The sequence below is a fragment of the Phyllostomus discolor genome, chromosome 12 (genome assembly GCF_004126475.2).
Source record: "Phyllostomus discolor isolate MPI-MPIP mPhyDis1 chromosome 12, mPhyDis1.pri.v3, whole genome shotgun sequence".
Classification (NCBI taxonomy): Eukaryota; Metazoa; Chordata; class Mammalia; order Chiroptera; family Phyllostomidae; genus Phyllostomus; species Phyllostomus discolor.
Window position 1 is genome coordinate 27773505 of NC_040914.2, and position 71519 is coordinate 27845023.

At 44.9% G+C, this 71519-nt stretch overlaps 4 protein-coding genes across 4 annotated transcripts in view; 3 read left to right on the forward strand and 1 right to left on the reverse strand.

Annotated features, from left to right (window-relative positions):
- Positions 1–1449, forward strand: part of LOC114510788 (patr class I histocompatibility antigen, A-2 alpha chain-like) — a 9213-nt gene extending 7764 nt beyond the window's left edge. Inside the window, exon 7 of the mRNA XM_036013350.1 lies at positions 1309–1449. Coding sequence (XP_035869243.1) covers positions 1309–1379 — 71 coding nt within the window. The 3' untranslated portion in view covers positions 1380–1449. The remainder of the gene's footprint in view (positions 1–1308) is intronic.
- Positions 1450–16357: 14908 nt separating this feature from the next.
- On the forward strand, positions 16358–34072 carry NLRP4 (NLR family pyrin domain containing 4). Its single transcript, XM_028529275.2, has 9 exons — positions 16358–16696; positions 19014–20583; positions 21538–21699; positions 22997–23164; positions 24833–25000; positions 26368–26538; positions 29518–29688; positions 30816–30986; positions 33698–34072. Exons 1-9 carry the CDS (start codon positions 16417–16419, stop codon positions 33786–33788), a joined length of 2952 nt encoding a protein of 983 aa, XP_028385076.1. The 5' UTR covers positions 16358–16416; the 3' UTR covers positions 33789–34072.
- A 2615-nt stretch (positions 34073–36687) lies between these two features.
- On the reverse strand, positions 36688–50275 carry NLRP13 (NLR family pyrin domain containing 13). The gene is made up of 9 exons (XM_028529276.1): positions 49993–50275; positions 49254–49316; positions 46493–48077; positions 45297–45464; positions 44025–44192; positions 42647–42817; positions 40151–40321; positions 38297–38467; positions 36688–36862 (listed from the first exon to the last, which is right to left on the reverse strand). The coding sequence occupies exons 1-9, from the start codon at positions 50273–50275 to the stop codon at positions 36688–36690; spliced, it is 2955 nt and encodes a 984-aa protein (XP_028385077.1).
- A 7845-nt stretch (positions 50276–58120) lies between these two features.
- NLRP8 (NLR family pyrin domain containing 8) overlaps positions 58121–71519 on the forward strand; it is an 18278-nt gene continuing 4879 nt past the window's right edge. Inside the window, exons 1-6 of the mRNA XM_028529277.1 lie at positions 58121–58484; positions 61082–61156; positions 64573–66169; positions 66800–66970; positions 68203–68370; positions 69222–69374. Of these exons, the coding sequence (XP_028385078.1) occupies positions 58121–58484; positions 61082–61156; positions 64573–66169; positions 66800–66970; positions 68203–68370; positions 69222–69374 (2528 nt within the window). The remainder of the gene's footprint in view (positions 58485–61081; positions 61157–64572; positions 66170–66799; positions 66971–68202; positions 68371–69221; positions 69375–71519) is intronic.

A 71519-nucleotide genomic window follows, 5' to 3' on the forward strand; every position in this document is an offset into this window, starting at 1 on the left:
TTTTCTGAGTCATTCAGCCTCCACCTGAGTGTGTCTCTCCCCTTGGAGAACTGGAGATTCCTACTCTAGGTTCTTACCCTGATTCTGGAAATTTTGAAAAAATAGGAGATTATCCCATGTGCCTCTGTCCAGGCTGGTCTCTGGGTGGTACACTCCCTTCCCCCACCCCACTGCCCACTCACAGGGTGGTCACATGAGTGCTGCTGGAGTGTCCCACGACCATGCTGAGTTCCTGAATTTTCTCACCCTCCCCTCAGACCCTCCAAAGACACACCTGACCCACCACTCCATCTCTGACCACGAGGTCACCCTGAAGTGCTGGGCCCTGGGCTTCTACCCTTCGGACATCACCCTGACCTGGCAACGTGAAGGGGAGGACCTGACCCAGGACATGGAGCTGGTGGACACCAGGCCTGCAGGGGACGGGACCTTCCAGAAGTGGGCAGCTGTGGTCACGTCCCCTGGAAAGGAGCAGAGATACACGTGCCATGTGCAGCACCAGAGGCTACTCAAGCCCCTGACCCTGAGATGGGGTGAGGAGGGGACAGAGCCTCTCCTCAGGGTGTCCCTGAACAGGGTCAGGACTCAGGCCTGAGGTTGACCTCTCACCTTCCCTTCCCAGATCCCCCTCCTCAGACCTCCATCACCATCATCATCATGGGCATCGCTGCTGCCCTGGGTTTCCTTGGAGCTGTGATCACTGCAGCTGTGCTGTGGAAGAGGAAGTGCTCAGGTGGGCAAGGGGTGGGGCTGAGTTTCCTGTCCCCCTGGGGGTCAAGCCCAGGTGGAATTATGCTCTGCCTCCTTAATGGGCATCGTATCACAACACCAGTGCTTGTCCATCTGGGGGCCTATTTCCTAACACTGACTCTTTAGTGAGGCCCATGGGAAAGTGAGGGACACATTTATCACCTGATGATTCTAGCAATGGGGACTGATTCCCAGCTGTCAGATATCAGAGGGGAAGGTCCTTTCTGAGGACAGACGTCCAGATAGATGGTAAGTCCAGTCCCCACACATGTACTTTCCCCGTATTTCCTGATCCTACCCTGCGTGTTCAGTCACAGTTCTGGAACCTTCCCTGTGCTTCAGGAGTATGGGGCTCCTTTAGGGTCACGGGACCCAGCCTTCCCCCTGACTTCTCACAGAACATTTTCTTCCCACAGGCGGAAATGAGAAGAGCTACTTTCTGGCTGCCCGTAAGTCTGAGTGTTGGGGAGGTGACATCTGGGACCCTTGGGAGAGTGTGGGCTGGAGTCTGTGAGGGGGGCTCCCCCACCCCATAACTCTGCTGTTTGTCTTCCCCAGGTAGCAGCAGTGCCCAGGACTCTGAGGTGTCTCTCACAGCTAATAATGCTGACCCTGAGGGTAGGAAGTAGGGGGCATTGGGTCCTAGGGGCACAGCTGTGTTTGGGGATTCTCAGAGTGGGACATTCTGAGCATGTTGTGGGCTGGGGGGAATGTGACACTTCTGAGAGTGACCTGAATTTGTTCACAACAACTTTCTTTCCCAGAATGACAGAGCTGCCTTGTCTGGAACTTGGTGCTAAAACACTCACTACAGCCTCCCCTTGGAACTTTAAGGATCCCTGACTGCTGTTTCTGCACCAGCATCAGAATGTGTTTACATTTTCATCAGTATTATGTGAGGAGCTGGTCACTAGGCCACCCTCCCCACAGGGACCTGCGTCATCTCCCCTGGGGACTGTCCTGTCCTAGCAGAGCTGGAGTAAGGCCATCCTTATCCTGGTGTTTCTTCTGCTGCCTCATCTTCGTTGCTTCTTTGTCCTTGCTGCTTCAGGAGAACCTTGTCCCAGCAGGACTTGGGGTCCCAGGGACTTCAGCATCACCTGGGACTTGTCCTGGCTCCAGGACTGTGCTCAGTGAGGGCTTCCTGTGGGCTCGTCAGCCTGGGCTCAGGCCTGGGTCTTTTCCTCAACCTGTATCTTTTGGTTATTTGCTCTTTCTTTATTTTTGTATATGTTGTACCTATTTTTGTTTTCTTAAGTTATTATATATTAATGTATTTTTGTGCCTTTGGTTAATGGGATCATTTAGGATTTAGTCGTATATTTCTATGATATTGTGCAATGAGGAGTCACTCCACCGGTGGTTTTTGAATCCTGGGTAAGTGACTCTCCATTTTTACATCTGGAATCCAGACGCACCTGCAGACATTTGGTTTCATGTGTAGATGGACACAGTAAAGCAAGCATCACAATAAAGTGACTCACACAAACATTTTATTTTCCCTGAGTATATGATGTTAAGCTCATGGTAGCTTTAGTCCATAACTGTTAAAAAATATTATGTCTAAAAATTAATGTACAGCCCTGGCTGGTGTACTTTAGTGGATTGAGTGTGGGCTTGTGAACCAGAGGGACACGGGTTCGATTCCCAGTCAGGGCACATGCCTGGGTTGTGGGCCAAGTCCCCAGTGAGCGGAGGGTGGGAGGCAACCACATACTGATGTTTCCCTCTTTTTCTCCCTCCCTTCCCCTCTCTAAAAATAAAAATTTTTAGAAAGCAATGTGCATACCTTTATTAAAATATACTTTGTTGTTAATAAAAATGCTACCTATCATCTGAGCTGTTAGTGAGTTGTAATCTTTTGCTGGTGGGAAATCTTACCTTCAATTTCAAAGCAAACACAGCCTGGCTGGGGGGGCTCAGTTGGAGCATCGCCCCACACACCAAAGGTTACAGGTTCCATCTCCGTTGAGGGCATGTGCCCAGCCAGGGTTGAATTTCTCGTTAGGGTGGGTACAGGAGGCAACCAACTGGTTCTTTCACATCGATGTTTCTCTCTCTCTCTCTCTCTCTCTCTCTCTCTCTCTGCCTTCCTCTCTGTAAAATTAGTAACAACAATCCTGGGTGAGGACGAAAATTTAAAATGCAGATCTGTGAAGTTCAGCAGCATGCTCTATACCTGTACCTCAGTGAACCGAGCACAGGCTGAATGGCCGGCCTCACAGAGCCCGTGTTGTGTGGCAAAGGGACAGACTGAGCCCTGTGACCACAGTCAGTGAGGAAAGAGTCCCCGTGAGCAGGTGGGAGGTGCTGTGGAGAAGGGGACGCACTGGAGTGTGTTGGGAGGGGCAGGAGGCCTGTTAGAATTTGTGTGGTCAGCATGGGCCTCACAAGAAGGTGGCCTTGGAGGAAAGATGAGGACATGAGCCATTGCCCATGAGGATGTCTGGGCCAGGCTCCCCCTGCCCTTCAGGCAGGGGGCCTCCCATGCAGGCACCCTGGGGAGGGAGCCTCTGTGTGTGGTTTGGGACAGCCAGGAGGCTGGTGTGGCTGCAGCAGAGTCTTGGGAGGGGTCAGATTCTGGCCACATCGTGCAGGCCCGAGGAACGCTGAAAGAGTTTTCACCTTGAGGGAGTCAGTTTTGAGCAAAGACAGATACAATGTGACTTTTACTGAATTTTATTTTTTAGATTTTATATATTTATTTTTAAACAGAGGGGAAAGGGGGAAGAAAAAAAGGGAGAATAACATCAATATGTGGTTTCTTCTCGCTCACTCCCCACAGAAGGGGGAGTGGGGTTTGGACCTGGTCAGAAGCCCAGCCATGTGCCCTGACTGGGAATCAAATCTGTCACCCTTTGCTTCACAGTCTGGCACTCAATCCACTGAGCCACACCAGCCAGGGCTATTTAATTTTTTTTAGTTACAGAAAGATTTATTTTAAAATTACTAGTATGTATATATAGCAGAAGTGACTTAGATTAAAAGCTCCAAAGTCTGGTTTCCCATAGCTGTTAGTGTATCCACACCTTCACCCCATTTATTAAGCTGTTCTACATAACTTTACATTCATGCACTTATCATGAGGTGTGGAGACAACCCGGGAGGGACAGACTGTGTGCCACATGAAAAGGGGACCGCACAACTCCCCAGTGATGTTCCCTGTGACCACCTGTGCTCCATGCACTATTCAGGGTTTCTTCCTGCACATCTGAATGTGGCCTTTTGTGCCTCTGGCTGTGGCTGGTTAAGTCCCCTGATTCTAACGGATTGCTGCTTTGTTGCCTAGGGGTCACCCCAAGCTTTCAGGCCCCCCTCTTGTAGAACTCAGGGGTGTCCATGTGGGGTTCAGAGAGGAATACCTGCTTAAAGCAGGAGCTGTTCCGGTGTCCATTGTCCCTAACCCACTGCAGACACTGCTCTCATTCTGCAGATGCTGAGTCCTGGAAGGTCATGGCCAAGGAACCAAATTCCTTAGTGGCTTCTTCTGAGACTTCCTCCCCAAGAGAGAGCCCTTGGTCCACAAGGTCAGTCTGGCTGCTGGGCTGAGAACAGAATCAGGAGACAAGGGACCAGCGAGGCAGGAGGGAAAGGTGTGGGGAAGCTCCCATGGTTCCACGCTGCAGGTGCTGGGTGTTCTGATGGGGCTGTGAGCAGTGGAAACAGGGGGAAGGGGCTGGACACTGAATGCATTTGGAAGATGGAGTTCACAGCATTTCCTAAGGGTTTCATCTGGGGTGTGGGGAAGGAGTCAAGAAAGACACTCCAGACTTCAGCCAAGATGAGGCATAGGTAGACACATTGTGCCTCCTCGCACAACCAAGATAGTGACAACAACAATTTAGAAACAGAATAACAACCAGAACTGACAGAAAATGGAACTGTATGGAAGTCAGACAACTAAGGAGTTAAAACAGACAAGTTCATCCAAACTGATAAGAGGGGCGGAGAGGGGTCACGACACAACGAACAGTGGGACCGAGCTCGGAAGGCATCCTGGGCACGCAAGACTTGCATGCAAGTGGCAGCTGGCAGACCCAGGCCAAGGGGTGGCACCCAGCAGGCCCAGCAACTTGGCGATTGTGAAGCAAGGCACTGCGCGCAACCCAGGGTCCCAGCGCTGGGTAATAGAGCCTCGGGGCACTGATTGAAAACACCTGTGGGGGTTGAGGCACAGGATGAGACTCCCAGCCTCACAGGACAGTTCGTTGGAGAGACCCACTGGGTCCTAGAATGTACCCAAGCTCACCCACATGGGAATTAGCACCAGAAAGGCTGAGTTTGCTTGGAGAAAGCGGTAGAAGGGACTGAAGTCTGATACAGAGCGAAGCAAGCACCATCGTTCCCTCTCAGACACAGCATCACAACCCAGTGACTGGGTTGCCCCGCCCTGATGAACACCTAAGGCTCTGCCCCTCATACCCAACAGGCACAACAAGCCAAAAAAAAAAAAAAAACAAACAAAAAGGTCCAAACGGAAGAACAGATCAAAGCTCCAGAACAAATACAACCAAGTGACCAAGAGGTAGCCAACCTATCAGATGCACAGTTCAAAGCACTGGTGATCAGGATGCTCACAGAATTGGTTGAATATGGTCCCAAATTACATGAAAAAATGAAGGCTATGCTAAGTGAAATGAAGGAAAATGCACAGGGAACCATCATTGATAGGAAGAAAACTGGGACTCAGATCAATGGAGTGGACCAGAAGGTAGAAAGGAAACAACCAAACAGAAAAGAATGAAGAAACAAAAAATTTAAAAATGAGGAGAGGCTTAGGAACCTCCAGGACATCTTTAAACATTCCAACATCCAAATTATAAGGGTGCCAGAAGGGGAAGAGGAAGAGCAACCAGTGGAAAACTTATTTGAACAAATAATAAAGGAGAACTTCTCCAATCTGGCAAAGGAAATAGACTTCCAGGAAGTCCAGGAAGCTCAGAAAGTCCCAAAGAAGTAGAACCCAAGGAGGAACACACCGAGGCACATCATAATTACATTAGCCAAGATTAAAATGAAGGAGGGAATCCCAGAAGCAGCAATAGATAAAGAGACAGTAACCTACAAAGGAGTTCCCATCAGACTGTCAGCTGATTTCTCAAAAGAGACCTTGCAGGCAAGAAGGGGCTGGAAAGAAGTATTCCAAGTTATGAAAGGCAAGGACCTACATCCAAGATTGTTCTATCCAGCAAAGCTTTCATTTAGAATGGAAGGGCAGATAAAGTGCTTCTCAGATAAGGTCAAGTTAAAGAAGTTCATCATCACCAAGCCCTTATTTTATAAAATATTAAAGGGACTTATCTAAGAAAAAGAAGATAAAAAACATGTATAGTAAAATGATAGCAAACTCATGATTATTAACAACCACACCTAAAACAAAAACAAAAACAAGAACAAACTAAGCAAACAACTAGAACAGGAACAGAACCACAGAAATGGAGATCACATGGAGGGTTAGCAACAGGGAAGTGTGAGGAGGAGAGAGGGGGCAAAGGTACAAAGAATAAGTAGCATAGATGGTAGATAGAAAATAGACAGGGGGAGGGCAAGAATAGTATTGGAAATGTAGAATCGAAAGAACTTATGACACATGGACATGAACTAAAGGGGCAGAATGTGGGTGAGAGGGTGTGTGCAGGGTGGAGGGGAATGAAGGAGGGGTGATGGAACAACTGTAATAACATAATCAATAAAATATATTTTTAAGCCCTGGCTGGCGTAGCTCAGTGGATTGAGCATGGGCTGCGAACCAAAGTGTCGCAGGTTCAATTCCCAGTCAGGGTACATGCCTGGGTTGCAGGCCATGACCCCCAGCAACCGCACATTGATGTTTCTCTCTCTCTCTCTCTCTTTCTCCCTCCATTCCCTCTCTAAAAATAAATAAATAAAATCTTTAAAAATATATATATTTTTAAAAAAGGACAACCCACATTTTTACTGTGCCTGCAGAAAGATGGGGTTACATCAGCAGAGATGGGGAAGACACTGGTGGAGCATGTGAGGGGGAGGGGTGGGCATTTCAAGCACTCAGAGGATGAAAAGGTCAAGGTGAGATTTCTGTTAGAAACACCAGTGAGGTGTCAGGATGGACAGATGAGTGTGGGGACCTTGAGGAGAAATGCCTGGGCTCAAGACACAGATGTGGAGGTGATGCTATGAAAATGACATTTAAAGCCTTGAGCATGGATGAGGCCACCAAGGGATCCAGGACTCAGAAAAGGGAAGAACAAGGACTGGACACTGCACCTTCCTGTCCCAACAGTGGTGATAGTTACCTTGGTCACTCACCCAGGTTGGTGATGGCCAGGTCTCCCCATCATACAGTCACCATTTGGTGTTTGTCATTGATTAGTAATTTACAGGGAGATAGTCTGAGATTGTCCTGCTGTGCTGTTCACCACTTCTATACTCACCCTCCTTATACCTGTCCAAAAACTGATGCATATTTTATCCCCTTGCTGAAGACAATCCTAGGAAATGGAGATGTGCTTTCTACATTATTTTGTCTCTTTATTTTTTTTGTATTTCTCCCATATGCTGGCGTGTTACATGTAAAATAAGGGTTGTTTCATGGAGGTGCTACTGTCTACATGTGAAGATTTAAAAGAATTCTCACTGGAGGATCTTTTTGCTGGTTTTAGAGAGAGGAGAGGGAGACAGAGACAGAGACAGAGAGAAACATAGAGCAGTTACCTCCTGCCTGTGCCCTTATTGAGGATTGTACCCACAACCTAGATGGGTGCCCTGTCTGAGGATCTGACCCGCAACCTTTTGGTGTATGACACTCCAATGAAATGAGCCACAGGGCCTGGGTTGAAGTTTTCGTTCTTGTTTTTTACACTTGACCCTCTGTGAAGTTTGTCGATTGGATGAAATGCTATTAAAATGTCTCAAATCTGCCATTTAAAATTTCCATAGAAATTTTATTTTATCATTGAAAAATAAAAGTGGGGGTTTTGTTTTCCTTTTGTGCTATTCATTTTTTTAAGATTGTACTTATTATTTTTAGAGAGAAAGGAAGAAGAAAGAGAGAGGGAGGTCCCGCTGAGGACCTGGCCAGAACCCAAACATGTGCCCTGACTAGGAATCGAACTGGTGACCCTTTGGTTCATAGCCTGTGCTCAATCCACTGAGCCACCCCAGCCAGGGTATGTATTCATTTGTTTTTCCTCTGTTTTTATTTTCTTTTGAAGCAGTCTTGTATTTTTTATATTTTATATAAATTACTGGTTTTAAATTATTGCTTTTTTAGTGGTTGTTGTAGTCATTATAAAATACATTTCCAGTGCAGCTATCTGAAAGAAATCACCTTTTTATGGGAATATTTGAAGTTTTTCCCTAAGTTTTATCTTCTCAATGTGGATATGGATAATTCCTGACACACATTGCCACATAATCCAATACATTCCAGAAAAATATTATTACACAGTGGGTGTAGATTTTATTCCATAGATTTTATTCCTGGCAGATAAAAATGTGTTTACATATATTATTTTATCTTTATTTCATTCATATTTCTCCAATATGCTGTCAGGTTATACAGAATGTAGATATTGTCTAGTGGGTAGTTTCTCCTTTATCTTTAATTTTTATTAAAAAATTTTTATCCTCACCTAAGGACATTTTTTCTTTGCTTTTAGAGAGAGAAGAAGGGAGAGAGAGAAAGATGGATACAAGAGAAGCATGAATTAGTTGCCTCCTATTCACACCCTGATGGGGGATTCAATCAGCAACCCTTCGATTACAGGACGATGCTCACAGAGCCACACCAACCAGGGCTAGATTTCCCTTTTAAACTGGATTTTACTTACATGGCTGATGCTCAGTAAAGTGTGTGATTTAGATGAGTGAAGTCATATTAAGGAAGGTGTAGAAATCATCTAGTTAGAACTACTGTTGCTGGTGGGAATGCATAATGGTACAGCCACTCCAAAAAAACAGTTAATTAATGTCTCAGAAAAAATACTCATCTTGGTTGGGTGGCTCATTTGGTTGGAGCATCATCCCTACACGAAAAGGTTCAGGGTTTGATTCTCCTGATTCTCCATCAGGGCACATTCCTAAGTTGCAGGTTCAATCCCCGGTCAGGGTGTGTATGGGAGGCAACAGATTGATGTCTCTCTCTCTCTCTCTCTCACACACATACACACACACGCGTGCGCGCACACACACACACACACACACAGTAAAGAAGTGGATACACATGGTCCAGCACAAAGAATGCCTCTTTTTTAATACAAGATCTTTTACTTCAAAATCAGAAGCATGTGATTCTATAAATAACAGTATCACACTCAAGCACACCATATAACATTTTAGGTGGAATGTTCAAATTGCTTCCCAGCTCATGTGAGACATTCACGTACCCTACCAACCACACTCAAGTAAGCCTTACTTCTGCTGGACCCTGTATTTGTGTGTGTGGAATATTAGCCATGAAGAAGAATGAAGTCTTGCCATCTGCGACCATGTGAATAGACCTAGAGAGTATTATGCTCAGTGAAATAAGTCAGAGAAAGACAAATACAAGTGTGATTATACTTATGGGTGAAATCTAAAAAACTATGCAAATAAACAAAACAAGCTGACTTGTAGATACAGAAAAACTGATTGTTGCCAGAGGGTTGGTCAATGGGGGTATGGGCAGAAAGTTGAAGGGAATTAAGAGGTACAAACTTATAGTTATGACATAAATAAGTCACAGGGATGTACAACACAGCAAAGGGAATATAGTCAATAGTATCACAGTAAATTTGTAGGGTGACGGATGATGGCAGACCTTTTGAGGTGATCACTTTCTAAGGTATATGAACATAAAACCCCACTATGTTCCACACCTGAAACTAATATAATATTGTATGTCAACTGTACTTTAATTAAGAGGAGTTTTGCATTCCAGAATGAAACAAACAAATGAACAAACAAACAAAAACATCCCATCCCTCTCAAACAGTTCACACACCAAATGGGAGTGATGGATATGCTAAGGGCACAAGGATGAGTCTCTGGTTGAGAAAAACAGCACAGAGAGAAGGAAGGAAGGGAAGGGAGGGAAGGGAAGGGGAGGGGAGGGGGGGGGGGGGGGAGAGGGGGGAAGAGAAAGAAGGGAAGGAAGGAAGGAAGGAAGGAAGGAGGGAAGGAAGGAAGGAAGGAAGGGAGGGAGGAAGCAAGCTAGGGAACCTCTGGAACAGTATAAGGAAAAGGGTTTTAAAATCCAAAGAAGCCAATTGGCAAGAAAGGGACCTCATCAATCCTGACACCATCTTCCGGGCCAGTTCCTAAGGCTCACAAGCCAGGAGGGAGAAGCAAGAAGCTACATGCAAAGATTTCTTCTCTTTTTATTGGGCAAGGTGGGTTCTGGGTGACTGGCTTCACGGTGGAAGGGAAACACTGCCTCACCTGGGCTTTCAGGCTCACCTGTGTTTCTCCAGCTTCTCCTTCCTTCACGGCCTCTACTGATCGCAAGACAGTCCACACCCAAGTTTGATGTTGGTGCTCTGGGGGATCTGGGCCATGCCTAAGACAAGAACTTCAGAGAACCATTGATACAATAAACTATCTAAGAAGAATACTTTACTCAGTCTCCATCAGGTCTAACAAGGAGCCTTACAAACACAGGATGAGACCTGGCTGGGTAGTTCAGTTGGTTAGAACATCACCCTGATACACTAAGGTCGTGGGATCAATCCCCGGTCAGGGCACATGTAAGAATCAACAAATGAATGCAACAACAAATCAATGTTTCTTTCTCTCTCTCTCTTTCTCCCCTCCCTCTTTTCCTCTCTTTCTCTATCTAAAATCAATAAATTTTTTAAAATATGGGGGTGACATAAGATTTAGAGTGAATACAATGAGAAGACACAAGCATCACATGGATGACAGGTGTCATGGAGGGACTCCTAGTCCCAAATCCAGGGGTTCCCGGAAGGCTACCCAATTACACTCACTTGGCACCTTTACACATGCCTGGCCACTTGTTCTCACCTACCGGCATCCTGCTTCATGCCCACTGCTCTTAGATGTATCTTTGTAAACTAGAAAAAAAAAAAAAAGGAATTTCCTTAAAGCACCCAAATGTACAAACCAACAAAAAACAACCAAAACCTAAGTAATGAAAAAGCGATGAAAGAATATCCTTTAAGATAAGACACAAGACAGTCATGCCCTCTGTTGCCAATCCTACCTCAGTGTAGTTCTCTGAGTATAGCCAAGGCGGCAGGACAAGACAATGGATTCGAAAGAAAGAAACAGAGTTATAATTTGAGATGATTTGCTGTATCTGTGCAAACTATCCTCCCTCTCAAATTGATGTAAAAAACCCCGTTAGGATTAACATTGTATTGTATACTCAAAAGTTGCTAAGAGAGTAGTTCTTTTTGTTTTCAAATTAAGAACCCTTGCAGTGAAGTGTAAAGGCTTTAGGTTTTTACTGGACTATTACTGGATTAAAAGTGGTGGAGGGGTGCTGTTGTGTGGCCTCTAGGCTGTTGGGGGTGTTGTAACATGAGGCTGCAGTTTATTCCAATGTTATCTCAGTGGATTGAGTGCCAGCCTGCAAACCAAAGGGTCGCCGGTTCAATTCCCAGTCAGGTCACATGCCTGGATTGCAGGCCAGTTCCCCAGTAGGGGGTGCACTAGAGGCAACCACACATTGATGTTTCTCTCCCTCTCTTTCTTCCTCCCTCCCCATCTCTCTAAAAATAAATAAATAAAATCTTTACAAACATATTTTAAATTAAAAAATAACTCTTTCAGATATTGTAAAAGATTTAATTAATTTAATTTTGGAGAAAGGGCAAGGGAGGGGTAGCATGAAGGAGAGAAACATCAATGTGAGAAAGAAACATTGATCAGTTACCTCTCATGTGCGCCCCAACTGGGGACTGAACCTGCAACATAGGCATGTGCCCTTACCAGGAATCGAACCTTTGACTTTTCGATTTGCAGAATGATGCCGAACAAACTGAGCCACACTAGTCAGGGCTCTTTTGGATCTTAAGTGGTAATTGTGTGATGTGATGGAGGTATCTACCTATGCTATGGTGGTAATCATACTGCAGTATATAAATATATCAAATCAACAGTTTGGACACCTTAAACTTATACATTGTTACACAGGGATGGGTAAAAATAGGTTTACAGTTGTAATACATTTCATTAATAAATAGTTAATTAATAATACAAGAATAAGCTATGTGTTTCATGTCCTCACAACTGTAAATCTAGTCTTGCCCACCCCTGTATATCAATTATATCTCAATAAAGCTGGAAAAGAATAAATGTTCTCAAGTTTAAAATGGCAGCTTTGATGAATATAAAAATTATCTGTATTTCTATAATTATAGGTGTAAGTAACCTCTAAACCCTCTATGACCCAGAAATCTCACTTCTTAGAAATTCAATATTCAGGCACATGGAAATAAGGAGACAGGTACGAGGATATTCAAAACAGTGTTGTTCACCTTAAGAGAAACTGAGAAACAAAACCAGCCAGTGGTGAAATGGGTAAATGGTGATATATTCATACTTTTACATCCTGTAAGGAAGGAAAAAATAAGTGAATGGTTCATACAAACACACTTCACACTGGCACATTCTGAAGAACACAACAGTAAGCAAAAGAAACAAGTCTTAGAAGGATCTCTTCACTCTAATTCAAAACCAGGGAGAACTAAACACATCTCTTAGGAGAACATTTATCAGTGGTGGGCAGTGGGGGGAGGAAGTCATGGGGAATAATTAACACAAAATTCACTTCATTTGGCAAATATGGAGGGTGGAGAGGGCATGCAGCTGGGACTGGGAGGCAGAGCCTACAAAAAAAACACCCTTAGAATGTCTATTTCTTTTTAAAATTAAACTTATTGAGGTGACATTGGTTAATAAGATTATGTAGGTTTCAGGGGTACAGTTCTATAATACATCCTCTGTATATTGTACTGTGTGTCCACCACTCAGAGTCCAGTCTTTTCCCATCACCATATATTTGACTCTGCTCTACAGTGGCTATTTCTTTAATCCTCACCCGAGGACATGTTTATTAATTTGAGAGGGAGAGAGAGATCAACATGAGAGAGAAACATCCATCAGCTGCGTCCCCTACGCACCCCAGCCGGGGATCGAACCTGCAACCTTTTGGTGTATGGAATGACACTCCAGCCAACTGAGCCACCCAGCCAGGGCCAGCAACTATTTCTTTATCTAGGTTCTGCAGCAGAGATAGCATGTTCTGACTGTGGTTATTCCTTAAGTTTTCCATTATGTTGTCTACGTTATGAGAAGACTCTTGGTAGAAGGAGGATGGCAGAGGAGTGAGTGGAAATCACACTTAACCTCTTCCTAGGGCCAATCTGGAATCACAACTCAATTGCGGAGAAACCACGTGGAACAAACAACTAGCAATAGTGAGAGAGAAGCCTTTATAACCTTACAGCCCAAATAATCAGCCTTGGCACAACCTATCTGCCTGGCACAACAGCACAGGAGACATGGTGGGCAGAGTGACCCTCGGTCAACCAGCAGGAGGGAAGGACCCACCAAAGAAAGACTCAACAACAATCGAAACCCAATTACATCCAGAGAACCAACATAAATGGCAAAAAGGACATCCCAAGAGTGTGTAGTTCAGGTGATCAAGGAGAATAATAGTCCTTAATTCACAGAATTCCTGTAAAGAGAGAGCAAATGTATAATAAGATAAGGATCGTTTCTGGCACCATGAAGTTCTCACAGACGTTCAGAAATGAGTATGGCAAGTGGGGAGTCCCAGGGCAGAGTGAAAACCACCCAGAAACACGTGAGCCCTGATGCTATACATACTCCCAATGACATCGGCCTGCAGTCCCTGGGTTCCTCTCCTGAGCGACAGAAGAATGTTCACAGCACAACATCATTTCGGATGTCAGAGGGAGTCCATCACTTATACGAATTTCATAATTGTTAGGCTGGTGGTGATGTGGGCTGTGAAAGAATTCACAAAGAGAAGAAAGTGCAGAGAATCAAATTTTTACTCACTCACCAAGAAAGGGGAGGGGTGTGGTGGGGAGAGACTAACCAGCTGTGAAGAGTGGGGCTTTGGGTTTGTACTGGACTATGATTGGATTTAAAAAGGGTGGAGGTGGTGCTATTGTGTGGCCTGAGGGTTGTCGGTGGCGACGTAACCGCAGGCTGTAGTTTCTTCCGCTGTTATCTTCCGCCTGTGGCTATAGAGAGAGGTTAGTTCTGTTCTTGCTTTCCCGTAATCTCCAGTTCTGGGGACACAAGCTGGGGAGAGTAAAATGGCAGTCATGTTTAACAAGGTCACACGCCTGCTAGGCAAATGGGGCTGCCTTTATCCTTTCGATAATCACTTAGACAAAGAAGAGAGTCCGTACCACTTCCTAAATCAGCCAGTTTGGTGAGCCGGGGGGAACTTTCTCGCAGACGGAAGCCCTGGGAAAATCCAAAATCGTAATCTCCGTCTGAAATACCTACCCTGGTAGGACTCCAGGGCCAAAGAGCTAGACCACACCCAAGGTGGGAACTTCTTTTTTAAAAAACAAAGAGAGAGGAATTTGTTTCAGAGATCCTTGGGCCTAGTCTTCAAGAGCCCCCTTGAGCCAATGAGAGGGGAGCAATTCACTGGCCAATCAGGTGTCCTCGAAACCTATTTCTTCCCAGTTCCAGCCGCCACTCATTAAGGACCCACCAGGAAGACTTGGAGTGGTGAGTCAGCAGATCCTGCTCCTGGTCTCTCTTTCATCTGTTAATATTTCGTTTGTCCCTCCGTCTTCGTTTTCTCCCCTTTGTCCTGCCTCCTTTCTTGACTGCCTAGAGAGGTGTCCTTGTGTCCTTCACCATGGCCCTGAAATGTGACTTTTTAACAGGTTACATTTCAGTTAAAAGATTACTGCCATGTTGGTGTTCGCCCTGTGGGCCTCAAGACGCTCTAGTGCAGTACTATGGACTGTACCCTGGCCAGGTAGCTCAGGCCAGGTTAGAGTGTCCACCTGATAGGTCAAGGTTGCATGCGAGTTTAGTTCTGGTCAGGGCACATACAAGAATTAATTAATGAATGCATAAATAAGTGGAAAAACAAATCGATGTTTCTCACTCTCTTTTTTTCTCTCTCTCTTTCCCTCTCTCTCTCTCCCATCCAATGCTAGCCCAGAAAGGCTGCTCCTACTCCACTTAGCTGGCTTTTCTACTCTAAACTGGTAGATTAGATGAACTGTGTATGCTTGTAAATTCCATATCACCTCAAAGGGTTGGGTGTCTCGAACACACAGGAAGACATTAATGCACAAAAGGAATCAGGAGGATGGGAGAACTTGGAGCTTAGGGATGAGGATTTTTTTTAATTAGACTCCTACCTCTTGAGACCAACAAGAAAACACAGAGATGAGGTCCAGAGACATCACCCCAAGAACATTAGGTTTAAACCCTTTGGCTAGCTTAAGCTTGTTGTCAGACTTCAGACAGAAAGCTCTTCGATAACTATAATTCTTGGGGGTGATCGATGAGAACTTTGCTTAGTTTTGTAACACTTATTTAGACAATGACATAAACGTATACAGAGAGAATAGCTCTCCCCCATCAATGAGTTGGTCTTTATAGTTAATTATGAGTTGAAATGTGTCCCCATTAAAAACCATACACACACGAAAGGCCTAAAACTCTTGGTACCTCAGAATGTGACCTTGTTTGGAAATAAGGTTGTTGTCGATGTATTTAGGTCAGATGAGGTGCTGCTGGAGTAGGAGGTTGCCCTAATTCAGGGTGACTGGTGTCCTTACAAGAAGAAAGCCACTTGAAGGCAGAGACACAGGAAAATGTTGTGTGAGGATAGGGGGAATGATGGGAGTTATTCAGCTCCAAGCCAAGAAGTGCCAGCAAACCACCAGAAACTGGAAAGCAGTAGGCAAGGACTCAGTGTTCAGGGACACCTTCATCTGTGGTTCAAGCCTCTAGTACTGCAAAACATTACATTTCTGTTGTTTTAAGCCACTTGGTTTTGATACAGCCTAAAGAAACTACTAGACTAGTCACCCCCATTTAAAGATTTATTTTTTTAATTTATTTTTAAAATTTTATTTATTTCTAGAGAGAGGGGAAGGGAGGGAGAAAGAGGGAGAGAAACAGTAATGTGTGGTTGCCTCTCATGTGCCTCCCAACCAGAGCAGACCTGGCCTGCAACCCAGGCATGGGCCCTGACTGGGAGTCGAAACAGTGAGCCTTTGCTTTGCAGTCTGGTGTTCAATCCACTGAGCCACACCAGCCAGGGCTAAAAGTTTATTTTTTATTGAATTTATTAGGGTGATATTGGTTAATAAAATTATATAGGTTTCAGGCATACAATTCTGTACTATATCCACTTGGATCATTATATGGCTCCACCAGCCATCAGCAGAGTTGGCGTTAGCAGGAATTTTGAGGGGGATTATTTTTTATTCATCTGGAACTTTATTTCAGGTATCCTTGTTCAATGAGAAGGTGAGAACAGATGAGTCTGGTCTAAAAAACTTCCTACCCTTGTCACCACCCCTTCAAAACTAACAAGGTATTGAGTTACCTCAATCAACGGATTTTCACATAATGTGGTTCTTCTCTGAATTTTACCCAGGTTTCATTTATTCTTTGTTCCTGGCCATTCTCTCTGTGGAGACCATCATTTCTGACCTGGTCACAATGGCCTCATCATTCTTTTCTGAGTTTGGCCTCATGTGGTACCTGGGGGAGCTCAGAAAGGACGAGTTCAGGAAATTTAAGGAGCTCCTCAAGGAAACGCCCGTGCAACTTGGACTCCAGCAAATGCCCTGGGCCGACGTGAAGAAAGGGACTCGAGAAGACCTGGCAAACCTACTGGCCAAACATTATGGGGAAGAACAAGCCTGGGACATGACCTTCTTCATCTTTCAGAAGATCAATAGAATGGATCTCTGCGAAAAGGCCAAGAAGGAGATTACTGGTGAGGGGGGATCTGGGATCAGTGGGTGGGGACAGGGCTTCTTATTCTGAGGATTATGTCTCAAGTTTGATAAATGGTCTCCATCTATCTTCTCCATCTTCACAGCAGGATGAGAGTGCACTGTAGGACAGGGTTATCCCTGTAGATAGAAGACAGTGGTTCCATGTGGTGAATGTGGGTGGGGACCATGTCTTAGTCTGGATTGCATGTCTGGGCTGCCAGTCATTTGTCCTTGCATCCAAGTCAGAAACGCTAAAGTGAAGTTTTAATTATTATTACTACTATTATTACTTTAATCCTCACCTGAGGATATGTTTTTACTGATTTTAGAGAGGGGGGAGGAAGTGAAGGAGAGAGGGAGAGAGAGAAAGAAAGAGAGAGGGAGGGAGGGAGGGAGGGAAGAAAAGATCAATTGGTTGACTCTCATACATGCCCCAACCAGGGATCAAACCCACAACTTTTTGGTGCACAGGACAATGCTCCAACCATCTGAGCCACCTGGCCAAGGCTCTAAGGTGAAGTTGTATCACAGGAACAATGGACTTGGTGGTTCAGCAAAGATAACAATTGACATTTTTTGTAGATGGCTCCTTGAACTGAGATTAACTGGTGTTAACTGTATGTATTCAGAGGTCACAGAGTGCCAGTGTTTATTTAGTAAGATTTCTAAGTAATTGTCATATATGTATATATTTTAATATTTAATATTTAACAAGCAAACATCGTGTCAGAGAAGCAATGACCTACAGCAATACAGTCTTAAGGGCCAATTTTTTTGAGGGAAGATTGTCTCTTGTTCAGAACTTTACCAAGGGTTGTTGGCCATCTTACAACATAGAAGACCCAGTAGCAACAGTTGTCACGATCTCTGAGTCGCTGTGACAACCATCTGCATTTGCAGATATTATATTCACAAATAATGCAGGTTCTCAGCTGCTTCATTATATTCTCATAGCAGCCCCAGAGGAGCATTAAAATTTTGGAATATATACCATTTTACTATGACAGTTAGGACCTTATGTCGACTTTTTAAGTCAAGTATAGTCACATGCAATATGACAGTTGTTTCAGGTGTACAATACAGTTACTCAACATTTATATACCTCACTGGAACTTTTCTTCCACCATGTGAGGTTACCGTACTATTATTGACTGATTCTGCTTCAGCTTTTTTACTCTTCCTTCCTACCCCCACTCGTCTGGAACCATCTATCTGTTCTTTGTTTCTATGAGTCGGTTTTTGATTTTTTTGTTCATTTATGGGCTTTTTTGCGGGGGGGAGTCCACATATAAATGAAGCTATAGGGTATTTGTCTTTTTCTGACTTATTTCATGGAGCATAGCACCCTATGTCCGTCCATGTTACCGCAAATGGTAAGATTTCATTCTTTTTTATGGCTGAGTAGTATTCCATTGTATATAGGTGCCACATTTTCTTTAGCCAATTGTCAATTAAGGGGCCTTCTATCCTATCTATGACACCTTATTTCCCTGTGTGGTGTCCTTCAGATAAATTCCATATCCAGAAAACCACTATCTCTATCTAAATTCCTGCAGACATAAATGGGTGCACAGTAGAGAAACTGTCTTGGGTTTTTTCCTGTTGTTGTTGGTTTTTTTTATACTCTATTTATTTTGTACAAAAGAGAAGTGAGGGAGAAAGAGAGGAAGAGAAACATCAATGCGTGGTTGCCTCTAGTGCACCCCCTACTGGGGACCTAGGCGTCAGCCCAGCCATGTGCCCTGACTGGGAATTGAACCAGCGACCCTTTGATTTGCAGGCTGGCACTCAATCCATGGAGCCACACCAGCTAGGGCTTTTTTTTTTTTAATACAGAAATCATTACATACTTTTACTACCTATGTCATATTCCATAAATAATTGAGCTAGTCTTCTGTCCGTGGTTAGAAGTGATTCTCTAGTGTTTGTTGTATAGTAGCAACAAGGAACAGCCGCGCACGTGTGTGTGTGTGTGTGTGTGTGTGTGTGTGTGTGTAGAGCAGGGTTTGTCGGATGTAGGGGGCCATGGAGTTCATAGTTTAGACATCATGAGCCATATCTCCATCACAGCTGCTCATCTTTGCCATTGTAGGGGCAAAGCAGCTGTAGACAATGTGTAAGCAAAGAGTATCACTGGGTCCCAGTGAAATTTTATTTACAAAACAGACTGTTAACCAGCTTTGGTCTGTGGGCCACAGTTGGCAGGTCCCCAAGCAAACACGTTGAGAAGGGGCAGGGACAAAGCCATTGTTTGCATGAGTATTTTAACTTGAATGTGTTGTGTTGTGTTTTGTTTTCTTGGGCTTACCGACTCAGGATACACAAAGATATATCGCGCTCACATCAAGGAGAAATTCACCAAAATGTGGTTCAGAGACTCTGTCACCAGGATTTATGATCACTTTGACAAGAAACTCACCCCAAAAGAATACGAATATCTGGAGTGTCTTTTTGCCCCCAGGGAAACTGGGAGACGGACGGTGGTCCTTAGAGGACTCCAAGGGGTCGGGAAGACAACGATCCTGACGAAGCTGATGTTATCCTGGGCAGAGGGCACTGTCTACCAGAAGTTCTCCTACATCTTCTACTTCAGCTGTCGGGAAGTGAAGCAGATGACAGAGACCAGCTTGGCTGCACTGATTTGTAGAGGCTGGTCCAACTCCGTCTCCCCAGTAGCAGAGATCACGTCTGACCCAGAGAGACTCTTGTTCATCATCGATGGCTTCGAAGAACTGGGATACGACCTGAACGAACCCGACACAGATCTGTGCAGCGACTGTATGGAGCAGCGGCCCATCCGCGTGGTCCTGAGCAGCTTGCTGAGAAAGAAAATGCTCCCTGAGTCCTCGCTGCTCGTTGCTGCTGTACCCAAGTATCCACAGAGCATTGAGGACAGGCTGATGTGCCCTGAGGTCAAAATATTCACGGGGTTAGGTGAGACAGAGAAAAAGCTGTATTTCTGTTGCTTATTCCACCAAGACAGGACTAGAGGCATCAAAGCCTTCAGCCTCTTAAGAAAGAACGAACACCTTTTTTCCATGTGTAAAATCCCCACGCTTTGCTGGGCCGTGGGCACTTGTCTGAAGAGGGAGATGGAAAAAGGGCAAGATCCGGCTGTGGTGTGCCGACGGATCACCTCCCTTTATTCTTCTTTTGTCTTGAACCTGTTCACACCCAAGGGGGCTAGTCGTCTAGACAGGCAAAGCCAAGGCCGCCTGATGGGCTTATGTTCCCTGGCTGCCGAGGGCATGTGGACCGACACATTTGTATTCAGCAGAGAGGATCTCAGGAGAAATGGGCTAGTTGATTCTGACATCCCTGCTCTGCTGGACACCAAGGCTCTTCACAGGCACTGGGACACTGAGGACTCATACTCTTTCATCCATCTGTGCATCCAGGAGTTCTGTGCCGCCCTGTTCTACTTCGTGAAGAGTCACACCGACCATCCAAACCCGGCTGTGGAAAGTATGGAGACACTGGTATCTACCTTTTTAAGTAAAACCAAGATCCATTGGGTTTTTCTGGGGTGTTTCTTGTTTGGCCTTTTAAGTGAAAAAGAACAACAGAAACTGGAGGCATTTTTCGGCTCCCACCTGCGCCGGCAGGAGGTCCAGCAGACGCTTCTGCAGCACTTACAGAGCATAAGTGAGAATGAACACCTCCAGAGACAGGTCGATTTTGTGGCGTTCTGTCACTGCCTGTTTGAGATGGAGAATGAAACGTTTGCAGGGTGGGCAGTGAACCTCTCCCATGGCATGCATCTTTGTATTCATGACAAGTTGGACTTGGCACCTGTTGCCTACTGCTTAAAACACTGTTATGCCTTGAAGAAACTTAGTGTTTCCACCCAAAATGTTTTGGTACAAGAGGGCGCAGACCCTTCCATGTGAGTCCCTTCAGTGATTTCCTTTCTATTGCCTTTTCCACATCTGTCCCTATTCCTGGGTGGGTTTCACTAGTCAAGTTTTTCAATAGAGGACCTGGGTTGGGACCTCAGCTCCTACCCTGGTTGGACTCCTTGTGGAATACGTGATCTTGTTTGGGAGGTCTTCTTTCTTCGTTGAACTTGCCTCATTGCAACAATGCAAACTACCACCTTGTGAGGCACTGTGAAGATGACTATGAGGATCCATAGGCAGTGTGCTTCCTATGCTCTAATATTTGCTGACAGGTACTTAAATTGATATCTGTATCATTTCCCTAGGACCACACTCCAACTTTCTTGACCTCCCAGCTAAAAGCTAGGTTTTCGTATGCATTCTGAGAAATCGAATGCATTTTAATTCACTTTAATACTCACAAATATCATATGAAAGAGATTCTCTTACTCTATTATGTTACAGGTGAGGACACTGAGGCAGAGGTCTTGGAAGCTGCCTAAGTGAGGAAGCGATGGAGGCTCAGTTTGGGCATATGTGTTCTGCTCGAGAGATGCCTCCGTTTTCTCTATAAAACTGCCCAAACAGAAGGCAAAACTCCTGACCTGGCACTTATTTTTGACACTTGGGGTGGATAATTTTTGGCAAGATGGGGGGGGGGGGGGTTCTGTGCATTCTAGTATGTTTAGAAGCATCCCTGGTTTCTACCCACTACATTCCAGGAGTACCTCTCCCCAAGTGGTAGCAACCAAAAGTGTCCCCAGACATTGCCCAGTGTCCCCTGGGTGAAGGGACAATGTTGCCTCTGGTTGAGAATCATGAATACAAGATGACCGAGGGTGGGTCTGATCTGAACACAGTCAAATGTCCTGTGTTCAGGAAGACAACATTTGATGCTTATAGGTTAGGAATGACTTGGTTGACTGTTCATCCGTGGCAAACATTCGCATTCTTCCTTGCAGGTCAACTAACCACTTAACCTATTGGTATCACATCTGCTCCGTGCTCACTACAAACGAGAACCTCAGGGAGCTTCGAGTAACTCACAGTAACTTCCAGGAGTCAACCTTTATAACTCTGAGCAGTCAGCTGAGGCATCCCTGGTGTCACCTTCAAAAACTTTCGTGAGTTGGAGGTCCTGCTGGACCCAAGCTGGTGGTGGGGACAAAGGAGCAAATGGAGAGAATTGCAGCCTACCTTTTCCGTACTCCCCAGGATACAGTGAGATTCTCAAGGCCACAAAGCTCACAGAAGGCAAAGCTGTGCTCTGGACTCAGAGCTGATCAAGCACAGAGCTTCTGCTGGTGGCCACTGTACCTGCTGCTTCCTAAAATGCTTCAGGGACATCTCATCAACCAATATATGAGGACCAGTTGGGTGTCTGGCTTTGTACCAAATCCCAAGAAATAAATGGGGCTTCGAGTTAGGTCCTGACCTCGGATAGTTTTTTTTTTTTAATTCTCACCCAAGAATATGATTTTTATTGATTTTTAGAGGGTTGGCGGGGGGGAGAGACATTAATGTGAGAGAGAAACATCAGTTGGTTGCCTCCCACATGTGGCCTGACCAGGAATCGAACCTGCAACCTAGGTACATGCCCTGACTAGGAATTGAACCCACAACCTTTTGGTGCATGGGATGATATTCCACCCAACTGAGCCACCCAGCCAGGGCAGGACTTCTTGATATTGACTGCATGTTAAAATCATGCAAGGACCTTTTACTTATCTTTTTTTTAATTTTTTATTTGTTGATTTTTTTTTTTTAGAGAGTGAGAGAAACAGTGATTTGTTGTTCCACTTACTGATGCATTCATTGGTTGATTCTTGTATGTGCCCTGACCAGGGACTGAACCTGCTGCACCCTTGGCCTATTGGGATGATGTTCTAACCAACTGAGTTACCTGGCCAGGACCACAAAGACCTATTTAAAAAGTCTGGCTAGTGTGGCCAGACTGTGAGCCAAAAGATCACTGGTTTGGTTCTGTTAGGGCACATGCCTGGGGATGGGGCTGCGTCCCCAGTTAGAGGTATGTGCAACCGATTGGATGTTTCTCTCCCTCTCTTTCTCCCCCCCTTCCTTTCTCTCTCTCTAAAATAATAATAATAATAATAATAATCTTCATGCCTAGGTCAGGCCCCTAAATCAATTTATCAAAATATCCCCACTTGATTTCAATGTTAGTCAAGGTAGAGAACTATGATTTAAAGGAACATTCCCCCCCCCCCCCCCCGCCAAAAAGTCAGTAGCACCTTTATTGAACCATTACATGAGAAAAATAAACTTCGTGTTAATTCACTTAAACTTGGGAGTTTGTCATCCTGGAGAGTATTACAGGTCACAAGGTGGAAATCAAAGACAGATGCATCTACTCAGGTTTTGTTGAATGAAACCTACCCAAAATTTTCTTCATTTTTGCAGGATAAATGCTGTTTCCTTCCCTGGTGACGGCTGGCTTCTCTTCGAGGTGCTCACTCACAGCCCAGATTTGAAATACCTGAACCTCAGCGGCACAAGTCTCTCCCGTGATGACGTGATGCGGCTCTGTCAAGCCTTGAACAACCCAGCGTGCAACATAGAGGATTTACTGTAAGTCTCCCAGCTCTCTGCCTCATTCATTTGATTTCAGAAGGGACCGTGCATTTTTTTTTAATCTGTCTACTTTCATCCTCTTTTCTATGCTTCACATGCAACCTTAACCTCTTGTGAACCTGAGAGTTGAAGACAGGAAGTAACGTTTCTAAATCAGTACAACCCCTTTGGAAAACGGTTTGTCTCTATCCAGCTTTCGTCGGTTCTGGCATTCCCTATAACCTCAAAATGCTATTTGGGTTGTACACCCAACAGAGCTGCGTGAATAACTTTGCTGAAGGACAAGTCCTAAAACATTCGTGATGAGTAGTCATATTACCTGAAAGATGGAAATACCTATTAGCAGTAAGTTAGAGAAAAGACCCGTGGTTATAGACTCGCTTCCTGAGAACAAATGATTTGCAATTATAGCAACAATTTGTGGGGGGTGGGGGGGGTAAGATTTTATTTATTTATTTTTAGAGAGAGGGGAAGGGAAGGAGAGAGAGAGAAACATCAATGTGTGGTTGCCTCTCTCCAGCCCCCTACTGGGGACCTGTCCCGCAACCCAGGCACATGTCCTGACTGAGATTGAACCAGCAACCCTTTGGTTCTCAAGCTGGTACTCAGACCACTGAGCTATACCAACCAGGGCACAACAGTTTTTTGTGGGTTTTTTTTTTCCTTTTAATTGAATGTATTGGTGTGACACTGGTTAACAAAATCATACAGGTTTCTGGTGCATGATTCTACAACACATCATCTCTACACTGTATTTTGTGTTCACCACCCTAAGTCAAGTTGCCGTTCATCACCATTTATCCCCACTATGCCCTGCTCCATCTACCCTCACTCCCCTCCCCGCCGCAGTCAGTGCACTATTGTCCATGTCTGTGAGTTTTTTCTTTTCTCTTTGTTTTTTGCTCCTTTCCTCCATCCTCTCATCAGCTCCACTCTCTACAGCTGTCAGCCTGCTCTCTATAAGTCTATGTCTATTTTGCTCATTAAATTCCACATGTAAGTGAGATCATATGGTACTTGTCTTTCTCTGATGAGCTTATTTCACTGAGCATAAAGCTCTCCAGGTCCATCCACATCTAGCCACAATTTGGGTGAATCTCAGACCCCCAGTGGTGGAAATGAGCCAAACTTAAGAGTAAATATATCACAGGATGTCATTTATATGAAGTTCAAAGTCAGGCAGGTCTATGATGTTAGAGGTGAGGATCATGAGGGGAGGTGACAGACAGGATCTGTTCTTGGACCTGAGTCCTGGTAACACAGGTGTGTCCATTTCATGGCCATTCAGGGTGAACAAGTACAAACACCCCAAGTGGGGGGAAGGAGTGTGGGGAACAGCAAACATGAGTGAACACCTTGAAGAATCACACCTGATACAGGTCAAGCAAATCACCACAGTGAGTGTCACCAGCACACAAGGATTTAGGAAGAGGCAGGAGCCTTGTGGATCACATGGTGCCCTTCAGGCTTTCCACTGGGGAAGTTGAAGCTGTGTACAGACAATGACTTAGAGCATACGTGCCTGAAGTCTAGAGAAGGATGGATGGGGCTCAGGGAGGGTCTCAAGCAGCGCAAACGTGGGTTTCCTGACTCTTACAGGATTAGCAAGAGGCATTAATCAGGGACATAGAATCTGATGAAGGGGATGTTTTCTCTTTCCCACAGGCTGGCCAATTGTGGCCTCTCACCTGATGACTGTGAAGGTTTCAGAGATGTCCTGCAGGAGAACACGAAGCTGAAGGTTCTTAACCTATCCTGCAACTACCTGGACACAGGGATGTCCCTGTTGTGTGAAGCCCTGCGCCACCCGGCCTGTTACCTTTATGCCTTGGTGTAAGTGACCGTTGGGAAGGTCCACTGTGGAGAGCCATGGAGGCCTTGAGTTTGAACTCGAACCCATTGACGAAAATCTGTCCATTGATGACGACCTCAGTAGCTTGCAACCTCGGCTCTATACTTAGCTAGACCTGACAATTTTCCCAAAGTAAACATGCTCCCTTTTGAAAGCCACAAAGTGGTATAATATTGTGCTAAGTGAAATGAGTCAAATGGAGAAAGACAAATGCCAGGTGATTTCACTGATATGTGGAATCTAAAGAACAAGGTAAACAAACAAGCAGAACAGAAACAGACTCATAGATACAGAGAACAAACAGATGGTTACCAGATGGGAGAGGGGATTGGCAGGCTGGGCGAAAAGATGAAGGGATTAAGAAATACAAGTTGCCCTGGCTGGGTGACTCAGTCGATTTGAGTGCCGTCCCATGCACCAAAACATTGTGGGTTTGATTCTTGGTCAGGGCACAGGTCTCTTTCTTTCTCTCCCCTCCGCCCACTTCCCTTCTCTCTCTAAACTCCATAAATATATCCTCAGGTGGCAATTAAAAAAAAAAAAACAAATTGGTAGTTACAAAACAGATATAAAGTCCAGCATAGGGAATATAGTCAATAATATTGTAATAACTATACATGGCATCAGGTGGGTACTAGATTCATGGGGGCATCTCTCCCTAAGTTATATAAATGTCTAATCTCCCTGTGCTGTATATCTGATGCTAATATAATATTGCATGTCAACTGTAATAGAAAAATAAAAAAAGAAATTACAGAAGAACAGAACTGAAAAAGTTATGGATTTTACATGTAAGGTAATTCAATGCACATGACTCGTTCATGGCGAAGCAGTGGTTTTGGCCCAGGACAGACTCAGATGTAAAATTAGAACCAACACTTTCCAACTTCTCCTTGTGAATTACTTCCTTCTCCATTACTTGGCCAGCTCTCTGTTCTAATCTCTCTATCATATACGTAAGAAGGAAAAAAGGGGAGGTATTTTCAGATATGGCAGAAATTCATGGCCTCCCTTGAGGATTTCATGTGTATAAGATTATAGGAAGCCCTGGCTGGTGTGGCTCAGTTGGTTGGAGCATTGTCCTATCAACCGAGGTCCACAGGTTCAGTTCGCAGTCAGGGTATGTGCCTGGGTGGTGGGTTTGATCTCGGATCAGGCTGTGTACAAGAGGCAGATTGCTGTTTCTCTCTCACGTCAATGTTTCTCTCCCTCCCTTACCCTATCTCTAACATGTCCTCGGGTGAGGATAAAAAAAAAGATTATAGGAATATTCTCCATAATATGGAGTGAAACCAAGCCCCCTGACATGGCATTCCCCTCCTTTTCTCACAAATGCTCGTCCCCACAGGTTAACTTGCTGCTACATCAATGAACATTGCTGGGGATGCCTGCCTGAGGTTCTTCTGCTTAACAAGACCCTGCTCCATCTAGATATCAGCACAAACATCCTGACATACGAAAACTTGAACCTTTTGTGTGAGGCCTTGACAGATCCTGGCTGCTCCCTGAAATCACTATGGTAAGTGTCTTGGAGGTTTACTTGGAAGACCAAGCCGCCTTCTCTGGGGCTGGGGTTGCTGAGGAGGGCACCTGGAATCGAGGAAGGCCATAGTATCGATGATCAAGAAGGTGGTAGTTAAAAATGACTTCATTCAGATTCTGGAGATGTTCAGGTGAACACACCTGTCTCTTGACTCCAGTCACAGATTTAATGTGTGGTAAGGGGTCCTTTATTGGGCTCTACATAAAAGCTAAAAGAGAAAGTGAAATTGCAACTGGGACTGAGGGTTGTTTTTTTTTTAATCCTTACCCAAGCATATGTCCATTGAGATGAGAGAGAGAGAGAGAGGTGAAACAGAAACATCGGGACTGAACCCTCAACCTTTTGGTGCATGGGACGATGCTTCAACCAACTTAGCCACCTGGCCAGGGCTAAGGGACAGTTTTATGATTAGATATTTGCCATGTATTCTATAATATGTATAAGTTTCATCAGGGGAAAAAGCTGAAATTTCAGGTAGAAAGGTTAAATATGGGGATGGGAAACCTAATAATATATGTGAGAATGAACATGGATAAAAACAGGAATACTTGAGGAAGTAGTAAGGGCAGTTAAGAGGGAAATGGGAAAGCAGGGAATAAAAAGACTTCATTTCGTGTTATAAAATTGAGAAATATTTGGGTAAGCTGTGGTGGGTGTTGGTGTTCTGGAGTGACCCATTGGCATAGCATTTCATCCTCAAATGCCTCTCCCTGAGAAATCAACAGACTTGTGGGAGTAGGCAGAATTGTTTTTCTGAACCTCTCAAGAAATCTGAGAGTTCAGAATGTTGTATCCCTTGCTTGGAGAGTGAGCTAAATAAGGTGAGAAAAGAGTCAGATGCATTCTTGATTTCATAATGGTGGGTTAGGGCTATCTGGCTCAATCCTTGAACTGCAAGATACTAAAAATATCTGATAATATTTCTTAAACATTAGAAATATCCAGAAGCTGATGCAGAACTAGTCTGTGTAGACTAAATGCAGACTACTTGAGGTTGTCCCTAAATCGTAGAGTTATATGTTTATTTAAAGTATGTTTATATATATTTTTGTAACATATAATTTATATATTAAAATATATATTTTAAAGATTTTAATTCTTTATTTTTAGATAAAGGGGAAGGGTGGGAGAAAGAGAAGGAGAGAAACATCAATATGTGGTTGTCTCTCATGCACCCCCACTGGGGACTTAGCCCACAACCCAGGCATGTGCCCTGAATGGGAATCAAACCAGGAACCCTTTTGTTCACAGGCTGTGCTCAATCCACTGAGCCACACCAGCCAGGGCAATATAAAAATACATTTATATTTAAAAATATTAAACTAGACAACCGGGAAAAAAACAAGTACACATTCCCCTTGGAGGTAGATAATAGAATAGCGTAATCTTTGCTATCAACTGATTCCTAAAACAATCATTCATGGTCACATACCACATATACTTAAAAATAACCTAAAACACAAGGAAAAATGACACTATGAGCAAGAATGAAACAGATACACCTACCAAACTTCAGAAACAGTAGTAACTAGGCTTATTAGCTATAAAACCATTATACTTCCTTTATTTAAAAGAAAAGAATAAGTTTAAACACCTTAGAGAAAAGGAAGTCATAAAATGAAATAAAACTGGCAAATTGAGAAAACTAATACAGTGGAACACCTAGAAATTATCAATAGAACTAATATCAAAACCCTAATAGATAGTTTGAACGGTAGACTTGATGCAATTAAAGGGAAAATTAGTAAAATGGGTTGAATAATAGACTAGACATACTTAGAGGGAAAATTAGTAAAATAGAAGATAGATCACAATTATGCAGATGCAGCATGAAGAGGGGGAAAAAAGATGTACATAGAGAAGTTCTGGCACACTTAATGGGAATCCTAGGAAGAAAAAATATCTGAAGAAGTAATGGCTAAAAGTTTAGTATAACTGATGAAAGACTCCAGTCTCCAGGTTCAAGCTTCTTTATTGCCCCTGGTAGGATAAGTCATGGAAAACACCAAACATAAGGATAATGATTTTCCATCCATGATGGGGTGAGGGCTGGGAGCAGCCAGAACGTGTGGATGAGGGACAGAAGGAGATCAGCTATCAATGCCGATGAAAAAAGGCAGTGCAGTGAGAACATCAATGTTCTAGGAAGACATGGTCAACCTGGAATCTTACAACCCACAGAAAGAATCACACATGAGGACAAAACAATTTTAAAAAAGCTAAGCTTCCCTCAGTTAAGTGATTCCAGATGGAGAGGATTCTAGAGCAAAGAAAGTGGGAAACCTGTAAAGAAAAATCTAAACAAATAGGGGCTGCTTACAAAAACACAGGGCGGGGCAAAAGGAGGTTTACAGTTGTGAGTACCTGAAACACAGTTTATTCTGTGTCATTACTTTTAATTATTGTATTACTTTGCATATGAACAGCTATAAACCTACTTTCCCCACCCCCCACCCTGGGATGTTTTTGGGACTTAAAGGAAAAAAAAAAATTTTAGAGCACAGCAGCAGTAATATAAATGTACACTAATGTCATAAAATCCAGAAAGAAGGTAAAAGGGTTGATTAATTTGAGATGTTGGGAGGTTAAGTACAGATATAAATACTTCTATTATGAAATTTAGGGAAAAAAAAAAACAAATTGTTGCTAACTCTCAATCATTAGAGGAGAGACGAAAGAATGATAAAATATCTACTCAAAAGAAAAGAAAAGCCCTGGCCAGGCAGCTCTGTTGGTTGGAACGTCATCTGTACACCAAAAGGGATTGCAGGTTCAAATCCTGGTCAGGGTGCACGCCTAGATTACAGGTTCAGTCCCCAGCCAGGCGTGCGTGGGAGACAACTGATCGATGTTTCTCTCTCCCTTCCTCTCTCTCTCTAAAACAAAACAAAACAACAACAACAACAAAAACCCATAGTAACCCTATCAAGTGTCATCGCTATCATTCTCTTGCAGTTTGATAAACTGTTTCATAACCCCCGAGGGCTGTCGGGACCTTGCTTTCGTCCTCATCAGAAACCCAAACCTGAGAAACCTGCAAATCAGTCACAACGACATAGGAGACGATGGTGTAAGGCTGCTGTCCAAAGGTCTGGTTCATTCCACCTGTCACTTACAGATACTTGGGTGGGTACCTCTTTAACGTCATGGCTATATCTTTGTGGGAGACCAAAGATGGGGAATTGATGGGCAGTAAGAGAAAGAAAAATGGAAACCCCATCGGGGAACACAGCAGTTAGCCATCGTGGAGTAATTACTCTAAAACAGAGGCTGCTGTTCATGAACACCAAGGATGGCTGGCTGGCTGGCTCTGGTCACTGTCTGGGGCAGGCATAGCCGCTCTTGAACTGGCACGATCAGGAATCGGGAGTGGCCCAGGTGACTGGTCGGTTGACCAAGGTGGGCCTCACTGTCAGGTCTGGAGGTTGGTTGGCTGTGAATTGAGAACATAAGGAAAGACTGGCCCACGTGTCTCCTGTGGGCCTCGTGAATCTGGCCCTATTGACAGACATGTCATTCAGATGAGTGTGCTCCGGCTGCCATGGCAAAGTAGCACAATCTGGGTGACTTAACTTATAGAAATGTATCCTCTCGTGGTTCTGGAGGCTGGTTCCTCCTGAGGCCTCTCTCCGTGGTATGTAGATGGCCGTCTCCCCCTGCCCCCCTGTGTCCTCACATGGTCATCCCTCTGTGGGTGTCTGTGTCCTCATTCCCTGTTCTTACAAGGATGCCAGCCAGTCCTGCTGGACTAGCACCAGCCCTAATGACCTCCTTTTAACTTAATTCCCTCTGCGGAGACCCTACCTGCAAATGCAGCCATATTTCGAGGAGCTGGGGTCTAGGGTTTCAACCTGTGACTTTTTACAAGCACGCAATGTCTCAGATTCAAAAGAGTAAGAAATATGCAAGGTGTCAGCTCCTTGCCTCCACTGACTCACATCACCTTGCCTCCACTGAGTCATATTGACCAAAACAAGGCTGAGGCCAGCCCAGACGCAGGGGCAGCCAGCAGACCTCGGCCCCAAGTGGGGCGAGCTGCGGAGTCCCATTGCCATGGGTCTGGGTTCAGAGAGGAATGGAAGAGGGTGGCAACTTGTACCATAGGCCCCAGAGCAGTAAACGGATGTCACGAGCACCGGACTGGCAGAGGCTGTACGCTGAGGTGAGGGGGTGGGCCTAGGTCGAGCACCCCCTACGGGCCTCCCCCTGTCCTGAGGAGGGGCTGGTTTTCACCCAGCGTTTCTCTGTTGCAGGCTGGGAACATGCAACCTGACCAGCGCCTGCTGCAAGGACCTCGCCTCTGTGCTCATCAACTGCAGCACTCTGAGAAAACTCACCCTGTCCGGAAATGCCTTGGGCCACGAAGGAGTGCTAGTGCTGTGTCAGGCCCTGAGACATCCCTGGTGCGGGCTGCAGTGGCTGGGGTAAGCGCGGGCGGGGAGGGGGGGGACCTGCGTTGCTGCTGCTGCTGGGGATGGGCCTGGGGCTGAGGAGGGAGGGAGGGCCCACTGAGGAGCCTCCGCAGTCTGGTCTCACTGCACTTCAGGGGCAAAGGATGCTCCTCCCAGTCTCAGGGGTGTTGCAGGAGTGAGACTTAAGCCCCTCATGGAGCACAGTGACCGGTGACCAGGGAGTACCCAATAAATGGTGGCAGTGGGACTATGATAATACAAATTATAGTATAATTTGGCACGGGTACTGTGATAATACAAATTACAATAATCGTGCAAATTATAATATGATGTAGTATAAATTATAATTATAGTAATGATAGGACATAATCATAGTGCGATTATAATTATATATTTGCATACATAAATTATAATGTTTATTTAAATATGTGTGATTTTAAGCATAAAATATAATTACATTAAATATGTTTTATCTATATTAAAACATTACATATTAAAATTTTAGTTTAACAAATTATAATTATATGTAGCTATATTATGTAGTTATAATTAGTTACATAACTATAATTATAGTTACATATAATTATAAACAATAAAATCTAATAAAATAATTATCTAAAAGTAATATATAACACACAAAATGTATATAATTATATACTTATATATTTAAGCCTATACTTATAAATATATGATATCAAATATATTTGTAAATATAACTTTATAATTAAGCCTCTAATTACACATATAATAGTAATACAGATTATTCCTAGAATTTTCTCCAATGAGTATTATTTTACTAGATAATGATATAATGAATCCATAGCATCTACTTTTCTCATTTTTTCCTATATTTCTTTTTTTTTTTAAGATTTTATTTCTTTTTAGAGGGAGGGAAAGGGAGGGAGAAAGAGGAGAGAAACATTAATATGTGGTTGCCTCTCCCACATCCCCTACTGGGGACCTGGCCCACAACCCAGGTATGTTGCCCTGACTGGGAATTGAACCAACAACCCCTTGATCTGCAGGCGGGCGCTCAGTCCACTGAGCCACACCAGCCAGGGCTCCTTTTCTCCTACATTTCTAAAACTTGAATGAAATTAGTGGAGTCACAGGTAGTTAACAAACAGATCGCTCCTTTCAGGAAAAGGGAGCTACAAGATATTGGGCTAAAACTGGTGCAGCTCCAGCACTGAGAAGAACAGTTCCCTTCTTGTCCGTCTTGTGAAGACATGGGTCCATTTCTTTACAGTCCACCCTTGTAAATCAACGTCTAGAAAGCTCAGCTGCCTGGCACGATCTCACCCCAAGCTTCAGAACACAGCATCAGGGCCCATGCAGCAGACGCAGGAGGTCATGGGAAGGTGTGGGGCGGGGGTGGGGGGGGTCTGTTTAGTTTCTGCACCCTGGAGGTCAGAGTAAGAACAACACCTCTCATGTGTTTTGTCCTGGGCCCTCGGGCAGGGCATCTGTCCTGTCTGATGACCTGTCTCCTTCCTGCACAGTAGGGAGAGTTATTTGACATGGTCATGATGAAAATATAAGTTAGTCAATACAATAAGACGACGACACCAATCAGTGAGCTTGCTTCACCTCTGTGCCCTCCCCCACTGTGGACCGTCTCACCAACTATGTTAACGAGAACCACAGAATGAAGGCAGGTGCTTCGCTTTAACAGTAAGATGAACGTGCTTGGGGATCGTGGCAAGTAAACAGAGAAAAGAGACACTGGTACCCACAGAACAGCCAGAACACAACAATCCTTAGCCCTCCTGCACAGTTCAAAGCAACAATAGAACACTGTTCATGAGGCGGCCTCTACAGCACAAAATTCTAGTGGCTTGAGTGACCTCTGTGTCTTCATCACAAATCCAGTCAAAACAGCAGCTCATAAAGCTGATGGGAGATTTTCATGAAATATCGCTGCCAAACCCTCAGCAGAGGGCCGGGACCAGGCATTCAGAGACTAGAAACTATTTTATCTTTCTAAAAATAAAATTATTAGTAGCCCTGCTTGGGTGGCTCAGTTGGTTGGAGCATCATCTGGTACATGAGAAGGTTGCAGGTGTGATCCCTGGTCAGGGCACATACCTAGGTTTCGGGTTCAATTACCAGCCAGGGCAGCTAAGGAAGGCAACTGATTTCTCTCTCTCTCTCTCTCTCTCCCTCTCCCTCCCCCTCTCCTCCTTCCTCTAAAAAATATTTTTAAATAGAATTACCATTTTATGTTTCTAAAAATAAAAATAGTTCAGTCTTGCTCCTGAGCTTCCCCTGACCTCCTGTCTGAAACCTCATGTTGAGGTGGAGAAGGGACTTCCCATCACACAGGACATTGGTTCAGTCCTGAAACACATTTAAGACATCCCCTCCCAGTCAGGAGGACCCAGGGTGAATAGCTTCTCCCAATGTTTGGTGACACCAGTTGGCAGCTGGATGTTGACCCTGGTTGGAGCATTTATACCACAGAGACGCATGACACTATCAACCAGAAGCGTGTGTGTGCGTGCGTGTGCGTGTGTGTGTGTGTGTACGAGAGAGAGAGAGAGAGAGAGAGAGAGAGCGCGAGAGAGATCTCTCCAAGGGTCCCACATTCATCCACACACCGACATGTCTTCTGTGTCCTCCTGAGCATGCCCAGGGAAGAAAGGGGGAAGAAAGAAGTAGTACAGAGAAGAGAAAGGAAAAAAGAGGTATGAATTAAATCCAGCCCCTTTTATATTTTCCAGGCTGAGGAAAGCTGAATTTGATGAGGAAACTCAGAAACTTCTGATAGAGGAGGAACAGAGAAATTTCTCCTTGGAAATCATAGATGAGTGACAAGACAGATCCAGGACTGGACACATGGACGGAAATCGGCTTGCAAGCAAGCTGGACTTTCCAACGCAAGAGCAGCTTTGAGGGATATGTGTTGGAGCCCCGACTCGTACCTACTCTGTGCCCAGGAACAATGCATTACTGACCCTGCCTTTTTTAGCACCCCATTTAGACATGTTTTATTGATGGTGCATTTATGTGGTTTTTATTAGCTGGTGGGTTTGGGCAAGCCAGGAGACCTTCCAGATAAATGTCCCCTCTTGTCTCCCAAGGACACTTTAAACCCTCAATAAAGTTTTGTATCTTAAAACATGTAAAATCTTGAAGCAGGACTTGTTACTGGTGGATGCCCAGAGCACACCTGTGGATTCAGGAGCGGAGGTCCCTTCTCCCCAACGGCTCAGAGCTTTGGAAACACAGGCCTGCCCTGGTTGCTGTTTTTTCTGTGCATTTTACCAGTGGGTCAGCACCGGCTCTTTTTTTTTTTTTTTTTTTGCCTCATGACAGTGTTATTTTGTCAAGTAATTTTTATTTTTTCAATGACCGTTGACATATAATAGTTCAGGTATACAGCACAGTGGTGAGACATTTCTATAATTTGTGGAGGGATACCCCCATAAGGTCTAGTGCCCACCTGACACCCTACTGAGTTAATACAGTATTATTGACACTTCCCTATGCTGTTCTCATAACTGGCAGTAAAATCAGATGGCTCTGGCTGGTGTGGGTCAGTGGATTGAGTGCCAGCCTGCGAACCAAAGGAAAATAGCAATCGAGAATTTGCGGGTCAGCAGGTGAACACACAATACAATGTACAGATGATGTAATATAGTATTGTACACTTGAAACTTATTAGATAAAATTAGCGTCACCCCCAATAAATTCAGTAAATTTTTTAAAGGGAAATACACCTGTGTTATTTTTTTTAAAGAAATGAAGACATTTGGGGACAGTCTTGGATTTGGGGTTCACAAAAGCAGGGTTTACCAATCCTATTTTAATAACTAGTAACCTAAAGGGAGCTCGACCAGTGACATAGCAATTAAGGCACCTAAACCTTTGATTTTTTTTTAAAGTCTCTACTTTGACACGATTTTTTTTTTTAGTGAGAAGGGAGGGAGAAAGGGAAAGAAACACAATGTGAAGTTGCCTCTTGTGCACCCCCTACTGAGGACCTGGCCCGAAACCCAGGCATGTGCCCTGACTGGGAATGAAACCGGCAACTCTTTGATTTGCAGGCCGGTGCTCAACCACTGAACACACCTGCCAAGGCTCATTCTAAATTAGCTCATATACCTGTCCCCACTTGCTATTCCGCCTTGCACTTACAAACGACAACGGATGTGCAGAAGAAGGAAGGAATAAAATATTCATTTCAACAACTATGGCTTTCGCTTATGTTTATTAATGAGGGCACTTGGGTGGGCAGAAGGATGACAGCACCTGATGTGTCAGAAGATGTCACAGGCTCTTGTAAGGCATGTTGGCTCTTAAGACCAAAGACGTGCGTTCAAAGGCCAGTTATTTGATGTGCTCTCTCTCTCTAATCTGCTGCAAAGCATTTTCTCTCAGTATGTGTGTTTAAATCAGGAAAGTAGGGATGTCTCTACCTATGGGGGGCTTTGATGAAGATGGAGACACCATGAGGATGTTTTATAAGCTATGAAATGCAAAACATAAATATCCAACTGTGCCCAAAGATGACTGTTAATAGCTTTGGCATATGAGTCAAGAGTACAAGAAAGAATCTTGGTTTAGGTAAGGGAGAGAAAAATTACAATATAATAAACTCCTATTCCTCACGTACAATTCCACGCATGGCATCATAGAGTTCGCCTTGCATTCTGTGTGGGATCCACACTGCTTGGTATTTTCAGGTGGGCAAAATATATTTTAAATGGCGCAGAGCCACAGATGCCTCAAAGATAGAAGCAAAAGCCACATTTGGGTGTGTCTGCATATTAAGAATCATTCTGGAGGTCTGTCTGGTTTATTTAATCACAGTACGATAATTATGGAATTTTGATGGCATCTATTACCACTTCTCAATCCACAAGAAATGAAGCCTCAAGTTTCCTCAGACTATGTCTATATCCTTTGGTTTACTGAATCTTTGTAACACACCCAAGAATTACAAAACATTACACTAAGAAACACAAAAAATACTTAAAGTCAACATCAGCTCTTGGGGCCAAATACAGCATTAGATTAGGATCTTAGCAACTGGGTTGTAATATGCTGCCTATGACTCTGTGGAAAAACAGGTGGCAGCCCATTTGTCCCACGAACAGGGACACCTGAGTGATACGTGGGGGAGCTCCTGGTGGTTGTGCTCCAGGAACCTCCCACAAGAAGGCAGTGACTTCTCGTCCTTGGGTCACCACCACCACTTATCTTCAAGGTCATTCCAATCCCACTTGCACAGGATCCTCAGAACACGCCCCTTCTCCTTCAATTCCTGCAGCTTCTCTTTTATTAGATGGTATAAGTCTTTTTCCAGCCTACAAAAGCAAAAACAAAAAAAATCGAGTAGAAAATTAGAAGAAATGATTGACTATATTTCTTTCTCATCCTCTCCCAAGGATATGTTTATTGACTTTAGAGAAAGAAAGGGAGGGGGGGAGAGAGAGAGAGAGAGAGAGAGAGTGAGAGGGAGTTCAGTTTGCCTCCCGTACATGCCCTGACTGGGGATCAAACCTGCAACCTTTTGGTGTACAGCATGATGCTCCAACCCACTGAGCAACCCAGCCAGGGCATGGCTACACACCATTCCCACCATTACTCCACACTCTGTCAGCCATCACTGCCTTAGGAGACTGAAGTCAGGGTCAACTGATGTCTGCTCTAGCTATTAGCTGACCCATCCCCACTTCTCAGCAGGTGCCGTAAGAGTCAGTAGCGATTACCCGAGTTTCTGTAGTTTGCAGGCTGATTTTTTCAAGGACTTCCACAGCTTGTTGACGCCCTCAGTCCCCAAGTCGTTTCCTAAGAGGTTCAGGTTAACCAGGCTTGTGCTGCTTCTGAGAACCGAGGACAGATGCTGGCAGCAAGCGGAAGTCAGGCCGCACTTCTCCAACCTGGAGTGGGTAGAGAGGGAGTGTTAAAGTTGGTCCTCTGGTATTGAGAAACTGGAAATACAAATGATGCACAGTCCAAGGGGGAAAACGCTACTAGAACAGACCTACCAGCGGCACACACCACACACTTTACAAATGCCTATGTGTAAATCGTTTTAACCCACACACCAACCCTATGAAGGTAAGTAACACCTTAAACCTCACTTGACAAATACGTATCACCTGCCCAAACATGAAAGATGACAATTTTGGTATAAAGTGCATGTGAGTTAATTTTTAAAAAGATTTTATGTACTTATTTTTAGAAAGAGGACACGGAAGGGAGAAAGAGAGAAACAGCAATTGGTTGCCTCATACGCCCCCAACTAGGGACCTGGCACGCAATCCAGACATGTGCCCTGACCAGGAATCAATCTGGCAATCTTGGTTTGCAGGCTGGCATTCAATCCACTGAGCCACACCAGCCAGGGCTGCACATGAATTTATTTATAAGACCCTTGAAAGGACTAAAATGTTAGCACTACAGCCTCTTTCATGACATGTCTTTCATGTTATTTCTTTTTTTTTTAAGATTTTATTATTTTTAGAGAGGAGAAGAGAGGAAGAAAGAGAGGGAGAGAAACATCAATGCTCCTGTTGAGCTCCCCCTATCGAGGACCTGGCCTACAACCCAGGCACATGCCCTGACTAGGGATCGAACCAGCGATCCTTTGGTTCATAGGCCAGCACTCAATCCACTGAGCTACACCAGCCATTATTTCTAAATTCTACAATACAACATCTGGACATAGGGTTGGCTAGCTACTGGGAACACAAAGTAAAAGGAAATGTGTCCTCTGTCAGCTTAACACAGCAGGGATTTCCATGTGAGTCTACAAAGAAAGGTACCGTGAGGCTATACGTGTAAGATTTTAACGAATAAAATGCTGAGGGTGGAAGAGGTTGGGGAGGACTCAGAGAATGCTTCAAGGTGAAGGTATCATTTGATGGTTAGGAATAGCATGATATGATGAAAGCATGGGCCCTGGCGGGGTAGCTCAGTGGGTTAGAGGATCATCCTGATGCCCCAAGGTCATGGGTTTGATCCCTGGTCAGGGCACATGCACGAATCAACCAGTGAATGCATCAATAAGTGGAACAATAAATTGATGCTCCTCTCTTTCTCTCCAAAAAAGAAATCAGTCAAAAACAAAAATTTTTCTTCCTGCTCAAGAGTGAAGATTCACAGGGCACGGGCATGTCCTCTCCCCCAGCACCTCCTATCCAAAACGTACTGATGGAAAGAAACAATATCTACAAGCCAAGAGATTTTTAAAAGGAGAATGTCGTCCTTCACAAGTCTCACCCTTGTACCCCCACTACACGACCAGACAGTACCTGTCCCCACTCGAGAGTGAGAGGGGGCTTCCCTGCCAAAGAGCAGCACTGACTCACCCAAGTGTGCTCAGAACACAGCTCGAGCACTTCAGAACCTCGCACAGCCGCCTCCCTCCATCATCCTGAACACAGTTTCTCCCGATGTCCAGCACCTCCAGGTTCTGATTGTGCTCCAGGGCATCTGCCAGCTCCCAACAGCCCTCCACCGTGAAAGAGCACTCCGACAAACTGCCAGATGGAAATGTACAAAAGGGAAAAATCATCCCGCAGTCTCGGGCTTTATCAGCTCAAGCCCCACCTCACCTTCTTCCAGGGAGTAGAGAGATGCCAGAGATGACTTCTCATACTGGCCCTGCAGCTGGTCCTCCATCCATGTGTATGTGTGAGTATGTGACAGACAGAGTCATTAATGTGAGAGAGAAAGGGGGAAGATAGAGAAAGAGAGAGAGGGAGGGAGCCAGAGAGACAGACAGACATTGATGTGAGAGAGAAAGAGGAAGGGGGAAAAGAGAGAAAGAGGGAGGGAGACAGAAGAGACAGACAGACATTGATGTGAGAGGGAGGAAGGGGGTGCAGAGAGAGACGGGTCCCTGGAAGGACTCTGACACAGACATGTTTCAGCCTCTGAGCTCAACAGCTGAGCTGGAAAAAAAAAAACCCACATCAAAATCTCACATACAATGAATTATTATACCAAAAGGAGTTCAAGATGCAGAATCCATGTAAATATTTGGAGAGAGAATGAGAGGAGATAAGGGTTGACAGGGAGACAGGGGAGAAGAGGTAGATGGAGAGGAGAGAGACCGAGCAGAGAGGAGAGAGATAGAGACAGAAGAAAGATAAAGAAGAGAGAGGGAAGAGACAGAGGTATAGAGACAGACACAGAGAGAAAAAAATAGACAGAGAAACAGTGACAGAGAGAAGAGAGACAGAAGAGAGGAGACAGATAGGAAAAAGAGACATGGATAGAGAGACAGAGAGACAAAGAAACAGACAGGAGACAGAGAGGAGAGAGAGACAGAGACAGGTGGGGAGACAGAGGGAGCAGAGAGGTGAAAGTGGAGGTGATACCTTAAGGTGGGAGAAGGCAAACAAAATCCTTCCGCCCTCTAGGAAGAGTCTGACAACATGAAAACATCCACATGCTTGAAACCATCAAGGGCCAAGTCTAAGGGAACGGCCAGCTAGATAAACAGCTACGCAAATCAGACACAAGATGGCTAGATTTCCATGGTGGGTAATGCCCACAAGTCAGAAGGAAAAAACCTCAACTGGAAAAACAATAGTCCTCAGGTTGTATCAAGAAGTTTTTCATTTGGACGTTCACACAGGTGCTTTTGAGCATTCAGACACAGCTCAACTCCATCCTTATTCGGAGATACAAATATACAAAAACTTGAGTTTATAAATAAGGGGTACAACCCCCTGGGACAGACTTCAACATAATCTTGGGGGAAGAGTGTGGGTGAGGGTTTAGGAGAGAGAAATTGGCCATGAATCGATAATTATGGAAATTAGATAATGGAGTAGATGACATAGACTTCTGTTTACTCTTGTCTAAATTTTGCTATTTCCATGGAAAAATAAAATAGAGGTAGAACTACCATTTCTCTACCTCTCAAACTGAAGAACTCAAGGAAGTTTAGGAATAGGGTATGTGACGACGTGGGTAACAGGTGCCCTTGGCTGGTAGTGGTGTTAGTGGAGGACAATGGACATTGTGGTTGGTCCTTAACAGTTGCCCCATTTTCCCCACACAGGTACCACAATGTACCACGCACACCCCCACCATCTACCAAACCTAAGGCTCCTCTGTGTCAAGAGTTATGTCTGCACTCAGAACAGGCTGCCACCTAGAACTCCAATGGGCATGGGGCCACCTGCTGATGGACAGGACAGCGTAACACTCACTCCAGGCTCTGCAGGGCGCAGTCCGGCTGACGTAGTGCCTCACACAGAAACCTCACCCCTTCATCACCCAGCTGGTTCTTCCTCAGGTTCAGGTGTGTCAGACTCTTGTTCTGCAGGAGAGCATCAGACAGGTGCCTGCAACTGGGCGCGCTGAGCTGGCAGAAGCAGAGCCTGTTGGTTGAGAGTCCCAGAGGGAGCAACTCAGGAACTCAGACCACCCCAAGGACCCCCAGGCACAGATGGCCTCCTTGTTCACCGTGCTGCATCCCTGGCTTGTAACCCAGGATTCACTAAGTGTGCACTGACTTCTGACCTGTTCCAGACTCTGACAGCAAGCATGGCAAGAATGTGCCAGTCCTGCCCTGGCTGGTGAAGCTCAGTGGATTAAGTGCTGGCTTCCAAAACAAAGGGGCAACAGTTCAATTCCCAGTCTAGGGCACATGCCTGGGTTGCAGGCCAGGTCCCCAGTAGGAAGCGTGAGTGAGGCAACCACACATTGATGTTAACCCCCCTTTCCCATCTCTAAGAATAAATAAATAAAATCTTTAAAAAATAAGGAGGAGCCCTCGCTGGTGTGGCTCAGTGGACTGAGTGCCGGACTGTGAAGCAAAGGGTTGCCAGTCTGATTCCCAGTCAGGGCACATGCCTGGGTTGCAGCCAGGTCTCCAGTAGGTGGCGTGTGAGAGATAATCACACATTGATGTTTCTCTTTCTTTCTCCCTCCCTTCCTCTCTAAAAATAAATGAAATCTTTAAAAAATAAATAAATAAGTAAGTAAACAAAGAAGAGTGTGCTAGTCATTATGGTTGGGTAAAAACAAAAAAAGAATAATGATGGTCAAACAGTACCGAGTTTCCGTTTTGCGAGATCAATAACTTCTAAAGATCCAGTATATGGCATTGTGCCTACAGCTAACAATACTCTATTTATGCTGAAGATATGCCAAGAGGGTAGATCATATATTAAGTATTATAATATTGCTACTACTATTAAAATAATGATGATGATGATGATGATAATTTTTAAGAGGAGTGGAGGAAACATTGGGAGGTGATGGATATGCCCATGGCCTTGATGGAAGTAAAGATTTCACAAATGAATGCTTATCCCCAAACTCACTGAGTAATGTTTGTTCATATTATATGTAATCACTTCTTATTAATATCCCGGTTCTTTGCCACCAGTGCTAGGTGAGTGTTAACCTTTGGCCAAGGCCAGCTCTCCAGTCTTTCACCATAATTGCCCCCTTGGAGGTGCCCCAAGACCCTTGGCCTTCTCCACTCTTTTATGCCCACCTGAACTGTATCTGATCCTAGGACACCCCAGCTCTCCACCTGCTCTCCACCTGCACCAAGAAGCAGATGTGGCTACAGGGTAACATCTGTGTAACCACACTACTGTGGAATCACCCCTGCCCAGCGCTCCCCACTACCCCCAGAGTACTTCAGTCCTGTGTACACCTGCTCGCATAACATCTCTACCTGGCGGATAACCAGGCATCTTCCACACCTGTGTCCCGATCCACCTTTTACCTGGCTATCCAAGCCCATTACCTGCAGCAGGTCTGGGTTCCTTTTCACTCTGAAGTCACCTCCAATCCATCACCAAGTCTCACTGGCTCTGCCTCTCCAGATCCCCTGAAATCCTCCCACAGCACCAGGCCAGCTCGCTCATCTCCTCTTGCACTGGTTCTATACCCACTTTGCCCCCAGTAGAGTCTGTCCAATCTCCCATCCTCGGATGACTTTGCATCTTACCCCAAACAAAACAGATTCCTTCACGCCCCTGCCCCCTGCCTGGCATTCTGCAGGCATTTTGCTACCTAACTTCATTTTCTCTCGTTATGCACCCTCCCACTTATATTACTCCTGCCCTACTTGTTTTCCTGTTCCTCTTACCACATCCCAAACAGCAACCCCTCCTGTTCCTTCCTTCCTTCCTTCCTTCCTCCCTTCCTTTCTTTCCTTCCTTCTTTCCTTCCTTCCTACCTGCCTTCTTCCTTTCCTCCAAGTCTCTGCTTCAACATCACCTCCTCAGATAAGTTGGGCAACCAACCCCACCACCCTTTTGTACTCACTCATTGTTTTTCTTCTTACCTTGATTTTGTGTGTGTGTGTGTGTGTGTGTGTGTGTGTGTCCCATAAAACCACATCCCCCACACAGGCAGGAAGCTTGTCTGTCTTATCCTCACCCCAACTTTGGTGCCAGCTCTGTGTCTAGAGATAGGAACTCCGAATATCGATTGACTGAAACAATCAAAATTTCTCAGGGTCTTTGCTAAAATGGAATTCCTTGGCACAACCCCCCAGAGATGGATTTGATATACCCAGGATGCTGCTCAAAATCTGTCTTACAACAATGCTTAGCACGTGGAGTAATCGCTCCAGTGTCTGGGAGTTTTCCATGCTATCCACAGGTCCCAACAAAGGAGCTGTTCTCCCCAAGGCTGACACTCATGAAGAGTCACTTTCAGAAACAAAGCCAAGAGGCACTTACACCAACTTCTCCAAGGCACAGTCGGGCTGACTCAGGGAGGCACACAGCCATCGCACACCGTCATCCCGGAGAGGATTGAATCCCAGGCACAGCCGGGTTGTTCTCTGGGTGCTGGTGATAATTGAGGCTAGTGCCTCTAAGCTGGCGGCGGACAGGTCACATTTCTCCAAGCTGTGAAAGGAGTAGGTGCAAGGTGAGCCTCAGCAATGCCCTGTTTCCTTTCTCAAACTCCCTGTCCCTGAGGGCCACACATCTGGGAGCCAAGCCTCACGGGAAGATTAAATCAGATATAGAACAAAAGCTTCAAGGAGGAAAAAGTGGGTCAAGGTATGGTTTCCCAATCCTTGCCCTACTGAGCTTTGGGTCAGGTCATTCTTTTTTGTGGGGCATCCCCCGATACATTGTAGGGTGTTGATCATAACTGGTCTTTAACCACCACACACCCATAGCCTGCTCCCCTCTCAACTGTAAAAGCCAAGTAAGTGTCTGGACATTGTCAAATCTCCCTGAGGAGCAAAATCATCCCCAGTCAAACACCACTGGGTTTAGGGGAAACTGACAGAAGCCTCAAGGGCTACACCGAAGAGGCTGTGAGGCCCACAGTCATGCTGAAGGCAAAACTGGCCAAGACTGAGCCCTAAGGAGGAAGGTGGGAAGAACAAAAATGGTAAGAACTGTGTCAACAGGATAGGTACATACAACAAGGGCTCCCCCGCAAAGCTCCCCGAAACATACTCCCACCCTGCCACTCAAACTTGCAAAGAAGATATTTGGATAAAGATGGAAGACTTACGAGAGCTCCTTCAAGGCACGCTTGGGCACATCAAAGGGCTTCTGAAGGCTTTTCACCGCAATATCAGAGAGGTCATTGTCCCCCAGGCTGAGGAAATGCAGACTGGAGTTCTTGCTGAGTTCCAGGAACAGACGGTAACAAGCCATGGAGGTGAGGCCACATGATTCCAACCTATCAGGGAGGGCCCGGGATAGGCCATCACTCCTGGGCAGAGTGGTCTTTGAGCAGATGTCCCCTTGCTACATGAATGAAGCTGACCTCCCCCTTCCTGATCCCTCCCTGGGGCAGGGTGCTTTCCAAGTCAGTGCTGTTCAAAGTGTGGTCCACGGCCCAGCATCACCTCAGAGATGGCACACCTACTCAGTCTCCGAAAGCAGGGTCCCAGAATCTGTGTTTTAATACCCCACCTGGATGATTCTGATATATATTGAAATTTGAGACTCACTGCTCTATGCCCATGAACATTTTTTCCCTCTGCTAATCTTCCTCTGGATCTGTTTGCTGCCATGCTGACTCCTGTTCTCCCAATGAATATTCGCCCCTGAGGGTGGTCCTGGAGACAGACCTGGGGAACCAGAGACTTACCACAGATACTTGAGGTTGCATGCTGAGTGCCTGAAGGTCTTAAAAATCATCATGGACACAGTAACTCCCAGGTTGTTAGAGCTCAAGTTCAGGTGGGTCAGCCGGTCGTTACCATAAAGGACCACAACGAGTTCCTTCAGGACCCTGACAGGGGTTATTGATTTGCATCTGAGGAAGAGAAGAGGCGAGAAAGCTAGTTTGGAGGATGGTAGCAGGGTGGGGATATGGCATCCTTGTCTTAAATTTTCATCATAAAGACACACACATACACACACACACACACACACACTTTCAAGGATGGACAAAATATAAGAGGAACCCACAATTTGGTTTTGAGTCATGGTACTGAATTTAAAAAAAAATAGATTTTATTTATTTTTAGGAGAGATGGGAAGGGAAAGAGAAAGAGGGAGAGAAACATCAATGTGTGGTTGCCTCTCATGCGCCCCGCTGGGGACCCGGCCCACAACCCAGGCATGTGCCCTGACTGGAAATCAAGCAGGTGACCCTTTGGTTCACAGACCAGTACTCAATCCACTGAGCCACACCAGCCAGAGATCAAATGTTTTTTAGATAGTGGGGAGGCCCTTCTTAAAAACTGATTTCCTCCTCCTTTGGGAGATATCACTATTTCATATACAATTCTGATCATTTAGGTGAGTTTCTCCAATACAAGGTAAACTCCATAAAGGCTCGAGTTATCTGTTCTGTTCACAACCCTGGAACTGCAACAGAGATGCTCCTATAACGTCCTAAAAGTTCTCAACTCCTTCACATCCAACTCGAACCAGCAGCCCGACTCAGACGTCTTAAGGAAAAATTAGTTTCTCTACATGTGCCTCTCATATAGATTCCCATTTGTTTTTATTTCCACCTACCCTGCCTAAGTAGAAGCTCCACTAATACAAGCACATTTCTTTTATTTCCCTGAGCACCTACCTTACTTTCTGGCAAATAGATGCTTACTGCAGGAATTTAAAAAGTTGGGTTGTCCTGCCATGGCTGGTGTGCCTCTGTGGATTGAGTGCTGGCCTGTGAACCAAAGGGTCGCCAGTCCGATTCCCAGTCAGGGTACATACTTGGGTGGCGGGCCAAGTCAGGTCCCAGCAGGAGCATGCAAGAAGCAACCACACATTGATGTTTCTTTCCCTCCCTTTCTCCCTCCCTTCCCTTCTGCCTAAAATAAATAAATAAAATCTTTTTTAAAAGATTTTTAAAAAGTTGGGTTGTCCCACTATGGTATTCGTCAAACTGTGAGGGTCTCACACTTACGTCAGTTTTTGGAGTCTACACCTTGGGTTTCTAAGCTCATAGCAGAGTTTTTTCATAGATGTGGCATTCAGCTTGCTGTTACTCAGGTCCAGTTCACTCAAGTTCCCATTGTGGAACACGGAGCAGACATCCTGCCACTGGGTTATCTTGGGATTGACAACCCTCGTCCTTTATGAAGGAGAGAGAGAAGGCGGATGAGTAAATGAACCTCAATCAACACCTAGAATGTGGTCTACATGAGGCAAGAAAAAAAAAAGACCCTAACATGTGATGAGGGATTTAGTAGCATTCTGGGTATGAAAATGTGTAATCCCAAAAGTATAGTTCTCCAAATACTACATGTGTAATTCCTGCACATGTAGTATTCTCAAGAATTCTTGTCAGAAGAAAGCAACCACATAAGTGAGGTAAGGTAGACATCCCTGGGACCTGAATAATCAGCAGACAAGTCAGGTTTTCTTATCTAGATAGAAAATTAGTGTCCATGATGGGACAAGGTCATAGGAAGAAAACCCAAAGTAGCTGAAGTATTTCTGGGATTCTTCCTCCAGTGGAAGTCATGAATAGAAATCACTAGTATCAGGAATGGGACAAAGTCAGAGGATAAGAACCCAAAGTAGATACAATAGGTCTGGGGTTTTTCCTTCTTCCAGGAGATAAAGGGGCAAACTCATCAGAACAAGCTTCGGAATTTCATGGACTCCATCAGCCCCACTCCTACCCCAACTCACACTCAATGGAGAAACATCTAGCATTTAATGTAAGATCTGGAGTTCATGGAGAGAGCTGAGCACTAATCCAGGCTGAGCTACTCAATAACCATAAGAGTACAAGTAAACTATGCTTTTATCCTTCAGTTCTCTTAGCCATGAAGGCAATAGCAGCTCCCCCTCCATTCATCTACTGACATCAGATGCAAGACAATGCTTTAGAACAATGTTTGCCCCATAAAAAAAAAACCTTCCATGTGCAGTGCCCGAGACAGAAGCTCTACCTTTAACTAGATCAATGAAAGGAGCCAGGGACCCCCAACGTGATAACTAAAGGAATATCTTCACCCAGGGTAAAGCTGATTGATGATGTTGGATCAATCATAACCATTGATAACACAACAACAAAGGATCCCCAGTTTTTCACTGTAGAACTCAGGCAGAGCAGAGAGAATTTGGGGAAAGAAATAACAATGTGTTACATACCCCAGTGTTTTCCCATCAGCTGTCAACTCCATTTGAGGGATGTGACAGCTGACAGAGAGTCTAAGCTTACTTAACCTTTGACAGTGCTTTAGACAAAATGAAATAGCCTGGAATTGAAGATCCCCCAGATCCAGGTCTGCTTCCAGGAGGTGGCTCAAAATTTCCTTGACTAAGGCCTCCTCCTGCATTTCATGCAAGCACTGAAAAAACAGAAGTAATTCAAAACTGCAGGAGACTGCGTCAGATGTGGGTATCTCTTCTGCCCATTTTAATAACTTGTCCATGATCCTGGGACACATCTTACAATGCAAAGTATCTTCCACTTTTCTTGCTAGGTCTCCATTCAAGAGACCGAAGAGAAAAAGAACCATCTGGTGCCAGTAGGAGTTTGTGTCCACAAAGGCATCGTCCAGGAGCACCCTCATCTCTTGATACTTTGAGAGACCCCCGATGGCTCCTTCTTTTCCCCTCAGCGTGTAGAACATGGCTCCCAAAAACACCTGGAAGCTTTGGTGAGTGAAGGTGACACAGTCCTCGCAGTCACTGGCCTTTCGAAGAATATTCAGCCTGAATAGACGATCAATCAGAGGTGCCTGCAGGCGCCGATGTTCGATGTCCTCTTTTGCAAACGTGAACTTTGAAGACCACATCCCATCAGCAGCCAGAGAGCAGAGGGCTCGCCACTGCTCCAACCAGCTCTGCTTTGACCAACTCACCTCTCCTGTTTCAAACAAGCTGGAGAAAAAACAAGTGTACAGATGGGTGGTGGTCTGGGCACTCAGTCGGAAAGAGGGACATGTTGTCATCTGTTGCTTCAGGCAGGAGGACACCATCCAGCACACAAGGGGGGCAGAACAAGAACGAGACAGAACTTCTTGCTTTCTTATCCACTGCAAGATTCTCCTGGCTTTGTTTTGTTCCCCAAAGTATCTAAAGAAATACTCCTCCTGATCTCCCTTTGTGAACCCTGGGATTTGTATAAACCATGGATTCAGTAACAATTGTTTAAGGTCTTCCATGCAACAGTCCCTGGTGGTGATCAGTAAGGTAGCAGAGGGAACCAGCTCCTTCTTCAACAAGTGGAGTAGGATTCTGGCCACCGGGAGCTGCTGGTACCAGTCTGGACATGGCAGGCTGTCATCCACATTGGAGGGCATGGTCATTTCCTCAAAGCCATCAATGACAAATAAAAGTCTCTCCGGATGACTCATGAAGTGTTCGATGGGGGCCTGAGAGTCAGGTGAGTCCCCAGAAAGCAGGCCAGCGAAGGTGGTGTCCTCCATCTCTCTGACTTGATGGCAGTTAATGTAACAGACATAGGAGAAGCTATGTTGGAAGAGTGAGTCCTCTGCCCAGTGCATCAGGACCTTCGTCGCCAGGGTGGTCTTCCCGACCCCCGCCGCACCATGCAAGACTATCGTCTGGGGCTGGGCTCCGGTCCTCTTGGGATACAGGAGACGCTGAAGCTCTTCATGCTCCTGCACTGTGATGTTGCGGAGGTATATATGGTCTTCTGGCCAAGGGATATGGTTCCACATTGCCAATATTTTAGCCTTTATCCTCTCTCGGCACATTCTGGTGTGGGCTGAAAGAGAAGGGAGTCAGAACAAAGCAGTGCTCAGAAGACATTCAGCATTAAGAATTGTTCAATAATGACGTTGCCTTCAACAAGACAAACAAGGGTCTAACCTTTAGGAGCAGTGGTAATAGCGGAAAGTGGCAAAAGGCAGCAAAAGTTAGTTTGATGATAGACATAAATATTTAGAAAACCTCGGACAACACAAGAAATATCTAATTAGAGTTTCAGAAAAACTGAATGGACAACAGTGTGGTGATTGCTGGGGGGAGGGGGATATAAGGGGACTGAAAGGTAATGTAAAAAAATATAATAAAGATTTAAAAACAGGAAGAAAAACAGAACAGAGAAGAAAGACTCACTGTCAAAGACACAATAAGATTATTTATTTATTTATTTATTTTTAGAGAGACGGAAAGGGAAAGAGAAAGAGAGGGAGAGAAACAACAATGTGTGGTTGCCTCTCATATGCCCCAAACTGGGGACCTGACCCACAGGCCAGGCATGTGCCCTGACTGGGAATTGAACCGATGGCCCTTTGGTTCACAGGCCCGCACTCAATTTGCTGAGCTACACGAGCCAGGGCTATTTTTTTAAAAAAAGAAATTATGATAAACCTCACAAGATTTTGTTATCTAATGCTTTATAACCATAAAAATTTTTAAATAACTATTAAAAAAGAAAATTTAAGAACAGATGGAGATGCCTTTTTAAATTTAAATATAAAGGTTCCACTTGAGGGCCAGGCCCAGAACCTAGCCACCCATGACATGTCAGAACATGGAGTAGAGGACCCCAAAAGCTATTACAGTAAAAAAGACAGGTCCCATACAACATAAAAAATCAAAGTGGCATCAGATTTATCACCACAGGACCCTGGAGGACATTGGCCACCAGAAACACTGGTGGGAAATGCTTCTCAACTTGGAAGTTGACCTAAATTATTCATCAAAGTGTGCACTAGAGAAACTTTCAATAAAACAAGCTCTTAAAAATCCTCTCTCACGTTGACCTTTCTCAATGAGTTATTCTAAAACAAGTTCCCTAAGACAGTGTGGAGACAGACAAACAGACATGGAATCTACTATCAATTGGATAAAACTTCAGCAAAAATGGCGAACATAGACTCAGTAAAATGCTCCATCAAACAATTTGTCTGCAGGCATCATAAAATAGTGTGCACACCTGACTGGTCTTCTGGGATCTCTGGTTCTTCTTGGCGTGGGTCTTGGGGTGTCTGTGCTGTCTCTGAAAGAAACAGTGACGATGGGGTGTGAGGTACCCCAGGCTGGAACGAGCAGGCAGCGATGGGTGCCCTCCAGAGGACCAACCATGTTTATGACAAACTTGGGGTGGACTGCAGGAGCCACACCCCCTAGCTCCATCAGTGCAACCACTTTGGAAACCTGCTCCATTGCAAAGCCCACAGCACATGTTAAATGCCTCCCAGCCTCTGCAGCTTGGGTCCAGACAGATCACCTAACCGGCTCTTCCATCAGATGCCCATTTGGCTCACCCCCTCACCTCCAAGACTTGGCTCCAATCTTACCTCCTCAGGGTGGCTGATGATCCTAATCCACACAGCTCCAGACCCCTACATCACATACCTGAGGCTCTCCCCCTCCACCTTTTCTCTCTCTCTCTCTCTCTCTCACCCACTGCAGGTGTCACACTCTAATACACCATGTAGCACACTTATTGAGCCCATCGTTACTCATCTATGACCAGCAATTTGGATTGACCCCATAAAAATCCAACAGCAACATTCTTGCTGCCATGAAGGTAGCTGTCCCCTTGGTCCCTCATCCCCCCCATGCTCCCAGTGTCTCCATCCCCCCATGTCCCCATCCTTCTGTGTCTCCCCCATACTCATCCCTCCATGTCTCCATCCCCCCACGGCCCCATCCCTCCAGCCCCCACTCACCATTCATCTCAGCTCTCAGTTCCTCACAAAGTGAAGTCAGACTCATGTTCTCAAAGATTCGGAGGGTCACGTCCCACACCTGCCTCCCTGGGAAGTGCTCGTTCAGCAGACACAGCAGGTCAGCAGGGTTGGCGGCCTTCACATCAGCCCAGGGGATCTTCTGGGAGCCACCGGGCAGCCACTGAGGGGACTGGAGGCCGAGTTTGAATTCCTCCAGCTGGCACTGATCCAGGCCCCTCAGGTAGGACAGAAGTTTGTCCCAGGAACCGTTGTCCCCGGCCATGCTCGCCAAGGAGCTCATTCTGCCAATGCACCCGATTCCCAGGTTCCCCAACACCTGTGCCACACACAAGACAAACAGGAGCTGCAGGAAAGGAAGCAGAAAATCCATAAGTCTGACTCCCCACCTCCTCCCAAAGGGTCCAAGTATGTCCAAACTTTTGGTGTCTCGGCCTGCTAGAAGAAGAGTTGTCTTAGGCCACACATTAAATACACACACACTAACGAGAACTGATGAGCAAAAAAAAAAAAAAAAAAGGTTTTAAGTAAATCTACAATTTTGTGTTAGGCCACATTCGTAGCCATCCTGGGCTGCATGTGGCCCTCAGGTCATGAGTTGGACACACCTGAGTGAAGCTATACCCTCACTCCGTTCACCTCCTAGCATGTCCCGCTGCCTGTGTTTGTATACGTGTTCTTCAACCTGTCTCACACCGGGATATCTGCTTCCTCTGAATGGGGACCTCGTTCTTGTTACCACTAGCACCAGGTACACATGAGGCCTCAGCCATGTGTCTTTTTTATGTATGCCAAATTTATATGTGTCTAAAATCACGTATATGGTGTTTACCTATAATACATAATGCATGTTTTCTATAGAATATGCAATATGAAATATAATATGTAGTGTTTTATATATAATGTTATTAGGTCAAGTGTGGTGATTGTGGGGGGGTGGGGAGAGGTAGAAGAGGGTATGGAAGTGGTAAACAGTAATGGGGAAAAAAAAGAAATAAGCATTTTATGACTTATAATAAATCTAAAAGCCCTGTCCTAGCAAATTTACTGATTCAAGATTGGACTGCACTCAGATTGAGGGGATTCACTCTAAACATGAATAAAAAAGAACACTGAAGTGAGTTAGTGGCACCAAAGAGGAGAGGGAGACTAAGGAGATCAAAGGAGTAAAGGAAGGAGACCATTGTAAATCAGTGTCAGTGACGTCCATCGGGCTGGGGGGGCAGTCAGTAACCAGTCCATAGACCTGAGATCTGGTACCTTGCTCACAATAGCCTAGACTGGAAACTCTCTCAATGTCTGTGGACAGAGGCATAAAAAAATGCAAGAGAGAGATGCACACGGAGGAATATGACTCAGCCATAATGAAGGAGATCCTGCCATTTGCAACAACATCGATGATCCTACTTAGAGGGTATTCTGCTAAGTAAGATAAGCCAGACAGGGAAAGACAAGTACCATATGATTTCTCTTATACATGGAATCTAAAACAGTCCAACTCATAAGTGACCAGGGACCCAAAACTAATATATTATTGCATGTCAACCATAATTAGAATTAAGTAAGTAGCCCTGGCTGGGTAGCTCAGTTGGTTAGAGCATCATCCTGATACACCAAGATTGTAGGTTTGAGGCAGGAGATAGTCAGGAAGGAAGCTCCAGAGGCCCCCCGCAGGGCTGAGGTAGAAAACATCTATACATGACAAAGACCCCCTAAGATGGGTTGTTCCTGTTTTCTGGGATAACTCTGAATCATAGAATGCGCCTGCACGCTACCCCTGATTCATTATAATATCATTATAATGAAATAACATTGTGGGACTCCCTTCTCCAGTAGCCAATCAAGAAAATGATGGGAAACCACACATGCGCGGTAGCTTTGAAATCCAACTCCTTGTACCTGAGCAGGAAAAGCCCGCCAAAGATTAGCAAGGGGGCTTCTGCCCTATAAGAATAGAATCCCCCAGCGCACGTGCCCCTTTTCTCTGCTCAGAGCTGGCCCACTCCTGTGTCCTGTGGAGTGTACTATCACTTAATAAATCTTCCCTCTTTCTTTATGCTATAAACTTTGTGTGTTTGGTTCAATTCTTCGACCTCGATCACTAAGAACCTGGTTACCTGTGCACACCTGTGACAGGTTCAATCCCCAGTCAGGGCATACAAAAAGCAACCAATAGATGCACAAATAAGAAGTGAAACAACAAATCGATGTTTCCCTTTCTCTCCTTAAAATCAATAAATAAAAAATAATGTTTTCACCAACCAAGGAATGCATAGATAAGTGGAACAACACAGTGATGTTTCTCTCTCTAAAATTCATTAAAACTAAAGGAGTGCCTATTTCTAAAAATAATAATAATAAATAATTTTTTAACTCACCAGGAATACTTAATGAATCCTGAACCATAGCTTCCACTATGGATTACATTCCTTCCGCTTCTAGGCACATTTTTGTCAGCCAAACAAATACATAACCTTGGGGTGTGTGAGTCTGTTTAAAGGTGCCTTATTGACTATTTTGTTAATATTAAACTCAGGACCAACTGCACTCTCCCTTGCACCTGAGGGAAGCCTGCCTATCACCCAGCTTTCTCCATAAATGCTGCCACAACCTTTGCATACTCAAGACCCCAGACCCCACTTCCTGAGAACCAGGAACACCACCCAAAACAAGCCCAGAAATGCAAACCACACCACCGAACCGACCTGCACGGAAGGACACGTGTACAGAGAACGAGAGATGGAATGAGACGGATTTTCCACTGCTCTGCGCATGTCCAAAAACAACAGGAGAAAGCACCAAGCATTAATCTGGGGGGAGGGTACAAATACGTGTTAGCAAGTAGGTGAATTTGCTAATATGGAATCCATGAATAATGAGGGTCGACTGCAATTAGCGTTACGTGTCTCTCTGAGTATGAGAAGGGACCCTCCAGGGCACCATGGGATGACACCACGAGTCCAACAAGAAGGGACAGGAGGAAAAAGAATTGCATGCACGAGGCATGAAGTGTCCATCATATTCAGCCCAGAGCATGGAAAGAGGGGAACGGGCATTAGCCAGGGAACACAGTGGTGGCAGAAACCCTGAAGGGAGAAAACACAGGAATGAAGAAATTCACTTGAGTTGTTAGTTTTGTGTTTTTTTTAACTGTGAAATCTCCTGGGTCCAGGAGGCAGGAAGCTTCTAATGAGAGGAAATGAGACCTGCAACAAATTCCTACATCTGATGCAGAAAACAGTCAGTAGCCACAACTCCGTGCTCATCCTGCCCTCACCTCCTGGGAAACATCCTGGATTTCTCTGCTTCTGGAAGGCTGTTTTGGGTGCCTCACAGAAGTGGAATCACGAAGTGTTTTAAGGCTGGGTAAAATGTCAGTGTGTGTGCATTTCACGGTGTCAAGTTTCAGTTAGGCAGAATAAATTATTTCTAGAGGTCTTCTATACAGCAAAGTCAACAAAACTGTATTGCTGCCCTGGCCGCATGGCTCAGTTGTTTGGAGCATCATCCCATATACCAAAAGGCTGCAGGTCAATTCCCAGTCAGGGCACATGCCTAGGTTGTGGATTTGATCCCCAGCTGGGGCACGTGTGGGAGATGATCAATCAATGGTTTCTTTCTGTCTCTGTCTCTCTCTCTCTCCCTCCCTCCCTCCCTCCCCCATCCCCTCTCTCTCTCTAAAATCAATAAACATATCCTTGGGTGAAGATTTTTTTTTGAAATACCCTCAGGTGAGGATTTTGAAAGTACTGTATTGGCATTTAAAATTTTGTTAAGAGGGTAGATCCTATGTTAGGTGTTGCTGTCACATGCACACAAAGAAAATCACAAAGAAACTTCTGGAGGCAACAGATATGTTTACTACCTTGATTGTGGTGATGCTTCCACAGGGGAACACCTGTGTGCAAATTCACCAAATTGCACGCTTTAAATATGTGCTGTTTTTGTACATCTATAAAGTTGTGTTTAAAAAAGAAAGAAAATGCCAGCCAGAAAATGCCTCCAAGAAAGGGAGGAATGCCAGGTTTGAGAAAGGGTTGGAGCAGAAGAGAAAGGAGATACGGCTTACCTATCAGATTTCGAATGTCGTACAAGTGTCCCGATGCCCCAATGCAGGGAGCTGGGAGAAGAAGTCAACTCCACTCCCTTCCCAGCCTGTGACCAGCCCTCGGGCATTCAGGCCGACCTCAACCTCCTCACAGGTCTGTCGGTAGACATCTGGTTGGTGGTTCTCTCCCCGCCCCCCTCTGGAGAGATCCAGGCTAATTCCTGATAGGTTGGGAGCCACCAACACCCACCTGCTGCCTATTAGCTCTGACCCCTTCCCCCGCAGGTGTAAATTGCCTCCTTGCCGGGAGGCATGCAGAGATGGCTTTGCAATTAAAACACTCATCATCTTGGTGTAAATGGAGCCCTCCATTCCAGCAAAAAGCCGTTGATGTGAGTACCTCCTCCAAATAGCTGGGAGACCACATACTACAATGAAAGGAGAGGAAGAGAGAAGGGAGGAGGCTTTAAGATCAGAGGCGGCAAAACCATTGAATGCAAATTGCCATTGAGAAATCAAATTGGCCCTGGCCAGGTGGTTCAGTTGGTTAGCGTGTCATTCTGCTATACTAAGGTTGCGGGTTCCATCCCTGGTTAGGGCACATAGGAGAATCAACCAGTGAATGCATCAATCAGTGAGACAACAAATCGATGTTTCATGCTCACGCTCTCTCTCTCTCTGTCTCTCTCTCAATAAATTTAAAAATAAAATTAAAAACAAATCAATGCCCTGGCTGGCATAGCTCAGTGGATTGAGCGTGGGCTGGGAACCAAAGTGTCCCAAGTTCAATTCCCAGCCAGGGTACATTCCTGGGTTGCAGGCCATAACCCCCAGCAACCGTACATTGATGTTTCTCTCTCTCCTCTCTCTCTCTCTCTCTCTCTCTTTCCCTCTCTCCCTCCCTTCCCTCCCTAAAAATAAAAAATAAATAAAATCTTAAAAAAAAAACAAATCAATGAAATCACAGAGGCAGCCGCATGCATGACCCTGTCTTTTCCCAACTCCAGTAACACCACCACTGAAACCATTTCATCGTGGACATGAAGACTTTTCCACTGAAGCTCTGCAGAATAGTCTGAACGCCACCTCTACAGACAGTGAAGGTGTTCGTCAACAACTTCCACGACTTTAAGTTTAAACAAACCATTTTAAATCGACAATCAGGAAGCCATTGGAAAAAGGTGTACGAAAGAGAAAGAATGCACAAATCTTTTCAAATTAGTGTTTTGAATTTCCTTGGCTAAATACCCAGAAATGGAATCATTGGATCACATGACAGTTCTATTGTTAATTTTCTTCATACTGTTTCCAGGGAATAGAGTCAATAATATTGTAATGACTTTGTATGGTGTCAGGTAGTTACTACAATTATTGGGGGGATCACTTCATAAAGTATATGATTATCTAGCCACTATATGTGTACACCTGAAACTAATAGGATATTGAATGTAAACTGTAAGTGATCAATTAAAACAAAGAATTAGAAAAAAGTGACTGGGAAAGGTGAAGGAATTAAGAAGTACAAATTGCCAGTTATAAAAACAGTCACAGGGATGTAAAATACAGCACAGGGAATATAGTCAATAATATTGTAGTAACTGGATGGAGCTAGGTAGATACTAAAATTATCAGGGGGATCACTTTGCAAGTAAGGCATATAAATATCCAATCACTATGCTGTACACCTGAAACTAATACATTATACGCTAACTGTAATTAATGAATTTGCTGTTGTAAGTACATCCCATTCTCATTCTTCACGATACTTGCATTCTACAAAGTCACCAGGAACATTGAATTCTGATACTGAACCATGGCTTCGATGAGAAACATGGGATTAGGATCCTTCTATTGATTCCCAATTAATTAATTAGTAAGGAATTGGAAAGGAACAGGTGAAACTGCACGGCACTTGTTTGCTTGTTGCGTAATCTGACAAAACAGAGGGACAACTACTAGGAACGAGCACGCGCCAGGTCTGTTGCCTCTCCCTTTGACAGGGTCCATGGCTTCAGGCCTCCAGTTGAGTCATCTGGTGACCCCAAGGCCCTCATGTGGCTCAGTAGAATTACACTCCAAGTAGGGGAGACTGCGCTGGTGAACAACCACATTCAGCAAATCGCTCTAGATGTTTCCAAATGGGAAGCAGAGTGTCTGGATGGACTCTGGGGATCCGGGGAGCTCTCCAAACCCATCACTTGTTGAAATCGCTTGTTCTGAATCTCAGAGGCAGAAAAAGTTTTCCTTCATCGATTATCAGAAGCACCTGTCTGAACAGCCAGCAGCTTCTCATCACCTCTGAGCCACCTACTAAGCTTGCAAATCTATGCAAATCTGTGCAAAGCAGGCCCAGCCCCAGCCAATGGGAATGGGTCCCTGAGCCAATATATCAGAGCTGGGGCAGGGCGGACCAAGTGCTTTTTCTTTCTGCTTTGCAAGATGTTTTTGACAGGAAGGAGCCAGGAAGCCTAATTTTCTTCAAGGGTGAGTGGGGGATTTTTTCTTTGTTTTTCTATCTTTTCTGACAGTTACAATCAAGGACACTTGGGTTCACCAAGTGCCACTGACCCGTGTCAAAAACGCAAAGGCTAGAAATTCACCTTTGGAAAGGACCAGCTCTGTTCCATTGATAAAAATCCTTACCAATCTCTGGAACCCAGCCTTTCTGTCCTGGAGGGAAGACCTAAGTTCCACCCCCCCACACACTTTTTTTCTCTTCCAGATGTCAGAGTGTGACTGTCAGATCTAGCAAAATCCTTACACCTGAAAGAGATGTCATGGGTCTCCAGGTGTTCAGAGGTCTACGGTAGCCATTGACAGATAAGACTTAAAAAATCAAGATAGTCACAAAAGACAAACAGTGAGGCAGAGAGTAGAGTAGGAAGCAGCCAGGATTCAGAAATGACAGATTTCAAGAATGGAGGTGGAGGTGGAGTGCTTACTGAAGAAGTGGCCATCACCACAGTGAGCTTGTGATGATGCAACACCATAGCAATGACTCAAAAAAGATAGATAAAGCTTTGAGTCAGTGCTCAGTACATGATGACTTAAGGAAAGCATCCAGAAAGTTCTCTGACAATGGGAATGAGAGTTGAAACATAATCATTATAGACAGCTCAGAGAAGCAATAGGATACGAGTAGCAGGTTGACCAAGAAGAAAGCCCGTCTCCTGCTAGGGACCTCCTTCTTTTGTCCTTTCTTCTCCACATTGCACTTTTATCCAAAGTAAACAAGGAAGAAGAAGACAAGGAAAGATAGTAGACTGGAGGGGATGGATAGTGAGGATTAACATACCTTCCACTCCAGGCACTTTTTTAAATAACCATGGAGTAAAAGGAAACCCTGAGTAATGTTCACTACGATGTGCCAGGAACTGCCTGCAATGTCCTTGTGGACTTATCTCTGGGAATCCTCACAGTCCTGTGAGCAAGCATGACATGACCCAAGTATCAATGATGAGGAAAGAGGCACAGAGCTGTTCTGTGGTTAACTAAAGAAGGGATGTTACCTCGCCCATAAGTGGAACAGAGAATAAGAACCACAGACCTGGCCTGGTGGCTCAGTTGGTTAAAGCATCATAGCATACACCAAAAGGCAGCAGGTTCGATTTCCAGTCAGGGCACATGCCTAGGTTGCAGGTTCAAATCCACAGTTGAGGCACATACAGGAAACACCTGATCAATGTTCTCTCACATTGATGTTTCTCTGTCTCCCTTTCTATCTCTCTAAAAATCAGTAAACATGTCCTCAGTTGAGGATTTGAAAAAGAGAAGAGAGAGAGGGAGAACTACAAAGCAGATTTGAGTCTCAATATTGAGCCCAAATGCTGGATGGGCCACCAAGCTTTTCCACAGGAAAGAGAATCTTTGAGCTCAGGAGGTGAAGAGAGTCCCAGATACATGCTAGGATCCCCAAAATATGGATTAAGTAAATCTGTCCTCTTGGGTAGTGTTTTCATTTTTTTTTATAATTTCATGTCTCTACAGGTCTTGTCCATTCTGTCTTCTGATTGGTCATTTTTTTTAATCAGTGGTGCCTGAGGTTCTTGGACTTGAGTGAAGATGAGTGTGAATGTGGATTCTGGTTCCACCACCACCACCACTTCAACTTCTTCTTCATCTTTTATCTCATCCTTAATATCCTCGTCCTTCTCCTCCTCCCCTTTGAAAGATGGGGTCATGCTATACATGCTCTACCTAAGCAAGGAGGAGCTACAAAGGTTCAAGCAACTTTTAGTGAATGAGAACCCCATACCCAGCTCTGTCCAGATCACCTGGGACCAGGTAAAGACAGCCACCTGGGGGGAGGTGATTCATCTCTTGATGGAGTACTTCCCTGGACGACTAGCTTGGGATGTGACCCATGACATCTTTGCCAAGATGAACCAGATGCCACTATGTCTTCGAGTACAGAGGGAACTACAAGGTGAGTGGTCATCTGGGACGCTAAGCAGGATGGGCTTGGGTGCTGAAGAACTGAAGGCTTTGCTGGCCACCCGTACTGGCCACTTGAACAAGAGAGCAAGTAGTGGAGTGAGATGATGACCCTGATCCCAAAAGGCAAAGACTATCCTATTCGCATATTTTAAAATACTTTACCTGATACCACTTATATGAGATGAACACAGACAGACAAAGACATGGAGCAGTTGGAAGTAAAATGGTAAGAAAACACACTGTGATGAAATCACTAAACAGAAGAAAGCTGGTGTAGTTACAGTGAGGTCGGCAGCCTAATGTTTAAGGCAAGCAAATTAAAGATTAAAAAGGGCCATTTCAGCCCTGGCTGGTGTTGCTCAGTGGATTGAGTGCCTGCCTGTGAACCAAAGGGTTGCCAGTTAGATTCCCAGTCAGGTCACATGCCTGGGTTGCCTGCCTTATTCCCAGTAGGGGGCTCTCAAGAGGCAACCACACATGGATCTTTCTCTCCCTCTCTTTCTCCCTCCCTAGTCCCCTCTCTAAAAATAAAAGAAACTCTTAAAAAAAAAGGGCCATTTCATAATGATAAAGGGGTTCAATTCCACAAGAGGGATTGAAATTGCAAATTTCTCTATCAATAACACATCTTCAAAGACACACGCACAAAAAAAAAAAACAATAGACAAACCCATAGGTAGGGCATAAGACATTAACACACGTCTTCCAATACCTGACATTACAAGTTCTCAAATACTGATAAGAATGGAGAAACATGAACCACACAATTCACAAACCTACACAGCAGGTGGCGAGGTCCCTTATCTGTCTCATTGGCCACTGTCATCCCAGAACCTGGCTCAGTACCTAGCATGTCATAGGTACACTGCTGTTGAAGGAAGAGACAATCAAGAGGGACCTGCTTTTGTCAAGGTGCCCCAGGTAGTCCTCTTGGATGAAGTGATGCTAAGGTTGGGATCTAACCAATGAGGAAGCAGCTAGACACGTGAGAAGGAGGGAGTATGGATGGAAAACAGAATCGGAAACCAAGAACCCCTTACACCCAAGACATCGGTGTTGACTAGACCCTGTGGGGAAATGGGAAGAAGGTAACATACATGCAAATAGATGTATATGGATGCATATGTGTGTATTTTATATGTTTCTCTACATAGTCGATCTTGAGAACTTGCGGATTCTCCTGCTCACTAAAAATTTATTTGTAAGCTCAAATCCATATGCAAGGTGCTGTCCAAATCATTCACAGACATGCGCAGAGTGGTGAGAAATTTGCACAGGCACATTACCAGCTGAACAAGGCGTCACTCTGTCTTCTTGCTTCATCTCCCTTCCTGGAAACAAGTATCCAGCCCACAGTCTATTGGGTGCCATGTTTGTGTGTGTGTGTGTGTGTGTGTGTGTGTGCTTCTTGGTGGTGGTATCACTGTTGCACGTGACCCCCAAGTGTAGTGGTGAAGTGCTAGCTAGTGTCCTGATCTCAGGGGGGCTGTGACGTGCCCCATGGAGAAAATACATGTGTGAGGGAAGCTCTGTTCAGACTTCAGTCATCGTGCTGCTGGCCTTGCATCCAAAGTGAATGAATCTACAATATACATTGAATAAGGTATCCTTCTTTTTTTACTTTGGAATTATACACTTTAAAATGTATCTTTTTTTTAGAGAGCAGGGAAGGGAGGGAGGAAGAGAGGGAGAGAAACATCGATCAGTTGCCCTGACTGGGGACTGGACCTGTGACACGGGCATGTGCCCTGACTGGTAATCAAACCAGTGACCTTTCAGTTTGCGGGATGATGCCCAACCTAATGAGCCACACCAGTCAGAGCAAATAAGGTATCTTTAGACGAAAACACACATACGAGTATAAGTGAGACCATATGGCATTTGTTTCTCTCTGTTTGACTTATGTCACTGAGCATGATACCTTCTAGGTCCATCCACGTTGTCACAAATGGTAAGATTCCATTCTCTTTTTTATGGCCAGGTAGTATTCCATTGACTGTCAATGGTAATTAAAACATCTTAGAAGTAAAATAAACCACCAAAAAGACAAAAACACATATAGACCAAGCTTATGTGTTAAAGGGTTTTTAGAAATATTGCAACCAAAGGCTACAGGACTCAAACCCTGTGTTTGCCTTGGAACAATGGGTCCATGTTGATTAATTCAGTGCTAACGGTGATTTTACAGAACGTAACGATGATGAATAACAAGAATCAATGGCCATTATGTACAATGTTATATACATATAAATGCACACATAGATTTGTACACATACATACACAGATGTGGACATCCACGTAGATATTAAAGCATGCCTGTATTTTACACATATATACATGTATGAGGGTCTGTCTGTATTTCAACCCTAGCGTCTGGCTGGGCGATAAACGTATATGGTATTGAACACCTTCCTCAGTCCATCATGAAATAGTACCATTTCCTCACTCTCTGATGCCACAATGAGGTCTAGCTAATTTTCTTCTCCCAGAACTAAGAAGTGAGATACTTGAGTGGTGTGGCCATGGCTATCCTATCTGTCAATCTTCTCACTCCCATGGGACAGCTTCATTCTTGGTCTGTTCCAGACATACTACCAAACTTGAAGCCAGAGGTTTTGAACTCCAGAGGAACACAAATGAACATGGAGGCAGGAGAATCTGGTAAGTGTCCGGGTCGTGAGAAACCCTCCAGGAGAACGCGCTATGGGCTGGGAAGAGAAACTCAATTCCTCAGGCGAGGGGGATTGTAAGTGAATTTGGTGTCTCTCCCGTGAAGCAGAACATAAGAACAAAGAGTAGTTGTGGACTCGTCTAATTAGAAGGCCCAGCCTCCCCACCTGTAGGGGCAGATGTAGGGGCTCAGATTATATCCTGGTGACCTTGTTTCTCTTGTCCTAGCTCCCTCCCTTCTCATGGATTTAGTCCTGCGTGGCCTCTCCCCCTGTACAGTGACTCCCTGTGCCCCGAGCTGCTCTAGACACAGGTGGTACCCTCTTAGTAACACTAGCAGAAATAAGAGTGTCCCCAGACAGACTCTGCTGAATGAACTGAGGGCAGGAACTCATCCATGAAGCAGGTCATGAAATGCTCTGGTCGGCTGAGATTGGCCAGCATGTGTGTGAGACAGCTAAGTGGTAGGACCAGCCCCCCACCCAGTGTTGCAGACCGAGAGCAGGAAGGGGTTCTCCAGAGAAAAATCAGGGCCAGAATAGGAATAGTGAGTAGGTGGACAAATACAGTGGATATCTTTTTTCATATATATATATATATATATATATATATATATATATATGAAGATTTTATATATATAAAGATTTTATCTCTTTATTTTTAGAGGGAGGGAAAAGGAGAGAAAAAGAGAGGGAGAGAAACATTGATGTGTGGTTGCCTCTTGTACACCCCCTACTGAGGACTTGGCCTGCATCCCAGACATGTGCTTTGACTGGGAATCAAACCGGAGATCTTTTGGTTCACAGGCCAGTGCTCAATCCACTGAGCCACATCAGCCAGGGCTATTTTTGCTTTTGCTTTTTGGAAAAAAGAATAATTGATTTATTTTGAAGACTTGATGATTTATTTACACAGTGTTTCTCCTTTTCCTCTATATTTCCAGTCAACTTTTTTTTAACGGCTAAATTTTTTTAATTTAAAATATTTTTTCCATTACAGTTGACACTCAATATTATATTAGCTTCAGGTGTGCAGCATAGTGATTAGACATTTATGTAACTTACAAAGTGATCCCTGATATTTCCAGTACCCACCTCATACCATCCATAGTCATTATGGTATTATTGACCATATTCCCTGTGCTGTACTTTACATCCCTGTGACTCTTTTTATAACTGGAAATCTGTGCTTCTTAATCGCTTCACTTTTTTCACCCAGTCTCCCATCTGCTTCCATCTGGTAACTGTCAGTCTGTTCTCTTTGTTTATGAATCTGTTTCAGGTTTTCTTTTTCGTTGTTTTTATATTGCTCTTTAGATTCCACGTATAAGTGAAATTGTATGGTATTTGTCCTTCTCTGACTGACTTATTTCACTGAACACAATACCCTTCGGGGCCCATCCATGCTGTTATAAATGGTAAGCTTTCATTCTTTTTATGGCTGAGTAATATTCCATTGTATATATGTTCCCATATCTTCTTTATCCACTTGTCTATGGATGGGCCCTTGGGTTGCCTCCCTATCTTGGCTATTGTAAATAACACTGCAGTGAACATATAGATACATAGATCTTTTCTAATTAGTGTTTTGAGTTTCTTCAGGTAAATGCCCAGACTTGGAATCACTGGGTAGTTCTACTTTTAATTTTTTGAGAAATTTTTCCATGGCAGCATTAACCTATCCTTACTTCCCCCACCCCTTCTAACCTGGACTGTCAAAAGTAGGATTGTAGATAATATCCAAGTTATGTTAGCTGAAACTAGCCTTCCAACTGGGCTGCCAAAGGGAACCATTTTAATCTGTCATGGGAACACACAGAGCAGGATGCAAATGGTCAGTTCTAGCATTAGCCTAGTTCAATTTCACTCACTTAACAAATCCTGGAGAATTTCTGGTTTTATATTTTATTTATGTATTTATTTATGTATTTATTTATTTATTTATTTATTTTAGAGAGGGGAAGGGAGAGAGAAAGAGAAAGAAACATCAATGTGTGGTTGCCCCTCATGTGCCCCGTGGTGGGGACCCAGCCCACAACCCAGGCATGTGCCCTGACCGGGTATCAAACCAGCAACCCTTTGGTTTGCAGGTTGGCACTCAATCCACTGAGCTACACCAGCCAGGGCTATTTTTATTTTTCCTAATCCTCACTCAAGGATATATGTTCATTGATTTGAGAGAGAGAGAGAGAGAGAGAGAGAGAGAGAGAGAGAAACATCAATGTGAGAAATATCAATCCGTTGCCTATCACATGTGCCCCAACCAAGGATCGAACCTGCAACCCAGATATGTGCCCTGACTGTTGATGGAACCTGCAAACTTCTGGTGCATGGGAAGACCCTCTAAACAACAGAGCCGCCTGGCCAGGGCAAGAGCTACCAGTTTTAACACTGTGAGCTCAGCCAGGGCCATACATCCCATTTCAATATTAGAGATGGCAAAGAGATTCTGTGACTGGCATCAAGTCATGAAGCCAATGACTTAGTAGTTCTCAGACATCTTGTCAGCAGCTTCCTGCCTGTTTGAGGGGATACAGTTGGAGCCAGGCACCATTTCTCATTCATGAAGCGTGCAGCTGAGGGCACGGCAGAGAGAGAAAGAGAATCGCAGGTCGAGATGGAGGTGTGTGACTGATCCTATCTGTCTCTCATCAGCCTTCTCATGTGCTAACAGATAAAAAGTGCCCAGCCCCATGGGAAATACTTTTCTTCAGCTTTTCTTGACATTGGGATGACCGTCCTAGGCCATGAGATGTAAGCAGGATTTGCCTAAGGGTCAAAGCAGACGGGAGCTCTTAGCAGGTCCCGTCTCCCCCATTATTCCTACCCTGAATGGAAATGACATAAAGCTGAAATGACAACCTTCTATCTGTAAGTCAAGACATGTGGAGAGTGGGCCAAAAGAGTCATGGCTCCAGTTGGCCCTGAAGCTGTGGACCCAGCATACCAATGTCAACAGCTTGACACCCTCCTACCCTCATATCTCATGTCAAAAGCAGTCCTTGGTTGGTTTAGGTTGACTTCAAGTTGACTTTTCTGGGACTCGTAGTTCTTAACTGAGTCCCATTCTCCAGAAAAGGGTTCCATTTAAGTGAGTGTATAGTGGGGCTTGCTGGCAAACTTAAGGCTGGTTTTCCTTTTTTTTTAATTTTTAACTTTTCTTTATTGTTTTTAGATAGATGGAGGGAAAGAGAGAGAGAGAGAGAGAGATCAATTTGTTGCTCCACTTATTTACACATTCATTGGTTGATTTTTGTATGTGCCCTGACTGGGAATTGAACCCACAATCTTGGTATAACTGGGTGATGCTCTAACCAGCTGAGCTACCCAGCCAGGGCTAAGGCTCAGTTAGTTCCCACAATTAACCCTGATGATGTCACGTGTATTTCTCCCATCTCACTAACCTAGATGAAATACAGAACTACCGACTGCGTGTGAAGTGTCAGTATTCCCCGGTGGGGAACAGGACCACATGGCCTGGGAACCAAGTGGACTTCCTCTACCAAGACATACTCACACACCAGAAGCTCTTATCGTGTCTGTTTCTTCCCAGGAGACCTCAAGGTCAACAGCCCAAGACGGTTGTCCTGCTGGGAGTCGCTGGGGTGGGAAAAACAACCCTGGCCCACCAGGTGATGTTGAAGTGGGCAAGAAACACATTCTACTGCCACAAGTTCTGGTATGCTTTCTACCTCCACTGCTGTGATGTGGCCCAGAACAAGGAGCAGAGCCTGTGTGAGCTGCTGTCATGCCAGTGGTCGGGGTCTCAGGCTCTCCTGTCCAAGATGATGTCCAAGCCAGAGAGACTACTGCTCATCCTGGATGGCTTTGAGGAGCTGACGTTGACCCTCACAGATCGCCCAGAGGACCTGAGTAAGGACTGGAGTCAGAAGCTGCCAGCATCTGTCCTCCTGGCCAGTCTGCTGAGCAGAAGGATGCTCCCCAAAGCCACGCTGCTGATCCTACTGAGGCAATCCTCCTGGAGGGTCGCTATGTCATTTCTAAAGTCTCCCTTTGTCATGACACTCATAGGGTTCAATGAGGTAGAAAAAAAACAGTATCTCAGAAGATATTTCAGGAACAAGAGGCAGGCGGAAGAAGCCTTGTGTTTTATCATGAGAAACCCCATCCTCTTCCCTATGTGCCATGTTCCTGTGATCTGCTGGCTGGTTTGTTCCCGTCTGAAAGAGCAGATGGAGAGAGGTGCCAATCTTGCCCATGTGTTCCCAAACGCCACCGCCGTATTTGCCTGCTACCTGTCTAGCGTGTTTCCCAACCTGGCTGGAAGCCTTCCCAGTGACCCTCACCAGGAACTGTTGGTAGGTCTGTGTAACTTGGCAGCTGATGGGATGTGGAACAAGCGGTGGGTGTTTGGTAAAAAGGACCTTGAGCAAGCCAAGCTGGACACAATGGCTGTGGCTGCTCTCCTCAAGGTGAACATTCTTCGAAAGGTTGCCAGTGGTGAGGACCACTATGCCTTTGCCCTCCTGACCTTCCAGGAATTTTTTGCAGCCTTGTTGTACGTCCTCTGCTTCCCACAAAGCCTCTCCGGTTTCCAGATGCTGGACCAGGCTCACATGAAACCCCTGGTAGAAAACTCAGGGAGCAAGAGAAACCACCTTGCCCACATGGCGATATTCCTGTTCGGCCTCTTCAATGAGACCTGTGCCCTGGCGGTGGAGCGGTCCTTTGGATGCAAGCTGTCTTTGGGGAATAAGGAGTTACTGAAAATGGCAGGCCTGCAGCAGGGGTGTGGCCTGCCCACTGTGCCCCATGGGACCCCGCACCTGTTCTACTGTCTGTATGAGACCCAGGAGCAGGCGTTTCTGAGTCAGATCCTACACGATTGCCATAAAGTGACCTTGAGCATCAAGAACAATAAGGACTTGCAGGTGTCTGCCTTCTGCCTCAAGTACTGTGAACATTTGCAGGAGGTGGAACTGACCGTTGCCCTGACTGTCGCCAAGGCGAGCAGCCTACACCCCTGTGCATTTCCTTCCACTGGGTGAGTGATCTAGCCTCTCCCTGCCAGTCTGCCTTATCTGAGACCTTGCCAAACTATCCCAGGCATCTAGGGTTAGGGCTAGTGCTAGGGGAAGCCATGCATCTTCCCAGGAAGATACAGGTGTCCTTACCTGAAGCTAGGAATCTTCCTGGGAAGATACAGGTGTCCTTACCTAAACCCATGCATCTTCCTGGGAAAATCCAGATATCCTTACCTGAATCCAGGAATCTTCCTGGGAAAATTCAGGTGTCCTTACCAGAGGCTAGGAACCTTCCTTGGAAAATATGTGTCCTTACCTGAAACCAGGAAGCTTCCAGGGAAAATACAGGTGTCCTTAACTGAGTCCAGGAACTTTCCTGGGAAAATACAGGTGTCTTTACCTGAGTCCAGGAATCTTCCTGGGAAAATACAGGCATCCTTACCTGAGACTAGGAACCTTCCTGGAATAGAATGAGAAATCATGGAATGGCTTCTCTGGGCATTTTTTAATGAAGGGAGTCTTAACCAGAGTCATCAGGGATCTGTTCTCATCACCAGGGTAGGGGCCGCCGGCCTCGGTTTTACTGGCTGGTTTTCCCCAGTTTACTCTCCAAACCATGCATCCTTTCCAATCCTCTCCATTCCACACAGACTAGAAGGCAAAAATCAGCCTTTTCAGTGGTGGCGAGACCTCTGCTCCGTGTTCAGGACACATGAGGATTTGGAGATCCTGGCTCTGACGGATAGTATTCTGGAGCCCAACACAGTGAGGGTCCTTTCAGCAGCGCTGAAGCACCCCCATTGTAAACTGCGGAAACTGATGTGAGTCCCAAATTCATGCTGGACGACTGTGTTGTCTGTCTGTGTAGCTCACAGTGTTAATATCCTCTAGCTTCCTTCATACTGTCCCAAAGGGCACACAGGAAGTTTAGTTAACATTCATCACCTCACAGTAACCAAAAAAGAAAAAAAAAGTTTCTGCCCTGGCCAGGTGGCTCAGTTGGTTGGAGCATCATCCTGTATACCTAAAGGTTGTGGGTTTGATCCCCAGTTGGCACATACCTGGCTTGTGGTTCATTCAATCCCTGGTTGAGGCACATACAGGAGGTAACTGACCTAGGTTTCTCTTTCTCTCTCTCTCTCATCAATTTTTTTTAAATGTTTCTTGTGACAAGAAGATTCTGCTCTCTGAGCTACTTTCCGATATGCCACCAAGCAGTGTTTACTAAAGTCACCAGGCTTCACATTATCCTCAGGCCCCATTTATCTTATGATTGGAAGTTGGTACCTGTTGACAATCTTTACCCAGTTCCCCAGATCCCCTGCCTTTGATAACCACAAACCTCACCTCTTTTTCTATGAGTTTTGCTTTTCTTTAGATTCCACTTATAAGTGAGATTATTTTTCCAAAGAGGGCATACAGAGAGCCCCTAGGTATATAAAAAGAGGCTCACCATCACTAATCATCAGACAAACGCAAATTAAAACCATAATGAGATTTCACACCTGTCAGAATGGCTACCATCTGTAAATCCACAAACAACAAGTGCTGGGGAGGATGTGGAGAAAAGAAGAAAGAGGAATCCTCATGCACTGTTGGTGGGAATGCAGACTGGTGCAGCCGCTGTGGAAAAAACACCGATAGGTTGCAGGTTAGCTTTAGGGTTTTGATGATTTGTATTGTATACTCCAAAGTTGCTATAGAATGGAAATTATGTGGCATGATGGAGGTCTTAGCTAATGCTACAGTGGCATTATCTATACATTGCAGTATATAAATGTATCAAACCAATGCATCACACACCTTAAATGTATACATTGTTGTATGTTGATGATATTTCAGTAAAGCTGGAGGAAGAAAAGAACTACATAGCCACTTGATGGTTGGTGATGGTTTCACAGGTGCAAGCACATGCCCCAGCTGCTCGAATTGGGTGCATTAAATATAGGACACATGCATTTTGGGGTTTCCATTATACCTGGATAATGTAGTTTAAAAAGAACTAACCAGCTGGTGATATCCTACTATAACTGGACACTGCTTATCCCTCCAGTCTTAGGCACGTACATCACTCCCTGATGACTGAAGATTTAATCCTTGTTTTGATGGAGAACCAGTGTCTGAGCTACCTGGAGATCCGAGGCACGGCATTGCAGGAGGAGGCCATGGGAGCTCTCTGCATGGCCTTGAAATACCATCAGTGTTTTTTGCAGTGTCTGAGGTAAGACTCCAGCCCAGACTGAGAGAGAACACCTGGCACCCAGGTGGTCTTTTCCCCCAGGTGGGGGTCCCATGGTCAGTCTGCAGGTAGTGTTTTTTCTTAGCCTTGCAAGCTGTCTTTATTTTTTAATATGTCAATTACCATTGACATGCAATAGTATTTTATATTAATATAGGTCATCTTTCTCTTAATCCATTTCACTCTCCTTTTAAAAAATGTTTTTTATTTATTGATTGTAGAGAGAGAGAGAGAGGAAGGAAGGGGGAGAGAGAGAGAGAGAGAGAGAGAGAGAGCTAGAAACATCGATTTGTTGTTTCACTTGTTGATGCATTCATTGGTTGCTTCTTGTATGTGCCCAATCAAGGATTGAACCTGCAACCCTGGTGTATTAGCTCAATGCTATAACCCACTGAGCTACCTGGCCAGGGCTCTTTTTTTTCCTAGGCATACCACAAAGTCATTTAATGTAGATATACATTGTTACATAACCCCCATGATCAAGTTCATGAACACATCCAGCACCTCATATATTCCCCCCTTTTTGCATGTGGCGAGGACACAAGAACTACTCTCTTAGCAAATTTCTCATAGACAATATTGTTTACTGTTGTCACTGTGCTGCCACTGAATGTCAAGGGCTGAAACGAGCCGGTTATGGGACGGTCAGCAACAGCCCCCCTAGTGTGTGTCCTTTTGCTGCTCTGATTTGTGACTCTGCTGAAGCTGATGCCCGCATCCCAGCTGGGGAAGGTGCAGAGGTCCCGGAGAGTCACCAGGGAGAGGTGTATGTGGCTCTGGAGGCACTGTTTTCCCCAGGGACTAAGCTCCAGGGTCTCTGTGCCATCCCCCAGGTTGGAAGATTGCCCCATCAGCCGTAAAAGTTTGCGTAGCCTTGCCAGGAGTCTCCGAGCTAACTTCTGCCTGAAGACGCTGATGCTGGGCAATGGCTCCCTAGACGATGCGGGGGCCTATTACCTGTCCGTGACCCAACTGGAGAGACTGTCGTAAGTCTTTTTCTGGGTATTGTGACTGCTGCTGGTTTGTTGGGAAGACTCGTGCTTCTGGGACAAAGGCAGGGACAGGGGCATGTGTGTTTCAAGGAGCGAACTTGGGTCTGGTGATGGAAATAGTTAGAGAGATGGGTCAGTAGAGTGTTGAGCAGAGAGAGAGAGAATGTGTACATAAAAGCACATAGTCACACCTGATACCTAGAATGTAATTCTAATGGTCCAGGTGCATCCATTCTCCGAGTTATGGACTAGACCCTCCCTCACTTTGTGCATCAATCACCACCCGCCCCCACAATCGCCACCCTGATGATCGCTGTCTTCAGTTGGGTCAATGCAGCTCCTTACATTTGTGTAAACATGGTGCTACCCGACACGCGTCCCTGAACAGAGCACAGTGTGGCTCTGCATGGCTTTGCACTTCACTTACGTGGCCTCATCCCCTGGGTGTTCTCTTTCCGATCACCCGTGCTAGTGTCCGTCTGTGTTCAGTTGTGCCTGTGGCCCATTCCTCATTGCTGCTCAGTGATAACATTTATACAAATGTGCGACGCTGCAGGTGTCTGTCCTGTGTGCAGCGGAGCTGTGGGCTGCTCATACTCAATCACACACTCACACACTCACAATCACATATGCAACACACACCCACTCATAATGGCATACTCACACTCTCACTCACACAATCGCACACTTACATTCACAATCGCACGCTCACACACAGTCACACACTTGTGCGTGCACAACCACACACTCACAATCACATACACAATCGCACACCCACTCGCACTCATACCAACACAATCACACACTTTCACACAACCACATACTTACAATCACATGCTCACACAATCACGCACAATCACATGTGTACACTTGCACATTCATAATCACACACTCACACCCATCCCAACATGTCAGTATTCTTGTTTCTGTTTCTGCCAACTTGTTGGGCAGAAAATGATATCACATTGTTTTTATTATTTTATTTTTTTAAATATTTCTTACTGATTTTAGAGAAAGGAAAAAAACTTTGATTTGTTGTTCCACTTATTCAGGCATTCATTGGTTGATTCTTTTTTTCTTCTTTTCCTCCTTTTCTTTATTTTCTCTCTTTTCTTTTTTTCTTTTTTTTAATGTTGTTCAATTACAGTTGTCTCCATTTCCCCCACCACCATTCCTCCCCAGCCCAGCCCATTGCTTGTATGTGCCCCAACCCACAACCTGCATATCAGGACAATGCTCTGACCACCTGAGCTACCCAGCCAGGGCTTTATTTTTTTTTAATATCACAATATTTTTGTGTATTTTGAATTATTACTTTAGTATAGGTTACTAAAAGTAGAATTATATGATCAGGAAGTAGACATTTTATTTTATTTTGTTTTTAACTTTTTGGGGTGCCACTGGTCAATGAAATTTTACAGGTTTCAGGTGCATGACTCTGTGGCACCTCAGCTGTACACTGTACTGTGTGTTCATCACCTCAAGTCAAGCCTCCTGCCATCATCCCCTAGCCCCCATCCCCCTCCACTTCCCCCAGATATCAAATGCACATCTCTTTCCTGACTCATAAAAAATGTTTCACGACCCTACTATCCATCTTAGACTCTCTAATACGAATGCCCATGAATACCTACTCATATCTCCAATGCATCTCTTTTCTTTTTTTTTTTTTTAACATAGTGGGATGACGTCTCTTCCTGGACCATGTCTGTATCTGACACCCATCCCTCCATCGCTGACCTCTGTCTCTTCCCTCTTGAGTGCATGGTATCACAGTTTCCCTGATTCACAGTCCCTGCAATCTGCGGTCTCACATCCTCCTGTCCTCTCCCTAAAACCCTGGAGCCCTCAGAGATGATCCCAGAGGTACCATGAGGCTTTTGCTTTTAGAAGGAAATCCCCACTGAAATTTCCATCACTGAGTAGGAGACAGAAAATCCAGTCATGATCCTGGCTGGGTAGCTCAGTGGGTTAGAGTGTTGTCTGGACATGCCAAGGTTGTGAGTTTGATCCCCGGTCACGGCACATACAAGAAGTAACCAATGAATGCAGGAATATATGGAACAACAAATTGATGTTTCTCTCTCTTTCTCTCTCCTTCCCTCTCTCTCTAAAATAATCAATATATAAAGAATTTAA

Coding starts and splice junctions, on each gene's coding strand:
- NLRP4 (XM_028529275.2), top strand. CDS start 16,417: ATGGCCTCATCATTCTTTTCTGAGTTTGGCCTCATGTGGTACCTGGGG. Junction 23,165..24,832: donor TGCAACATAGAGGATTTACT/GTAAGTCTCCCA, acceptor TCTTTCCCACAG/GCTGGCCAATTGTGGCCTCT. Junction 25,001..26,367: donor TGTTACCTTTATGCCTTGGT/GTAAGTGACCGT, acceptor TCGTCCCCACAG/GTTAACTTGCTGCTACATCA.
- NLRP13 (XM_028529276.1), bottom strand. CDS start 50,275: ATGGCCGGGGACAACGGTTCCTGGGACAAACTTCTGTCCTACCTGAGG. Junction 48,078..49,253: donor GATCCCAGAAGACCAGTCAG/GTGTGCACACTA, acceptor CTTCTCTTTCAG/CCCACACCAGAATGTGCCGA. Junction 45,465..46,492: donor GCTGATGGGAAAACACTGGG/GTATGTAACACA, acceptor TCCTTCATAAAG/GACGAGGGTTGTCAATCCCA.